General features: G+C 37.1%; 7 protein-coding genes, 1 long non-coding RNA gene and 1 pseudogene across 11 annotated transcripts in view; 7 read left to right on the forward strand and 2 right to left on the reverse strand.

Annotated features, from left to right (window-relative positions):
- Positions 1-2,370, reverse strand: part of LOC126713810 (E3 ubiquitin-protein ligase SINA-like 10) — a 12,485-nt gene extending 10,115 nt beyond the window's left edge. The window contains exon 1 of the mRNA XM_050413680.1: positions 1,862-2,370. Coding sequence (XP_050269637.1) covers positions 1,862-2,311 — 450 coding nt within the window. The 5' untranslated portion in view covers positions 2,312-2,370. The remainder of the gene's footprint in view (positions 1-1,861) is intronic.
- Positions 2,371-14,017: 11,647 nt separating this feature from the next.
- On the forward strand, positions 14,018-26,409 carry LOC126699610 (uncharacterized). Its single transcript, XM_050397536.1, has 6 exons — positions 14,018-14,512; positions 14,600-14,825; positions 14,908-15,249; positions 15,659-15,906; positions 16,071-16,513; positions 26,097-26,409. The coding sequence occupies exons 1-6, from the start codon at positions 14,018-14,020 to the stop codon at positions 26,407-26,409; spliced, it is 2,067 nt and encodes a 688-aa protein (XP_050253493.1).
- Positions 26,410-33,143: 6,734 nt separating this feature from the next.
- LOC126713813 (uncharacterized) lies at positions 33,144-34,184 on the forward strand. Its single transcript, XR_007651441.1, has 3 exons — positions 33,144-33,392; positions 33,845-33,951; positions 34,035-34,184. It is a non-coding gene; the product is annotated as an uncharacterized LOC126713813 (long non-coding RNA).
- A 57-nt stretch (positions 34,185-34,241) lies between these two features.
- On the forward strand, positions 34,242-34,805 carry LOC126699618 (serine/threonine-protein phosphatase 7 long form homolog). Its single transcript, XM_050397549.1, has one exon. It carries the CDS (start codon positions 34,242-34,244, stop codon positions 34,803-34,805), a length of 564 nt encoding a protein of 187 aa, XP_050253506.1.
- Positions 34,747-41,630, forward strand: LOC126713812 (uncharacterized). 4 transcript variants are annotated; one of them, XM_050413684.1, is made up of 6 exons: positions 34,747-34,792; positions 34,965-35,052; positions 38,774-39,172; positions 40,319-41,003; positions 41,104-41,199; positions 41,318-41,630. In XM_050413684.1, the coding sequence occupies exons 3-4, from the start codon at positions 38,921-38,923 to the stop codon at positions 40,961-40,963; spliced, it is 897 nt and encodes a 298-aa protein (XP_050269641.1). In that variant the 5' UTR covers positions 34,747-34,792; positions 34,965-35,052; positions 38,774-38,920; the 3' UTR covers positions 40,964-41,003; positions 41,104-41,199; positions 41,318-41,630. The 4 variants fall into 4 exon arrangements, with proteins under 4 accessions (XP_050269641.1, XP_050269638.1, XP_050269640.1 ...); XM_050413681.1 differs by having other exon boundaries at positions 41,104-41,188; positions 41,271-41,630; XM_050413683.1 differs by having other exon boundaries at positions 41,104-41,188.
- On the forward strand, positions 36,169-36,279 carry LOC126716271 (U6 spliceosomal RNA; annotated as a pseudogene).
- Positions 41,631-47,228: 5,598 nt separating the features above from the next.
- On the forward strand, positions 47,229-48,899 carry LOC126699622 (uncharacterized). The gene has a single exon (XM_050397558.1). The coding sequence runs from the start codon at positions 47,229-47,231 to the stop codon at positions 48,897-48,899; it is 1,671 nt and encodes a 556-aa protein (XP_050253515.1).
- Positions 48,900-51,478: 2,579 nt separating this feature from the next.
- LOC126699625 (B3 domain-containing protein At4g01580-like) lies at positions 51,479-53,421 on the forward strand. The gene is made up of 4 exons (XM_050397567.1): positions 51,479-51,580; positions 52,475-52,826; positions 52,924-53,051; positions 53,287-53,421. The coding sequence occupies exons 1-4, from the start codon at positions 51,479-51,481 to the stop codon at positions 53,419-53,421; spliced, it is 717 nt and encodes a 238-aa protein (XP_050253524.1).
- An 18,509-nt stretch (positions 53,422-71,930) lies between these two features.
- The window catches only part of LOC126713814 (ATP-dependent Clp protease proteolytic subunit 3, chloroplastic), a 7,876-nt gene continuing 7,717 nt past the window's right edge, over positions 71,931-72,089 (reverse strand). Inside the window, exon 5 of the mRNA XM_050413685.1 lies at positions 71,931-72,089. This exon is cut by the window's right edge and continues 363 nt beyond it. The gene's annotated coding sequence lies outside the window, so the exon portion shown is untranslated.

The raw sequence follows: 72,089 nt of genomic DNA on the forward strand, positions 1-72,089 counted from the left end.
TTAGAGCTTGCTATTGATACAATCCAAGTAATTGATAATTTCCCACCGCAACATGCCTACAAACAATCTCAATTTCTTTTGTGAGTATCCATAGTGTATATTCCTGTGTACTTGGGCTACACACCTCTATTTGTTAATAAAACCTAAAACTTTTTTTCTTTTTTTTTTGGGGGGGGGGGGGGGGGGGTGATTGAAATACAATCTAAGCTAGAATGAAAGGTCCTTCTTAAGACCAAGGCTTCAGGGTTAATGTGTGGAAAGCTATTCCTTTATGCTTGATGTGGAATATATGGAGGGAAGATAATTCTAGGACATTTTAAGGAGTTGAGACCTCGGAGCTTCAATTGAAACTCTTATTTGAGATCCTTGTTCGATTAGTTTAGGGATATTGAGAATCTTCTTGTAAATCTTTTCTTGATTCTTTAGATCTTTTTGATTTTCGATATTAATTCTTTGGTGGGGCTCTTGTATACTCACTGTATAATATAGTGTCGAACAATTCATTTTTTTAATAAAATTTTATTACCTATCTGGGAAATAAAAATGACTTCAGGGTTAATTAAGTTTTGGAGTCACACACATGCCAAAGAGACAATATCTACCAGCAATAAAAAATAAATAAAAAAATAAAAAAACACCACATACAGGACGAAGAAACATCGATTTACCCCCACCAATCATCAGACAAACAAACAAAAAATAGTAGAAAATTGAGCAATGTAAGATAGAAAGTGCGAATGTCTAACTACAAGCATTAATCATGTTCTAAAATAGATTGGATAGTTTTGTGACTTTCATACTACGGCCATCTACTGCATTCTGTATATTTCCTTCTTTTTAAGTATGATGTGCATTTTTTTATTATTTTTTATTTTTATAAGAAGTGTGATGTGCATGTTAAACATTCCAAAGCTAAAATGGAAGTATATTATCTTTTTTAATTTGTAAGTTTACACACGCACTCAAGTGGGCTATGAACCCACAACCTTGCCCTCCACACTTTTCTTTTGAGAGTGGAGCAGATGCCATTTATGGTAGAACTCATTGGCAGTATATTATCTATTGGGTATGCACTAATTTTTTTTTTTTTTTAAATAAAAAAAGCTTAGTTATTAGAAGGAATTTTTAAAGTAACAATGGACTGCTTATATGATAATGGAGGCATCCCAAAAGCGGCAAAAGTGAATCATACACTACACTGGTCCATTAGAAGTGCAGCATAAATGGATGCTAATTAGCCTCGCTTTCTATAGAAAGTATTTCAGTACTTGACAGAGGACACTTACACCTCATACTAAAAAGTCCTTACAATGTCAAAACCGGCCTTCATATACCCAAAAATAATAATTTCCAAAAGGAAAGTACTTTAGCAGTTGAGGTAGACTCAATATGGAAACAACAAAACTCCCCGATCCTCAATAAGTTCAATTCCTAACTCCACAATTTTAACAATTTATCCAATTTATGTTGTAGCTACTGTCAATTTATACTCTCTGTATAACCTTTTACACATAAGTATTACTAAATTTTTCATCAAAGGTCCTAGGAGAGCATCATAATCAGTTGCAAGTAACTGAATACTGCTAACTAGTAAAATTCCCTCGGGGCAGACAATGATTCTCTTCTTACAAAACACCTAGAGAAATACAAAAACAGCCAAAGCAAAAAATTCAAACCCAAGTGACCAAATCGAATTCTAAAACTTCTCACACCACGTGATCACCAAAAATACTCTCAAAACCCATATAGAAATTCAAACAAAAAAAATTCAATCTTTACACGCATACGAACCCAAAACAGAAACAAACCCATAAATTTCCAACAAGTTGAAAAAAGTGAAAAGAGAAGGTAAAGAAGAGACCTGAAAGACAGGAGGGGACAAGTGCTCCAGGCAAATAGAGCAATCGAGGACTTCGGGATCAGTGAGAGTCACGGAAATGGAACCGTCACCCACATGAATAACGTGGCTATCATTACCAATGGTGGATCTGGGTCCCACAGTGACATCAGAACCTTGGTTTCCTTGTTGTGCTTCTTCTTCTTCTTCATCTTCTTCTACTTCTTCGATTTCTTCTTCTTCAGTGTCGTCTTCTTCATCGTCATAAGAGGCTGCTTCTTCTTCTCCTTCTTCTTCTTCATCTTCTTCTTCGTAACTTTCATCGTCTCCTTCTTCTTGTTCTTGTTGTTGTAGGCGTTGTGGGTCATTTTGGTCCACAAAGTTGGTTTGGACAGAGATCCTGAGTCGTTTTGGCCTGGGACTACTGCTGGGGCCTTCCCCATCTTCTTCTCCACCCACCGAGAACTTCGCCATCGCTCTCTCTCTCTCTCTCTCTCTCTCAGGTCTTGTCTTGTATTTTTACCCCAAAATAAGGCAGTGTTTTACGAATATCACCCTTGTACAGTCACACAGTTCATTAAAATGAAACTGTAGGACTATTTCTTTTTCATAGTTACATTTTTTTTAAATCCAATTTCATCTTTATTTATAATATGATTTTATAATTGTGTAAAAAAAATAATCAATATATATATATATATATATGTATATATTTATATAGAAAGAGAGTTAGGTTCAAATTACACATGGTGTAACTCTAAATAATGTTACACCATCCAATAATTTATTATTAAATTCATATTTTAAGAATCTCAGAATTGAATTACATATTATATACGTGCTTAACATGCATGTCAATTTTCATACTAATCGGATGTTATTTACCTTGTGGTCCATAAGCTCATCTTTTATGAATTATTTTAAATTACAAAAACTTAATTTAAACAATTAATTGATAATCGTTTCAAAAAAAAAAAAACAATTAATTGATAACATGACTATTAATCTTTGATCACTATGAAATTTTGCAAGCATGGAGAGTATATGAATATAATGTAATCTAACGGTAGTTTTTTCAAAATTCGCATCTAATAATAAGGTATTAAGTAATGTAATATCACTTAGAGTTAAATCAGGTATAACTTGAACCCAATTCATATATATATAGGATTTAAAACTTATAGCATATGTTTCATGATAACTCATTCTTACAATCAAACCAAGATACCATTTCCTCAACAAACAAACAAAAAGATAAATAAAATCAAGATACTAATATTTTTATAGTTATGATATATATATATATATATATATTGAGAAAGAATACTGAAATATTATTCAAAAGAGATGGTCGAATAAGCCAAAATTACAAATGAAAGGTGTGGAGGAGCATCCTCTATCCACACCAAAAACTTGCTAACATGTCTAACCTGTTTAACAATGTTATAGACGGCACAAATACCCTATCTCCTAATATGACAAAACTCAATAGTAGTGAAATTACTAGCCAGGAGTTTTGCCTCTTCTATTAGATTTCCAAAAGTGGCAAGAGAAGCATTAGCACACTTCAAAGCTTCAATTGTAATCTTCAAGGGTATGTTTGGTTGGGGTGAAAACCGGGAGGATAGAAAATAGGGAGAGGAAAATAGAGTGAAAAATGACATTTTCCATTGTTTAGTTAAGGAGAGAAAACAAGAGAGACAGAAAATAGGGGGAAAATTTTTCCCTCCGGGTCCACCTTTTTTTATCCTCCCAATTTTGGAGGAAAATGAGGAGGGAAAAGTGCTGAAAGATCACTTTTCACAAATACTTTCAATTTAAGTTGCATTTTTTTCTTTCTTCTCTCTTCCCTGGGTAGCAACATTGCCTTTTTTTTTTTTTTTTTTTTTGGGCAACAACGTTGTTAGTAACATTGCCCCTTTTTTTTGCTTTATTTTTTTTTCTTTTTCTTTTTTTGGGCAATCACGTTGCTAGTTGTCACTTTTTTTTTTCTTGGGCATTAACATTGCCTTTTTTTTTTTCTTTTGATTTTTTAGGGCTTGGGCGTGATAGTTTATTTTTATTTTTACTAGATGTGATTTTTTTTGGAACATGTTTTTTATTTTTATAAAAAATTTTAGGTGATTGCTCTTTTTTGTGTGGTTATTTGTCACTTTTTTTTAATTTGACATCATTCTTTAACAATGATATATGAGTAAATTTCTTCAAACTCATTTTTTCAATCCTCTTACAATTTTCTATCCTTCCACTTTTCCACCCCTCCAATCAAACGGATCCCAAATCTCCCTCTAAGATAATAGAAGTAAGGCCAACACTTGTAGAATTATAATCCCTGAACACGGCATTGTCGAAGTTCACCTTGAAAGTAGACCCAAGGGGGTGGTTTCCATATGACCCTTTGGGGAACACGAGTAGTTAAGTCTGGAGGTTTTGGAGGAACTGCACAGACATAAACAGCTTGGGCAGTCCAAACATGTGGGATTACTTGATGAATCAGAAAAGTTTTGGAACCGGTCCGTAAAGAGTTTCTATGAAACTACACCATCCAAACTATTGTAGCAAAATATTCCAAATCCTTACCTTCCTTTATATGTGTTGTACCAAATCCTTGAAGTTCTGAAAAACCATATTAGAATGAGAGCTCCAGTTAGAATCAGAATTCCATATTAGAGATAGGTGGGGACATGACCAAAGGGCATGAACAACATCTTCATTAGAGCTTTTACAGTGATCACAAATATCTTTAGGAATAATCTTTCGTCGCTAAAGGTTGGTCTTCGACGGAATGGAATTTTTTATTGCTCTCCACAGGAAATTACGAACCGTGGTTTGAACAGCTAACCCCCAAAACTTTTTCCACAGATCATTGATTTCGGGTTGGTATTCTTGGTCATCACAGCTTAGGGACTTATAAAGAAATCTATAACTGGACTTGACAGTGTATAAGCCCGATTGATTAAAAAGCCAAAAAAGCTTATCCTCCACCAGGTTTAAACTCAAAGGAATTGATTTAATCAACTCAATATCTCTAGGGAGGAAGAGGGACTGTAAGATATTGATAGGCCAAAAACGTATTGACCCCTTGTGATGAATTAATTGATTAATTAGCCAAGTTTATTAATTAATCAAATCAACATGCAAAAGCGTGGTAGCACAAACAAATCACCAAATAACTAAATGCAGCGGAAATTAAATTGACACAATGATTTGTTTACGAATGGGGAAAACCAACACGGTAAAAACCCCACCGGATGATTTTAAGGTTACCACTCCCGAAATTCCACTATTATCACAACAAGCGGTTACAAGTAAAGGAATCTCAGTACCTTATACCAACCTACGGTTGAACCCTTACCCTAATACCCAATTAAACTTGTTTTGTAGTGACAATTTCTCCTTTTGATGCACGGCTCCCAGTACGTGACTAACCAATTACGCAGATCCAGTACGTGACTTCAATCACCAACTAGAGAAAGTTTGTTGGCTGCAAAGTTCTTCAATTCATTCACGATGAAGATCAAGAAGATGCTTGGTCACAAAACCTTACGGTGCACAAACACAGCAACTTCTTCACAAGAACGATGAACTAGGGCAAATTCTGTCTCCGATCACAATTTGCTTGAACAAACTTTGCTCAACACTTGTGCAACTTGTGTCCACTTTGACGGCCCTTAAAAAAATCCTTTTATATGTCTAGGGTTGTGAGAAAAGAAAACCCAAACACATAATCACGGATTAGAGTCAAAACAAAACTGAAATTCTATTTTTTATAAACCTCGATAGATGCCTATCTGTCGAAAAGCTGTCGAGCCACGAGGCTAGAACAACTCTTCAAGCTTGATAGATGGCTAGTTGTCGAGCTAGCTATTAAGCTTTAATGACAGGCACTTTTCAGACTTGAATCTTGGACAGACTTGCATGGTTTCAACACTTGATCTTGAAACACAGTTTCTTGAAGTATTAAACATATCCTAAATCTACCCAAATACAAGTAAAGTGCATTTTGTCAAAGGATTAGCCAATTACATAAAATAGTGACATATGTTCCTAACAAGTGAATCACATATGTCCTAACAGATATGAGGATCCCATTGCTTAGTACTCAGGTTAATAAGAAAATTTACCAATGCTTCTTCAAACTCGAGTACAATTGGGGAGGAGATATAGGGTAGAAAATCAGAAGGCATCCAAGGATCAGACCAGATCCAAATAGCTGCACCAATCCCCACTTTCCACCTCATCCCTTCTTTAAGCCCATCTCTACCCTTCAGAATGCTTTTCCAAGCGTAAGAACCTGAATAGGAATCAGCTGCCTCCATGATAGAACAATTAGGAAAGAACTTGGATTTAAAGACTCTACAGAAAAAAGAGTTTCTGTTTTGAAGTAACCTCCAAACTTGTTTGGCCAATAGAGTATTGAAAGCTCAAATTAGTGTGAAAACACTAATGCTTGTTCAGACCCCAATTTTAAAATTACGGCTAGATTACTTTTACTTTAATCTTAACAAAGTGCAGAATAAGAGTAAATATGCGCAATAAACTAGTAACACTACTCTAAACCATATTCAACCACAATGAACAGTAAAATGAAAGCTTAAAGAGTAGGGAAGAGAGATGTAAATACAAGATAACACCAAGACATGTTATCGAAGAGAAAACTAAAGAACTCAACGAAAAACCTCTCTGTAACCCTCCAAGTTGAAATCGATCTACTAGTGAATAAAGTTGGAATACAAGAATAACAAAAGACCCTCTAAGCCTAGTCTACCCTATGTATTTGAGCCCTCCAAGCTTCTACTATCAATGGACTTCTTAGAGTCTTGTCTTCACTAACTTTCTAGATCCCACAATTTAGCCTGATTGCTTCCACCACTAAATGGCTCCTTCCAATGCTTCCCAAAGGCACCAAAATTTGACTCAACACTAAGATTGGGTGTGGTAAGTATTTGGGCTAAAAATCTTTTAAGGATGTAGAGTTGGAGAGATAGGAGTAGAGGAAAAACAATAGAAAATGTGTAGATGATTGTGGGTATAACAATCTCTAACTCTCAAGTGTTTTTGCTAGGGGTTTCTCTCTAAAAAGCACTGCTTACATTTCGTGGGTAATAAGGGTATTTATAGTGTTGGTAAAGCACTTTATCTTTTTGCCAAATAGAGAGTTTCGCGGGTACCTCGCGAGATGGCCTTTCTCGCGAAGTACTCATGAATTTAATAGCCCAACATGACTCTTCAGCTTCTAGTCATGTGCTTCACATGTGGCCTTTTACGAGATACTTTCTCGCAAGCTTCTCGTGAGCTAGTCATGAATTGCACTGATTCTTCTTTGAAGCTTGATTCTTTACCAATCTCTCACACTCATTCCTTACAATTAAACCCATATAAATATAGGAAAATGATTGAAGAAATTACAATCAAATTTGATGCGGAATTAAAGCCAATAAAGGCTAGTTGGAAATCACAACTTTACAAGCATCATTGAATAATGCTAGATCTTTAAAACCCATTCTACTCTCACTCTTCGGTTTACAAAGCTCCTTCCATTATACCCAATGGATTTTTCTTCGATCTCCTCTTTGTCCCCACCAAAATTTGGGCGAATAAGGCTCTCAATATCATTACATAAACCAATACGAAACTTGAAACAATTCATGGTATATGTAGGAATAGCTTGCACGACTGCCTTAATTAGAACTTCTCTACCTACTTGGGAAATGAGTTTTTCTTCCCAACCTTGAAGTTTTCTCCAGACTCGCTCTTTTATGAAATTGAAGCTAGCTTTCTTAATTCTTCCCACTAGAGATGGTAAGCCCCAATACTTCTCATATTGCTAAATTTCCACCACTCCCAAAGTATTTTTAATCAAATGTCTTCACTCTTCACTTGTGGACTTGCTAAAAAACATAGTGGTTTTAGCCTTATTTATTTGCTGTCTTGAGCCCCTTTTATAGACTTGTAGAACAACCAAAACTTTTTGGCACTCCTCAGAAGTGGACTTGCAAAATAGCAAGCTGTCATTTGCAAATAAAAGATGAGTTAGTAAAAGACTTCTCCTGCTAAGGGAGATACCATGGATGTCCCCTTTCAAGGCTGCTCGAGTGAGTAAGCCATGAAGACCTTTGGTGCATAACAAGAACAAGAATAGTGAATGGGGATCCCCTTGCCCAATACCCCTTGTAGGCCTTATGAATCTTGTAGGTGCACCATTAATAAGAATTGAATAAGAGACCGTAGAAACACATAGCATCAAAAGGGTGATCCAACACTCAATAAAACCCAACTTTCTCATAATAGCTTCAAGAAAGACCACTCAACTCGGTCGTAAGCCTTGCCCATGTCAAGCTTAAGAGCCATGAAACCATCCTTGATAGAAATATGATTTTGCATGCAATGAAGAAACTCAAAACGACTAGAATATTATTAGATATAAGCCACTCTTTTGTAAAAGAGATTTGGTTCTCCGTGATAATATGTGGTAAAATTGTTTTCAGCTTATTAGCCAACACCTTAGAGAAAATTTTGTACAACACATTGCATAGACTGATGGGGCGAAATTTCGAAACCAACTCTGGGTTTTTAACTTCTGGGATCAAAGTTATAAAAGTATGATTGAGGTGCTTAGGGAGAGAGGCCGAATTAAGGAAAATAGAACAAATGTAGTAATGTCCTTACCAACCAAATCCCAGTAGTATTGGTAGAAGAGAGGTGGCATGCCATTTGGTCCTGGGGATTTCAATAGAGCCATCTAATTAAGAGCCGCCTAATCTTCACATTCCAAAAACTCACTAGATAATTGATAGTTCATGTCATCTATCACAAATCTCTGGATGGAATCCAAGGTCATTTTAGGTTGGCATGTGTTAGGAGAGGAGAATAATCCACTGTAAAATTCCAATAGCACACTAGCTATCTTTCTTGGCACAGAACACAACTGTCCCATGGAGTCTCTAATTCCTTCAATTTTCTTTTTTTGGTGTCTTTGAGTGGCTTTACTATGGAAATATTTAGAGTTTTTATCTCCTTGAGTAGCCCACAAAGCTCTAGAATGTTGAAACTACATTCTTGTTTCCTTATCAAGAAGATCATTAACTTCACATCTAAGCATCTTGACCCAAAAACTAACCCCTAAGATTAAAGTCCCCAATTCTGCCCATGCAAGGAGTTTTTGTTTATGCTGGAGTTCCCTTGTTACATTACCAAAGATCCTACAACTCCACTATTGCAATGCCTTACCACACTCCTTGATTTTAGGAACAATACCAGTAGTTGGGTTGGAAATTCTATGTTTGGACCATTCGTATTTGATAGTATTAGAATTGCCCTTCTTGGCAAGCCACATCTCCTTTAAACAAAACGGTTTAGTTGGGTTAATAGGTTTCAAGCCATCAGCTAAAATCCACAATGTTGAGTGATCCGAAGTGCTGTTGTTTAGATGGTGAATTGTAGAGCCTCCAAACTGAATTAACCAATTGTTGTTTGATAAGCTTCTATCCAATCTCTCCTAAATGGAATGATCGTCGCTAATTTTTTTTTCCAAGTGAAAGGTGAACCCTTAAAAACCATATCCAAAAAACCACACTAATTGAGAGTGTAGATACCGTATTTTGTCTACCCTTGATTTGCATGCTGGACCAAAAAATTCCAAAAAATTAACTTTCTTCCATGAGGCCGTAGAAACATTTGGATTGATGTGGCATAACCCTTCGAGCATCAAAGAACTCAAAGTGCCATTCCAGGTCAAATTAATCAAAATGCCCCTGGGCAACCCTAAGTTGACTGAAAGTCAAACCTGGTTAAAATCATCCCAAATTTTTTTTCATGTTTCTACATCTAACTCGAGCTACTCGGTGATTTTCGTAAACTTTGACCAAGTTTGACATGAGGTTGACTCCTAAGAGGTTCAAAAACCCTAATTTTGATTCGACCATTGGAATGGGTTGGGACTAGCGTCATTGCGAAGATTATTGAATTCTTTTTCCAACAACTATTCATGGGTCAAAATTAGAGTTAAAACGGTTAAGATATCCTAAAAACCGTGCAAATCACGTTAGTTCACTTCCCGAGACCATAACTTTTGATCCAATCGTTGGAATTTCAATTTCTTTAGTGTTCTAGCAACTAGACATCCAGACCTTTCTAGGAACAATAAGATTAGCTCAATCAGGGAACACCTTCAAACATGTGATCAAAGTTAGGTGGGAAAAAGACAAAAATTGTTGATGTCAGCATACCTGACCAAGCAGCCCGACCCAGCACACAAAAAGTGGTTGCCAAGCCTTGGGAAGTGTGCCAAAAGTTTATTTAACCCCCAGATGACCTTCAAACCAAAAAAAAAAAAAAATTTAGGCACTTTTAGGGCATTTTTTTGGGCAGATTCTCTCTCTTTTCCTCTCTAAATTCTCTCCCAAATACATCAAAAAGCCTTTGATTTATCTCTTTTCTCAACAATCAAGAGGTGTTGTTCTTGCACTCTTTTTCCTCACCTTAGTCTTAGGACCTTGGATTTGAGGTTTTAAGGGTGTAGATGTAGCTTTTTAGCTACAATCCACACCTTTTGCTTTATCTTTCTTCATAACATGTCTATTTGCTTTCTATAGTATATCTTTGCTTTATCTTACTTCCTAGCATGTTTTATAGCTTTTCTGGCATGTCTCCTTGATTTCTATCATGCTTTATCGTTTTGATGATGTTGGCCTAGCCTTTTTGGGCTAGGATATGCCTAAATATTGTGTTTGTGCTTAGGTCCATATGCCTAGGTGCCTTTTGCCATGCTTATGCCTAGATCTACATGTTTATGTGTTCCTTACCACGTTTATGCTTAGATCTATACCTTTGTGTGCTCTGTGCCATGTTCATGTCTCTATATCTACAAGTTGGTTGCTATGCCGTGTGCTTTTAAAGCCTTTTTATCTCTTGTTATCCCTTTTTTTCTTGTGTTTTGGCCCTTTAGGTAGGGTGTAGATCTAGATCTTGTGGTCTAGGCCTACATCCATACGCCTAGGCCTATATCAAAAGGTTTAGATTATTTCCTTTATGCATGTCTATACTTGCTTGCTTCTATGCTTTACTCCATGTTTAGCTGGCAAGATCTAGGCTTTGCCATGCTTTTTTTCCCTTCATGGGCTTGTACTTGTCAGTCTTTGGGGCCACTTGTTTGTGTGGTTGCATTTGTCCCTCTTATGGCTTGTGTGGATGTGACCACTTGTGAGACACATCTTCGTGGTGTTGGTGTGCGTGATACACACCATTCTCCACTTAGTGCGATGTTGATATGCTTGCCTTGCTTGCTTTGTGCCACTCATTTGGCTTTCTTTTCTCCTTTGCATCTTTACACACTTGCCTACATGTTCATGCATGAGTCTATGTGTCATCCATACTCCAATCTTATGGAACCATGGACACCTGATCCAAACCTACATTTGTCCTCCTAGGACACCCTCTTTTGTTTGATAAGATGTTTGTTTGCCCTCGTTTGGCTCTCTTTGATAGTTTGTCTTTTAGCATGCTTTCCTTCTAGTTGTCTCTTTGCTAGTCTGTTGGCTTGTTTCCTTTGTCACTGCATGAACACGCTTGGAGTATGGACATTTGGGGCAAGGGTGCGACCTACTAGGTGTAAGAAAAAAGGGCAATGATGCAAGCAAGAAGACACAATGTATTAGGGTTCCCCTCTCTTAGCAAAAAGGGCAAGGGTGCGACCTCCCCAAGTGGTTACATCTTTCTTCCTCCCTCTTAGCCTCTTCTTTAGAGCAATGTATTAGGGTTCCCCTCTCCATGTACCCTTTATCTTCTTGCTCCTTGCTTAGGCCACATTCCCTGGGTATGGTAATGTCTGTTTTACATTTCCTGGACCTTGCTCAACCATACCCTTGGGACGTTGGCAATGTTTGTTTTACTTTCCTCCTCTATGTGATAGGATTGTGCATGATGTATGTTTATCTATATATGCTTGTATATGAGTGATTGTGCACTTTGTATGATGGACCCATGTGGCTACGTGAGCGACCCTCTCTAGCCATGAGTGCTTTTGACCTTGTAGTGTGGGTATGTGCCCAAGGCAATTGTTGTAGGTGCATACTCATGCTATATTGTGTACACAATCATCGTGATGTGACCATCCTATCAGAGACCTCGACAAAAAGCGTCCCTCAAAAAAGAGATTCAGGTACCTTTTAGGGCACCTCTCTTTTTGGGTAAGTGGTATGGAGTCGCCACTTATTTATTTTTTTTTATACAAAAAAATAAGAAAAACTAAATATATACAAATACATGACTGAATTGTTCTCTTCATTGATTGAATAAAAGAAATTACATATCTTGAAAAACTTTAAAGTTACATAGCTTTGGGTCTTAGTTACAATCTACCCAAAATAAAAAAGTAAAGACAAGGCTAGATCTACTTAGCCAAAGACCTAAATCAAGAGGCTAGGTTACAGAATGAAAAGGTGTTAAGCACCCATTCCACCTAGACAAAGTCTAGTCTTCTAGACTCTTGTGATCAATGTACCATTTTATGCATGTCATGAATGATATGTTGAACATGTGAATTAAAAACTAAATCACACAAATTTATTTACGCTCTGTTTGTTTCACCGGAAACTATCTATATAGATAGTTTTCCACATTTTCCAGTGTTTGGTTGCATAAAAAAAAATTAGTCAATGGAAAACTATCTTTAGTCAATGGAAAACCTTAATAAAAACAAGGCTTATTTTCTATGGGATGTTTTCCAATTTTTTTTTTTGGAAAACAATCTCTCTCTCACGCATCACATCTCCTATAAATATTATTTTTTTCTTTACCCTCTGTAGCTGCGGGAAACAACTATTTTGGCGCCTCTGTCTCACAGTCTTACGGTAAGTTCTCAGTTTTCTCCCTTCTCTTTGCTTTTTCTCTCCTCTCATATTCTCACTATCTCTCCCCCTTTGGTCTCTCCTCTTTTCAGTTTTCACAGATCTCTCTCTATCTGTCTCTCACAGTCAACAACTCTTCCTTGCAGTATTCCCATGGTAAGGTTCTTGATTTCAATTATGCTCACACGGTTTACTATCCAGATCTTCAATGGTAGCCATTATTCAATTACACGTCACTGTAATTATTGTCAAACGTTTGGTATACAAAAACATCAGAAATCACGTTGGAAATAAACCTGTGATTTAATGACTAGTTGGCTATTGGCACGTATCTTTTCTATATATTCAAGCCTATGTGTCCGGCCATGATAGAGATATAGAAGAGGAGGTTTTATCTATATATATATTTTCATGTTAGTCATATTAGAATCCTCTCTCAATGTCTAGGGAATTAAAATTATTAAAGAGTTTTTTGTTGTTGTTTTCGTTAGGAGCAATGCTCTGTTTCTCGGTCCAGAAACAGAGTGTTTGTAAGCCAGTCAAAATGTGGTCCAGAAATAGAGTGTTTTTAAGGGCAAACGTCCCTCCTTCACCATCTATTACCTTGTTAATTTTTAGCCTCTAATAACAAACTCAATAGTTATTGTTTCTAGCAGGGGCGGCTGCACCTACATTTCAGGGGGTTCAAATGAACCCCCTGACTTGAAAAAAGAAATGTATATATATATAATATTGCTTTACTAATTTAATACTTTTAAAAATATTTTTACACACTTTGTTTTAAATCTTACACACTCTGATCGCATATTCTTGAGTTTTTTTTTTTTATTTTTTTTTATTTTTATTTAGTTTAAAATATTTTTATAAAAAAATGACAAATATATAACCACAATTGCATAAAAACAAAAATATTATACAAATTTAACAAAATAAACTAGTCATACTTATATTGACTATAGAAAATGAGAACTGATAATAAACTATCATGAGACGATTTCAAAATATCAAAACTCGTAGAAGAAAATTGTAAAATTTCATGTATTTGTGTGTTTTTGTTTTCAATAATTCAATATATTCAAAAAAAAATTCTAAATTAAATTTTTGTTTAATTTAAGTTTCTTAATGACCTCCCTAGAAAAAATTCCTAGAGTCGCCATTAGTTTCTAGTATTTATGGAGTGATGATGTTGTTACCTTATAGTTTAGTCTCATCAAACTTAAAGTGTTCATTTTTTTTATGAAGTGATTTCTTTAGGTACCTGTATATATGAATGCTTTTTTTAAGTACACATTTAATTCATACTCATCATTTTTTTTTTTTTTTGGAAATATAGATGGATAACCCATCACTTCCTGCTGCCATAATGGGGGCAACTACATCTGTTATTGCTTTGGCTGTTATTCTTTTGAAAGGACTAAGATTTAGAAGAGTTATGCTTAGAGAACCTCATGTTAATCGAGAGAATGAAAGAGAGACATATATGAATGATATTCTTTGTAGAGGTGATATGCGTTGTCTCCATCATATAAGGATGAGACTCATTGCTTTTTATGCGCTATGCAAAATTTTGAGCGAGAATAATCTACTTCAAGAGACCATTCATATGTCCATTAAAGAACAAGTGTTAATTTTTTTACACACTATTGGACATGATGTGAGGTTTCGAGTTGTTGGTGGGAGGTTTTATAGATCAGTTGAGATAGTGCACCGATACTTTAGGCATGTCCTTAGAGCTATTTTGCAATTATACAAACACATGATTAGAGAGCCTGACAAAGATACACCTTTGGAGATAAGAAAAAGCAGCAGGTTTAACTCCTATTTTAAGGTAAGTTCCATAGGCTTTTATTTTCCTTTTTTTTATATATACATATAAAGATATAAGATAAATGTAACTTATATTGGTCGTAATTAGGATTGTGTGGGAGCTATTGATGGAACTCATGTTCGTGCATCTGTTCCAATTCAAATAAAAGGAAGGTTTCGCGGCAGAAAGGATGGAACAACACAAAATGTCCTTGCTGTTGCTACCTTTGACTTAAAATTCACTTATGTATTAGCTGGTTGGGAAGGAAGTGCACATGATTCACATGTCTTAAATGATGCGCTCTCTAGGCCAAGGGAATTAAAAATTCTTGAAGGTATTATAGGAATAGAAAGTGATTTTATTATGGATAATAGCTTTTGGAGTGATTTTTTTTCCTTTTGACTATGAACGTGTAGGTAAATATTATCTTGGTGATGCTGGTTATGGAGTTCGGAAATTAATTATATCCCCTTATCGTGGTGTTCGTTACCATTTGAAAGAGTTTAGTGATAAACCGCCAAGAAATGACAAAGAATTATTCAATCTTCGCCATTCTTCTTTACGCACTAGCATTGAGCGTTGTTTTGGGGTTTTGAAGAAACGTTTCTGTGTGTTAGATGCAGAACCTTTTTGGTCATTCCCAACACAAGTGGATGTAGTCTTAGCTTGTTGCATAATTCACAATCATATAATAGGAGTTGACCCTTTAGACTCAATTATGAACAATGGGCTTCGTGGTAGTCCACTTGCAAATGACAGTACAAGTAGAATAGTCCAACAATCACAAAGGGAAGTCTAAGAAGAAAATAGAGAATGGGTTCAAATACGGGATGATATTTGTCGTAAAATGTGGGAGGATTATAATGCTATGGAGTGATTTCATACTCTTTATATTAGTTGGTTGTGTAATGGATTTTTTTTTTTTTGTTTCATATTATCAAGACTTTTATGTTACAATGATTTTTGTTTGGCATGCACACCCCCAGTTCATATTTTGTATTGAATATTATTTATATTCTTATTTCATTTTGTCTCATTTTTCTTGTGAATATCATTGTAATATAATTGCAATGGGAAATAAAAAGGATACTTAGAAGGTCAAGGACACCAAGACCAACTTTAGGTGGTCACAACGAATGCAGAATTTATTACTTGAGATACTTGCAGATGAGGCTCTTCATGAAAACAAGCAATCCAACACATTTAAACATGCATCATATGCTAAAGTAGCTGAAGCAATTACTGAGAAATTTATGACTGAATGTACTCCAAAGCATGTGGAACATCGCTTTGAAACACTTAAAACCAATTGGAATACAATTGCATTACTTCGTAATAAGAAAAGCGGGTTTGGATGGAATGATGATTTGAAAATGATCACCTGTGATAGGACAGTGTATGATGAAGAAGTCGAGGTAAGAAACTTTTATTATTTTTATTTTATAGGTAGAAACTTTTTAGTTTGTATCATTGTAAAGTTTAAAATTTTTCATTATTCTTATTACTCTCATATTAGTTTTTGGCTCTATTCCTTTCTTTTTTCTTTCTTTTAATTGTTTCTTTTCCTTTCTTTACACAGGCACATCCAAATCATGCACAATTTCTAAACAAGAAAATTGATATGTTTGATGAGATGGCTTTGGTTGTGGGTAAGGATATGGCTACAGGAGGTTTTTCCAAGGGAGTAGGTGATATAGGTGTAGAAGCATTGGATGACTCACCTCCGCTTGTTGATGCTGATATTGATGACATATCCAAAAAGAAGCAAGTTGATCCCTCACATGTGGCCTTAAATGAAACAAGGTCTCACAGGAAACGAAGTCATGCTACTATGATTGAAGATGCTGTTTACCAAGATTTGTCCATACAACTTGGTAAGGTTGCTTCTGCAATAGAAAAGATTTCTAAAAATCAGCTAAATTTTGGTAGTCTTTATGAAGAAGTTATGAAGATGGATGGATTTGAAGAAAATATGCTTGCGTTTGCATTTGACCATTTGAATGGGGATGAAAAACAAGCAAGGTCATTCATGTTGAAAAATGACAAGCTCCATAGACAATGGTTGCAGAACTTCTTTGACAACTATTTAAGCCAATTTTGATTATGTAGGTGCATTTTTGTTAGAATTTATGCTTTTCTATTTGGACAATTTGGCATTTTGGTATTTATCAGACTATTTGGCGTCTAGTTTGTAGGTTTTGAGATCATTATAATGGGTATTGGTTTGCAACTTTTAGTCCTTTTGTTTCATGGGCATGTGGATTTGGAAGCAACTTTTAGTCCTTTTGTTGGCTAAAAATTATTTTAATATGGAATAATTGGTTTGCTATTGTTACTAGTGGATATTGATTGCATAATTTTGGTGGTTAATAGTGTAAGTGCCATGCTCAATCATGATAGGAAGCTTAGAAAGCTATCTGCTACAAAGGTGTGGGATGGTAAAAGTTAAGCACTTTTTGCCACTATGCGTATTTCTATTCACTTGGTATTGATGCTTAGAGTTCCAGAGCCACACAAATTGCAGTGGTATAGCTGTAATGAGATAGTTTTCTAAAAAAATAAGATAGTTTTCCAAAAAATGTTTGTACATACCAAACACTAGAAAACATTCTCAAGCCTATTTTCAAGGTCTTACAAAACATTGGAAAATGAGATAGTTTTCCAAAAAATGTTCTCTGAAAAATGACCTATTTTCCAGAAAACATTAATGCTGAAACAAACAGAGCGTTATGAATGAATTCTCTTCTTTTGTTTTTAAAAAAAATTCAGATCTGTTTTGATTGGTAAAAAAAATTGATTTTGATTTGTCAAAATACCAGATCTGTTTTGTAGTATGTAGAAAAAGTGGTTTTTGATGATAAAAATCCAGATCTATTTTGTGATGATAAAAAAAAAATGGTTTTTAATGATAGAAAAATCAGATCTGTTTTTTATATGTTTTAAAAAAAGATTTTTTTAAGAAGAGAGTTTCACTCATAATTTAAATTTATGCAACATGAATTAAAAAAAATAAACACAAACACAATCATGTTTAATCTTTTTCTTTATTTTAAATCTGCATGTATTAAAGAAAAATCATATCTATATCTAAGAGAGATACAAATCAGTTTTTAATTGAGAAAAATTTAGATTTGCATCTAATGAAAATGCAAATCCATTTTTATTTTGAGAAAAAGTTAGATCTACATCTTATAAAGATGCAGATCTATTTTTGTATTGAGAAAAAGTCAGATCTACATCTTATAAAGATGCAGATCTGTTTTTATTTTGAAAAAAAGTTAGATCTCCATCTTGTAAAGATGTAGATCTTTTTTTGTATTGAGAAAAAGTTAGATTTACATCTTATAAAGATGCGGATTTGTTTTTATTTTGAGAAAAAGTTAGATCTACATCTTATAAAGATGCAGATATGTTTTTATTTTGAGTAAAATAATTGTTCACATGCAGATTATTGACATTGAAGAAAGAGATTATAATAATCACATAAAAACAATCATGCTTTAAACAAAACAATGATGAACCATTCATGTTATGGATAAAAACATTCATCAATATAAAAAACACAAGAAAGATAGGGTAAAGGAAACAACCTCTTGCATGAGCACTCTTCATTCTTGAGAGGATGTTTTAGGGTTCAAAGAAATTTGTTCAATTCTCTTTGAAAACTAAAATCCCTAATTTAAGTAGTAACACTCAAAGAGAGGATCAGAAAATATGAGCAATTTGAGAGCCTAAAACATATGCCTCTCAGAGCGTAAAAAAAAGGTGTTGAATTATGAGGTTTAGTCTCTATTTATAAAGGCCAAAAGACTCTAAAAAATAGGTACGGACGATTAGGGTTTGAATCCGAACGCATCCTTTTACGAAAAGGTCAAAAAGGGTGTGCCTTATCGTCACCCGAAGGCTGTTGGGCCAAAGCCCATCACATGAAAATTTGGCCCTTTTAGAGTGCTATTTGACACTCCAAAAGTGCCGAATTTACCCTATGGCTTCGACCACTCTTTCGTGTTCGGGTGCCATTTGGACTCCTCTTTTAGGGTTTTTTGGCCGGTCCTTGTACCTAGACACGTTTTCATCCTTTGTCTATGATTTTTTTATCTCATTTTTGGATAATTCAGGCTATTTAAGAATAATTATCTTGAAGATAAATACCCTAAAATAAATCTAGAGAAGGTTCAAACTATCCACAATTTTATTGTTATCCAATCATCCCTTTTATTCCCATGCATGCATCCATTTTTTAAACACTAATTATCAATCAATCACAAAATTATTTAATCAATTTTAATTATTTAACCAATCAGAATTAATTTAAACTAATCATGTGTGGTCGATTCTAGCTAGACACAATGCATGTTGATTGCGCAAACTTGATCATGTGATATCTTTTAATCTGATGGTCTAATTTGAAAACGGAAACACCATTGCAACCGTTAGAATCTCAAGATCATTTTTATGATATGCAATGAATGAATTAATGCATGTAATGCAAAGACAAGTTGATGCATGTTATGCAATCATGATTTTTGAGGTACATGGATGGTCATTCAAGTCATTCTCCTTGATTAAATCATGGGTGCAAAATTGAGTGTCTACATATCCTAATCCATGTCATCAAGTGACATCAGTTTCCCCCTGTACGTGACACACATCAATATGCTTGATGCTTTAAGGGGCTCTGGCTCATCCTAGCACGAGCATGTTGGCACACGCCGCATACACAAGCATGAAACCTTGTCAGCACCATAGCGCACCTAATGCGAAACTCTGTTGGATTTTCTCCATGAAAATGGGGCATCCCCCTTGCTGTATTCTCACGACGAAGGCTTGGTGAGAATAGTCTTTTCTGTGCTATGACGCACCTAAGGTGAAGCACTACCAGATTTTTGCCACGAAAGGCGAAATGCTCCTGGATTTTCATCGTAGCATTTAGCAACGATCCCAAATGCACTAGGGAAGCATCAATCGAGACCACAACCTTTCCAAAACCAAACCTCAAAGCCCAATTCAATTAAAGCCCCGAAAGCTAAGCTAATGCCAATAGCTCGATTTTTAATTGCCAATATCCTTAAATTAAGATTTTACCAAAACAAATGACTATCCTTGGACAGGCGTTGTGGGAGCCTAACACCTTCCCCACATGTAACTAGACTTTCGAACTCAAGAATCAAGATTTTTTATCCATCCATATTATATTAGGAAAAACAACATTTTTCTTAGCCTAGGATTGGTAATAAAATCAAATAGAGTTAGGTGACAATCACACCTTATAATTAACCTAATGATTGGTGGAGACTTCACTTACCTTTGGTAACTCAATTAAAATTGACTCATTTTCCAGTCACACACCAGAGGTACAACCCATGCTCCTGGGCTTGAAATTTCACAGGGGCCCGTGTGAGCGTCGCAACGATAGGTGGTCGAACCACTACGAGGCATTGATAGACTAGCAACTCCGCTAAGGACAGTTAGAGAGTTTAGCCTTTAGAACTTTTGATAAGATCTTAATCATTGGACATTGGCTTTCAAAAATGTTGAAATTGGCATTAGCCTTCGGGGCTTTGCTTTTGAAAAATACTTTTACTATATCCTAGTAATACTATTTTCAAAAATAAAAATATTTTCCAAAAATGTTTTCAAATGGTTTTCCAAAAACCGGCTTTGAAGCATTTTCATATATGTGAAGCTTCTTGCTTTCCTAAGCATGCTTTACAGCTTTCCTTCACATATGCGAACCTAGGGTAGTAGATTTAATTTCTGCTACACCTTTATCTGTTCATGACATCTCCCCTTATATTGGATCGAACTTGAACTCAACGTTAAAGGTGAATGCTAGATGTGTATACATTAGATAGTTACTAGATGGCGAATTGTAGGCTTTTCTTAGGTCCATGGGTGGACAGGACTATGTTGAAAAAGGCCCTCTTGATCCGCTCTATCCCACAACTTCTATGAAGGGAATGATTAGATGATCCAGGTCCCCCCTAAGAATAGGACCAACTTACTAGTTAGGTCGTGTCTTAGTTGGACTAGACTAAGACAAATCTCATGAGGACTAGGAAGAGCCAATGTTAAGTGACCCTCAAAGCCTAGGGTAGGATATCCTTCTTAGGATTTTTTTCAAAATGAGTCAAGGAGAAAGTGTCCAGTTTCCGTTTGCAGGTTTGCCGTTTTGCTTGCGTCAAAGAGTTGTGCTCTACTCCAGGTTCTACCCATCCTATTTACATAGCATCTTTGATTAACCCCTAGGGAAAAGCAACCTCGTTGCTTGCACATTAGGTCATACTCGATCCCTAAGGGTTTCCAACCCTACAAGGGAATGCATGCATACACTAATGGCTTCGTCATGTAAATGCGTACAGACAAAATTTGTGGCAAGTAGCCGGAACTTCACACCAAGGAGGCGTTAGGATATGTGCCCTTTAAATCTTATTGTATGATGCTATGTATGACATTATATTATGGTTAATAAAGTTATTTTATTATTATCTAAAATAATGATAACATGAATATTTGGACATTATCATATAGTTCATGAGATGCATAGTATGTGATTTATGTGATTTAGTCACAGAAGATATAAGTTACAAGTTCTTTTTAAACTCAGAATTTTAGTTCGTGGTTGGTGATGAAATTGGGCATTTCATCTGTGAAGACTATAACATATCAACTAAGATGATTTGTCTTGATCATGGAAGTGGAGACTTCTAGTTGATATGTTGATATGTTTTAAGTGTTAAGACATATTGAACTGGACTACTGTGAGATTTATTATTCTACTATCGACTGTCAAATGAATAACAAATCTCACGACTTTTATTTACATCAACTCTTAATCCTAAGAGAATAATGAACTTGATCATGAGGTGTAGGTTGCTTTAATATATCAGGAGTGAGATCTAAAGTCACGATCAAAACCTCAGTATGTTGGGCAGCCACATTTAGTGTTGAAGGAACATATATTCTCAAGATAGAATTCATAATCTCTTAATAGAGATATAAAATATTCCCTTGAGATAAGTTTAATGAGTTTGGTTATTCAGAGTGTTAGGCCTAACCACTTTAGTAAGGAGTTACCAAAGTATATATTTCTGAAATTGGATTTCATAAATATATGATGAATAACTTAAAGGATTAAACTGGTTACTCAAGGATTAAGATGTAGTAATCTTCAAAGTGGTAGTCAACTTTCATGACTTTGTATTACTATAAATATTTTAATGAATGGGTTGAATGTATAATAAATTCTTGGGATATAATTTATTAATAAGGCCTAGAGTGCAATTATATTTATATAGTAGTATTAAATATAATTAATGGTAATTTTGGGCTTGTCAAGAGTTGGCAAAAAGGCCCAAAACCCATTGGAGCTAGTGTCTTATTTGTTCCCTTTTGGTCCCACTCCAAGCCACATACAAAAGCCTAATTGGAATGGCCCAAAAGGCTAATCCAATTAGATAATTAGTTATATTTAAGCAGAGAAACATTCAGAATTTTAATAAGAGAATGAAATGGTGTGTATGTGAGTGTAAGCCACTCTCTTATTCTCGAACACATACATATAAACTGATTGAGAGACCACACTTCTTGGGCACAAGTAGAATTGGAGTGAAGATTAAAAGTGTTCCCAAGTACTTCTAATATTTTTTTTTTTTAATTTCACTGCACCAAGGTACACTCTCTTGTTCTTAAATTCTGAAATTTACATAGTACATATTATCAATTGCGAATGAAGTAGATCCGTTAATTTTTTGTTGCATATGTTTTGTATGCGATACAAACCATGTTTTGCCAATAGGAGGACATTTCCAAGAGTTGAAGATCTTCTCTGAGAAGGTAAGGCCACCCAGAATGAAGCCTCTTCATTGTAAATTTGAATTTTCTTATATTGTAATAGGCCCATTGTTGGAGCCATTGTTTATAGCCCATGTTTTGGGGGCATTGTAAAAAGCCAAAGTTTGTAAAAGCATTGCTTTCTTTGTAATCAAAAGAGAAGGGTCCATCTCACAATTTCAAGCATGATATGAAAGTTCCAGCTACTTGCCAAGCTTGTGCATTAATTTCGCATCACTATAGAAACTCACCATAATAAAAACCCTCTCAAGGGCCAAGCCAATATTTTTGAAAATGATAGGCGCATTTCAAATAAGTAAGAACCTAAACTAACTTCATGTTTGTTTTATGTTTCCAGATTGTCAAATTTTCAAATGTACCCATTTCTTTCTTGTCCCATAATTTTCCATTCTAGGATTATGAAGAGAAAAGATTGCTTAAAGGAAACAATCCAAGTTACCATTACATCGTAATCCTATCATCACTATGTCTCATGCTAAAGAGATGTCTATTAGTGGTCCTTTACCTTTGTGAGAGACTGAAAATCGAGTGTCTACACCCCCATCATGGAAAACATTCACAAGATCGCTCTCTTGAAAGAGCAGATGACCGAAATGATGTGCATGATGCAATAACAGCTAGTCGTAGGAGGGAGCTGAGATTTGTCTAGTCCCACTTTAAAGGGTTTTGCACCCTAGTTTGAAAATGAGGCTCGACCACTGCCAAATCCAAATCAAGGCCAAGCCACACCACCATTCGTCCCACAAAAGGGTGACCAAGAATTGAATCCTCCTAAGGATAAGACCTTAGAGTCTGGTTATGGTTAGGTCAAAAGTCAAGTGGAGACCCTGGCTGAAAAAATATGTAACATAGAAGGCTCCAATCCTCGAGGAAGTGTCGATTTGGGTAGCCTGACCAATTTCCTTGAGGTCATTATGCCTCCCAAATTCAAGGCACCTGAGTTTGTCAAGTGTGATGGTACTAGAGATCCTTACGCCCTTCTGCGCATGTTCTGTAGGAAGATAGCACCCTATGAAGACCAATGCATTTTTGGAGTATTAAGGGTTCAATATGGAGATAGCTCCCAACCACATAGTTCTTTAGAGGATAGAAAAGAAAAGGGGAGAATCTTTCCGCGAGTATGCCTAAAGGTGGCTCGTGTTAGCTGTACAAGTGCTTCCTCCCATAATGGAAGACGAAATGATCAAGTGGTTCATCGATAACCTTAAGCCTCCTTACCACGAGAAGATGATTAGTGCCCAAGTCACTCACTTCGCAAGCCTGAGTGTATTGATGAAGGTATTAGGAGCAAGAAAATAGTCAATCTCGAGGCTTTGAATTCTATGATAGAATAGCAGGTGAAAAAGGCAACCAGCCGTAAAGGAAAGGAAGTTGATGTTCACATGATCGACAAAACGCCTGAAGGACCAAGGAGTGTTGTTTCTGCTTATACAACCCCAAATGCTCGATTTTATCAGCAACAAGTTCTGCCAGCCTAGGCACCTTACCGAGCATTCAATTAGAGGGGAAGGCTCGATCAACCCCGATATCCCAAGGGGGAACCATGGAAATTCCCAATTTTACCCATGCCCATGGCAGAGCTTTGCCAATCTGTTGAAGAAGAAGCTAGTGACTCCATTATTTGCGAAACCTAGAGACGATCCACTTCTGCCTGGTTGTGATTTGTCTAAGAAATGTGATTACCATTTCGGGGCTAAAGGGCATACCTTGGAAGAGTGTGTGCAGTTGAGATATCAAATCCAAGATCTCATGACAACAATCTAATATAGTTTGACAACACAGCTGGGCCGAATGTCATCACCAATCCCTTGCCTCCTCATCCAGAAGGGAACGTGAACGCTATCTCTACAGTGGAACCAAACTTCTCATCCCCCTCATTCCTTGGAAAGCCATGTTGCGGGCTTTAGCCTGAGAAAGTCACATTGTTCTAGAGAACATAGGAGCCCTAGGATTTGACTGGAAAATCTACTCATTCTGTGAAAATGAGGACCAACATGCACTATTCGAATGTAGAGTGCTCAGGGCACAAGTTCAGAGTTGAGCTGACTGTGACATTATCTAGATCAAAAGAGAGGTCGTACAGAGTAGTGATTACATGGCAACTAGCCTATGCCTTCCAAGTACCCAAATGAGAACTAGCCACAACGCTATCTCAGTAGGATTAAGGAAAGACTAGGATGAGTAGTTACAAGAGCACCTTTGTAAGATTCCTCCAGGGATGAGGATGCCAGCTCCTTTGACTTCAGTTGTTATCAAAAAGATTAAGAATCGCCTGTGGATTTAGTAGTGCTAGCTCCAAAGAAGGAACAAACCATGCTAGCCATTGAGGGTTTTGTTCCTTTGATCTTATCTTTGCCTGGGATCGTCGAGCCATCTCTAGGATTTTTCTAGAAGGGAACCCCTATAGTTCTCACCATTTGAGGTTTTGATCCTTTATTTTGCCAAAACCTATCCAAGGAATATCTAGGGCTCCTGGCCCAAAAGATTTAGAAGCTGCTCTACCCAGTCCAGTCATTATCGGTTTGAGGATGTTCTCCCTAGCACCAAATCTTCAAACTCAAGAAGGCTTGCTTATCCGTATGCTAGAGCCTTTCCTTTACAAAGATAGCCATCGTGTCCCATGGAAGTACGATGTGACTTTGATCTCCACCCAAACTAGAAAGGAAGATGTTTGCTTTAATATCTTTTCAAGTCTATCCGAGCTCACTAAGAGTGGAGGAAAGAGATTGGCAAGGGCACGGCTGAGCCAGCTAGGAATAGGGTCACTAATGGAGAAGTTGAGGAATTCTTGAAAACTATTCGTAAGGCCGATTATAGTGTGATTTAGCAGTTAAACAAATCTCCAGCTCAGATTTCTATTTTAGCCCTATTGTTATCTTCTGAGGTTCATCGTAAGGCTTTATTAAAGGTATTGAAGGAAACGCATGTTCCTACTGGCATTACAGACTCCTCCTTTGAGGGTATGGTATCATTGTTGTTAGCCACCAACTGAGTTTCCTTTTCAGATGACGAGTTGCCTTCAAAAGGAAGAGATCATACTTTGGCTATGCATATTGTGGTCAAGTGTGAAGACATGATTGTCATGAGGGTATTAATCGACAATGGATCAACCTCCAATATCTGCCTAATGGCCATTCTTGAGTGCCTGAAAGTGGCTATGTCACTTATTCGGCCTAGCACTGTGATTATCAAAGCCTTTGATGGCATGTGTCATGAAGTGCAAGGCGAAATTGAGCTAACAATTGAGATCAGCCCAAGATTTAGCTTGCATTATTCGGCTTTGTCCCGAAGAGTTCTCTGTGAATGCTATCACATCTTCTGAAAATGACTCGACTTTTACTATTCGACCAGGGATGCCAAGTGAGATGGCAGGCCTTTGGACCATTGAGCCTTGCTTTATGGTTGCATTGACTAAGTAAGGAGTATTCCATCAATGAGTGATTGGGCCTCCTAATCACCCAAGAGGGTTGGAATAGCATATTTTGTTTTTTTTGCATGCTTATGTTATTTCTTGCTTTCTTTGTATTCCCTGTTCATTTTCCCAGTTTGTTTTCCCAGAAACGACAAAAAAGTGTATTTCCCTTTTTTATAATTATTAGGCATGAAATTTGTTTTCCCCCTACCCATAATCCTATAATGAAATATTCAGTGTATTATTCAGGAAAATTCTTGCATCTCTCTTTATTTTCTTTCCTATGAATATGTGTGTGCAAATTATCTTATGTTTCTATGTATATGTTCCGCTTTATAGGGTCTGTTCTAATTCCCAAGTGGGTACATCGTCCCTTTGCCATAACAAGGGTGTGGATGAGGTGAATGAGATAATAGATTTGGATCATGATGTTGAAGCATTGGAAGAGGTCCCAAACTTACCTCGAGACATCCTACAAGCTCTGAACAGAGATAGTGAAGGGTCCAAGCCCAATATAGAAGAGATAGAGGTGATAAACCTACTTGAGGAAGTCGAGAAGGAAAAACCTATCAAGATCAGGGTAAACTTTCCCAAGGACATGAAAGATGAGCTCATAGCTTTATTGAAGGAATTGAAGGAAATCTTTGCCTAGTCTTATCAAGATATGCCCGGACTAGATATAGAGATTGTTGTCCATAAGATTCCAGTTAAATCTGAATGCCCCTAGTGCGGCAAGCTCTCCGAAAGATGAAGTCCAAGACTATCATAAAAATCAAAGAAGAAGTAGAAAAGCAGTTTAGTGTCGGTTTTCTTACCACTATAACCTTCTTTGATTGGGTTGCAAACATTGTTCCCATGCCAAAGAAGGATGGGAAAGTACGCATATGCATTGATTATAGAGATTTGAATTGGACTAGCCCGAAGGATAATTTTCACTTGCCATATATTGATACCCTGATTAATAACACCGTGACCAACATGTTCTTCTCCTTTATGGATGGGTGCTCGGGTTATAATCAGATCAAAATGGCTAAAGAGGACAAAGCCAAGATAGTATTCACCACCTACTGGGGAACTTTTGCCTACAATGTCATACCATTCGGCTTGAAGAATGCCAGTGTGACCTACCAACGAGCCATGGTAACCCTGTTCCATGATATCATGCATAAGGAGATCAAAGTCTATATGTACGATATGATTGCTAAGTCATGCACTCTTAGAGATCATTTAGTAGATTTGAGAAAGCTATTCAAGTGCCTTGTCAAGTACAGGTTGAGACTTAACCTTAACAAGTGCATCTTCAAAGTCAGTTTAGGGAAATTGTTCGGCTTCATAATTAGCCAAAGAGGAATTGAAGTGGACCCAGCAAAAGTCCAGGCCATCAAGGACATGCCTACACCAAAAACGAAGAAGCAAGTTCGAAGCTTTTTAGGAAGGATTAATTATATAGCTCGCTTCATAGCGCTATTGACCCCTACATGCGATCCCTTGTTCAAGCTTTTGAAGAAGGATACAAATATAGAATGGACAGATGAGTGTCAAATTGCCTTTGATAGGATTAAGCAGTATTTATTGAACCCTCCTATCCTAGTTTCCCCAACATCGAGATATCCGTTGATTCTCTACCTAGCGATGCAAGAGACATCCATGGGTTGCATGTAAGGCCAGCTAAATGAACTCAATCAAAAAGAGAAGGCGATTTACTACCTGAGTAAGAAGTTCACCAGATGTGAGATCAATTACATCGCCATTGAAAAGAAATGTTGCACCCTAGCATAGGCCTCATGTAAGTAGCGGCAATACATGCTCTATTTCACCAGGCGGTTGATTTCCCGCATGGACCCCATCAAGTACATCTTTGAAAAACCTTCCCTTACAAGGAAGATCTCCCGTTGTCAAATGCTATCCGAGTTCGATATTGTGTTTGTGGTGTGAAAGGCCATCAAGGGCTAGGCCATAGTCGATTACCTAGTGGATCGACCATTAAATGATTCAAATTTCTCAGAATCCCTTTTCCTAGATGAGGATGTTTTGGCCATGGAGCCAGAACCCAGTAATGTAGAATCGTGGCGTAGGAAGCTTTATTTCAATGGAGCTTTATTTCAATGGAGTAGGAGTAGACTTGGTATTCCTAAAGGCCAAGCAAATCCTTTTTTCAGTCAAGCTAAATTTTGATTGCACGAACAATGTCACAGAGTATGAGGCATGCATAGTGGGCTTACAAGTCGCCTTGGAGTTCGGCACATATGATCTGAGCATCTCCCAAATAAAGGGAAAGTGGCAAGTCCGAGACACCAAGTTAATTTTGTATCAGAAATGCATTAGATGCTTAATCCCAAAGTTCTTGAACATTACCTTTGCTTATTTTCCCCGATCACACAATCAGTTTGCAGGTGCTATAGCCACCTTAGAAAGCATGGTTAAGTTGGTAGAAGGTGATAAGATGCGACAATTGTGCATAGAGGTTTGCGGAGTGCTAGCCTACTACATGACTATAGAAGAATGCATGAACGTTGAAGTTGAAATCGATGGGAAGCCATGGTACCATGATATCAAGGCTTATATCAAAGATGGTGAATACCTACCTGGGGCCAAAAATAGTGAGAAGAAATTCATCAGGTGCATGGTGTGCCAATTTTTCTTGAGTGGGGAAGTCATGCATAAGAGGAACCATTACACAACTTTGCTACGATGCATAGATGCCCTCGAGGCTAACCATTGGATGGAAAAGATGCATGAGGGCCTACTTGGAGCCCATGCTAGTGGACCCTTGTTAGCCCAAAAAAATTATGAGAGTTGACTACTATTGGCTCACCATGGAAAGTGACTGCATTAAGCATGTGAGGATGTGCCACTGTTGCCTAGTCTATCAGAATAGGAAGAATGTTCCTCCCCAACCCCTGTACTCTCTAGTAGCGCCATGAGTTTTATTTTATTTTATTATTTTTATATCCTGGGGAATGGATGTCATCTAACCTGTGATTCCGAAAGCCTCAAATGGGCATAAGTATATTTTGGTGACCATCAATTACTTCACTAAGTGGGTTGAGGTCGCCTCCTACAAAAGCGTCACCCAAGCTGTGGTGGCCTGATTCTTGAAACAGAACATCATTTGTCACTACAGCATGCTAGGAGAGCTCATTACAAATAACGAAAAGAATTTGAATGGGAAAATGATCAAGCAACTTTTCCAATAGTTCAAGATTGAATACCGGAATTCAATTCCCTACTACCCCCAGATGAATGGCGCAGTGGAAGTAGCCAACAAAAACATAAAGAAGATATCGGTAAAGATGACAGACACCTATATGGATTGACATGAGTTCTTACCATTGGCCTTGTGTGCCTATTGCATTTCTATTCATACTTCCATGGGTGCAACCCTGTATTCCTTGGTCTATGACATGGAAGATGTCCTCCCCGCAGAGGTAGAGATCCCATCTCTCAAGATCTTATCACAGACAGAGCTGCCATAAGCTGAATGGGCCTGTTCCCAATATTAGCAACTGAACATGATAGACGAGAAGCACATGACTGCAATATGCCATGGACAGTTGTACTAGCATCGTGTCAAGCGAGCATTTTACAAGAAGGTTAGACCCAAAGTCTTTGAAGAAGGTGACCTAGTCTTAAAACCACAGAGGAAAGTTTGTCTAACCTATGAGGGCTCGTATGTGATGAAGAAGGCCATCTTTGGAGGAGCCTTGATTCTAGTCGACATGGATGGGCACAATTTCAATATGCACACTAATTCTGATGCTGTCATATAGTACTTTGCATGAGGGAGCCTCCAAGTGCAACCTCTTTTTCTACATTACTTGACAAAAACAAAACAAAACAAAACAAGCAAAAAAATACAAAAATATGAAAAGGTAGATTGAAAACCCGAAAGGGCGGTCTACGCAAAAGGAGAGCAAAAGAAAAAGTGCGAAGGAGATTGCTAGATTGAAAACCCGAAATGGCGGTCTAGGCAAAAATTAAGGCAATCAAAATTTGTAAAGTCAGTTGAACTATGTGATGATCTAATCTTTCCTCGCGGAGGTATGTAGGCAGTCAACTCAGGGCCGGTCACATTTTAAAAGAAATTCAGTCAGTTGAATTTGCTTCAGTTTGTGATCAAGATTAAGGAAAGAAAGGATGGATCCTCTTGGGTTACTCTATCTTTGCAACGTGCATGGCCCTTTTGTGGTTTGTTTGAAGATGCTATGGCACATGCCAATGGAAGGTGTACCCCAATGGGAATGGGAAAGATCCATCTAAAACAGTATGTATCCTTTGGAACCTAAGATATTGATATGCATAGACTTACATTTATCATTTTATTTGTATGATCTTGCATTCTCAATGCATTTGGGCACATATTCATTAAACATGCCTGTTTTATTCCTTTCCAATCCTTTCATGCATTCATCATTATGCTTCCAAACACAAATCTCACAAACAAAAATATCTCTAAATAATCAATATATGCGTAAACATCTTTGTTTCCACCTTTTTTCCATTTTTAAGCATGCCTTACAAACTAGACTATGTTCAAAAAAAAAAAAAAAAAAAAAAAAAAAAAACCCAAAATTGGAAGGCCGTATGTAATCGCCTAGTAATTTATGATAGCCCTTCCCATACATGGTGGAATACTAACTACATAGCTCATGTGCAGAAATGAAAAGAAACAGAAAAGACTCCAGCAAGTCAAACATGGCCCAAACGGTCTAACACTGCCTTGAATAGCGCCTCAAATTCGATGAGAAGAATTGGATCATTTGAGGAATGGGTATGAAGTAACCCTGCAACATCAAAGCCCAGATCTCTAGCAATCTCGTTAAGCCTACTATAGGAATGTTGAAGATGAACCAGCTCCCTTTCCATACTGGGACTTGAGGTGCAACTATGCCTCTCTATATTAAGCAGAACCTGTAATGTGCTAATCTCAACAGTGGCAACTCTCAATGCCTCCTCCTTTTTGGCTACCTCAGCCTGGAGACAATGAAATGCCAACTATGGCTCACTAGGCTTATTAGTTGTTTCATACTCAGGTCTCAAAGTAAAGTGAATGTAGGATCTTGCCTACAGTAGCCTCATGGCTTAGCTTAGCTTCGTATGTCCTCCCTATCTCATCAAAGTCCTCTACAATGGCATCAAAAGCCTCCTTAGAGCAATCCATCTCTGATAGCCTTTGTCAGGCACTCTTTCAGGTCCCTAAGAGTACTTTCAACTCTGACCTTAAACCCTAGTGCGTAATCCTTCAATATATTAGCTAGAAGGCAAAGGTCAAGTGGATCCAAAACCGACAGGTCAATGACGAAACATAGATCCCTAGTAGCTCTCCGCTACCTAAACACGACGGTAGATCACTCATAATCATCTCTGGGACAAATAGGTAATTAGTAGTCAACTTGCGCTTCTTCCAAAAATCAGAAGTGTAATCTATGACGACTATGTCAATATCTTGGAGTCCATACTCGCAAGTGATGACAGAAAGATTGCTGAGTCGAGGAACATGCTGGGTACCCCCAAATTGCCTTATGGCCATACCTAGATAGTACCCTGTACAACCCCAGATGCCCACCAAAGGGATGCCAAGTAAACCAACACAGTGGGTCCAACCCTGCCACTTAGTAAACACTTGAGTCACCATACCTAGTCAGTGGGACCCAAGCCAAACAAATACCTCAACCAAGCAGTGGTATCCCCAGTAAAAGGAAGATCAAGGGCTACAGTGATCTTAACTCTATTCCTCCTCAAGAACCCCGAGGGTTGTGCCCTAGATATCACACTCAGATGACTATAAAACCAAAGTTGTAACAAATGCACACAATAGCCAAGCCTACCACAGCCTATCTCACGGCACAAAGAAAGAGATTAAATAGTCTCAAAGAGGAGAGAAGGGATAAAGGAAGTGCTATGAGGTAGAGTACTCACTAGGGGTAGAACTGCAAAGATGATTGAACTTGGTTGAGAAGGGAATAACACTGAGCCAAAGAAGGCCACCATGAAGACTTGGCATCGGTAGAAGGTCCAATGCTCCCCCAAATCCACAAAATCTTCTCAGTAAGCAACAGGGCACTCAACTAGGCCAAATCAACAGATCAAAAAATCCCAGGGGATGCTACCTCCTAAAATGCTTCCATATCGGGTTAGAACATCCACTACAGGAGTCTTCAGGCCTAATAGCTTCGCCAATCGCTTGCGAAAGTGAGATCGGGTTGGTGGTCGATAAACCCAACTCACAAGGGTAGGAAGAGAAAGAAAGCGATCGTGCTCCTCCAAAGTAGGGACTAAGTCCACATCCTCGATGGTGATGTACCTTAAAGTGGGATCCCAAAAAGTGACTATGGCCTCCAATAAGTGCCAATCTAGAGGAGTGTGAAATAGTGAAGTGGCATCTCCGAGGAATTGCTTGATGTATGCCCAATCCTTGGAAGAGAATGAAGTCAACCATCTCTTGAGCTCCAACTCATGAAAAGTCTACCTCTTTGAGGGTCAACGAGTTTTTTGGCCCAACAGAGAGAGAGAAAAATCTGAAGGCCACTACCACCATCAAGCCGTCCTCCTACCATTGTAAGACTCAAAAAATTCAATGATGGGGTTATTCTACAATATGTGTTTCGCTGCTTGTTGTTGTGTCTATGGTGTTACTAAATTGGACCCGATTTGAATTTTTGGGTTTCTTTGAATGTAGATGAAAATTTGCACTGTTCTACATATTTGTTTTTATTGCACTCCACATGTTCAATAAAATCCCTTTTAGACTTAATATGTGATGTTTGGATTCAATTTTTCCTGCCCCCATACCATGATAAATCTAACTGATTTATTCATTTATGAACAATGAATATGAACAAAAGTTTTCAAGGATGAAGTCTAGAAGATATCAGCATGGTGGATAAAATTAATTTTGAACCAAATGTGATGTAATTGGTAATATTACAAAACATGTACAGAGTTTTTTTTCATAGCTATGTGATGTTGTGCTTACTTATTGTAGATAGTGTTGCACCACAATTTTAGATGAATAAGCAATAGTCCTCCAAGAACTTCTCAGGCATTTTCTACCTAAACATCAACCCAAATGTATGTAATTGACAGTCTTTACATTAGCAATATTGTGCTTACAAATTGTTTGCTAAAATTATAATGTTGCTTTTATTCTAAAATTTCATTTTATATTGTTCATTATACAAAAATGATCAAATGTATGGGAAAGAGTCGGAGAAAATGGGCAAATACCCTTTTTTGGGAAATTAAACATTCGTTTGCCCTCTTTCTGAAACTAAATAGGGAATTGCCCCTCTTTTGTAACTCGACAATAGAGAAATCGAGTTTTAATGAATAGCTCGATATTTGTATAGTCGAGTTAGTCTGACCCTTCGAAGTTTTCCCAATAAAAAAATGTTTGTGTAGACGGTCATAACTCGGGAAACTGGAAATCGAGTTATTTTCAGCGGTTTGAATCAATAGGACCCTAACGTCTCACAACGCTATTCAGTCACTCGCTCTCCCTGTACACTCTCTTTCCCTCGCTCTCTGCCATCACTCTCTATCCACACTCTGTCTCTCTCGCTCTGCGATCAGGCTTCCCCACTCTTCCTCGAGTCTCCATCAGTCGTCGTTGGTTCCCGCCGCCGCTGATTACAGGTACGGTCCTCTCCCTCTGAAATATTTTCTGATGTTGGTTAATGTTAGGTTGCGTTTTGTGTGGGATTTTGATTATTTTGTTGAAACTTAAGGAAGTAGTAAATTTACTAATGAAGATGAGAATTTTGTTGTCTTTTATATGCTGCAATGATGATTTTCTCATTAATGAGTTTAAATGTGCTTGGGGTTTTGATGAGGGGTTTTGGCAAATCGAGTGGTGTTATAACTTATATTTTCATAAATAGTTAATTAATAATTATCCGAAGCTTTAAGAAGTGATTTAAATAGTTCTAAAATAATTTTTTTTATGGCAAGTTCTTATTTATTTAAGAAGTGATGTTGAAAATCTTGTGCTCAAAATATAATGTCTTACTGAATCTATGCTTTTATTTTATATTAAATGTGGTTTACTTGTTAGAAAATTGCTAACAATGTATTTGCTGCCATGTCAGATATGCAGGCACTAGATAGAGTGCGGCCTGGACCCGATGTGGATACCCAGTTGGCCCAGCAGCCGAATCATCGGTCAAGTCCACTTTGGAGGTGCGCCGCTGACGAGGTATGTAGTAGTATTATTAATACATGTTTGTTTTATAATTACCTCGTGTTTAATCTCCTAACACAATACTCGTCCGTGTGCAGGAGGCGCCTGGCATGATAAAGGTTCGACGCCGTAAATGTGTATTGCCACAGGGTGGGTTAGATCCACGTATCATGCAACACATAGATGCAGCAGGGTTGACTGGTTTATTCAAGGTTCCTGATATGGAGGTCGACCACGCCTTGATCACGACGTTGGTTGAGCGGTGGCGTCCGGAGACGCACACGTTCCACTTACCCCATAGAGAAATGGGTATCACCTTGCAAGATATGGAGGTGATGCTGGGGCTTCCGGTGGATGGGTTGCCTGTCACTGGGAAGACAGACTACAAATGGAGTGAGCTGTGCGAACAGTTGTTGGGCCATAAACCTCCACCCTCGATACCAAACTCAAACAAGTCTACCCTTGCTGGGGCGAGGATAAGATACACCTGGCTTGATGCACAGTTTGCCGATCCCTTAGTTGTGGACGCTGCTGACGAAGTCGTGCAGCAACATGCCCGCTACCACCTACTTGTACGGATGGGGGCCCTCTTGTTCATGGACAGGTCTGCGGACCGGGTCTCACTGCTGCCTCTGCAGTTGCTCAACCCAGTCAGCAATGCGAGACGGTATAGCTGGGGTAGTGCAGCATTGGCCTGGCTGTATAGGCAACTTTGTGGTGCATCGAAGAAGGATGTGATGCAGATTGGAGGAGCACTCTTGTTGGTGCAGCTATGGGCCTATTCAAGGTTCCCACAATTATGCCCTGTTGTGAGGCCGCCTCTATCGCCAGTGCACTCAGGGCCCCTTGCCATTAGGTACGTTCATTGAGTTCTCGTTATTTGTCTCTTTCATATAATTAAAAATATGCCAAACTAACAAACGAAAGAAACTTATCAATGCTTAGTATATGGATGTGAAATATAAAAGCAAAGTTTGTTAAATGTAAGGTTCAGTAATGAGCATTTGTCGACACCTCATGTTTGGTAGGTGGAGCGGGCCAAAATGCACCGCAGAGCATGCCACACACGTCCTTGCTGCGTACCGGGCGTCACTGGCTACAGTACGGGCCGAGTAGGTATTCGGTTAATTTAGTTTGAATTCTTATGACCACGTTTCCCTCAATTCTTATGACTACGGGCTGAGCACGTTTCCCTCAAATGCACCGCACATGCTTTTATTTTCGTTTCCCTCAATTTTTATTTTATTTTGAATTCTTGGATTGTTGTAGGAATGAGTTGATTTCATAATACCATCCAATCATTTTGTTTGATACTTGGATTTCCATCCCATCATTTAACTCAATTGGAATGTCCATCGTGAAGTACTTCACATTAGAACTTCCATTTGTAGCACCTGCATGAATACTTGCTCGTCCTTACATAAAGTAAAACAAAAGTAAAAAATTCTTGAATGTTAAATCAAAGGGTTTTTTCCAAATTGGGTTGGATTGAAGGGTTTTTTCCAATGCAACCCAACTCACATGACTCAGGTTAAGTTGGGTTAAATCAATGGGTTATATATAAATTTAGTCATATATATATAAAGTAGAATTTGGCTATATTCTTCATTATGTACGGAAACGTTTGTGATTTACACCGAAAAAAAAAAAAAAACACAGAATAAATTGTCCCTTTTCCAAGATGTTTGAAGCATTTGCAACATGCGCAAAAGATTGAGCATGAAGTCTTGGTTTAGTGCAAGACAGTGAGTTCAAACTTGTGTTGCAACCAAAAAACAAAAACTCCACCAATTGTTACAAATGTCATTAAGCTGATGCAATGAAGAGAAGACGCACATATGGGATTATGTAATTGGTTATAATTCAATGAGAAATGAATTTACCTAATAGTATACCAAAGATAATCAGATTTGTCTTTGGTTGTATTTGTGTGCTCAAGTAATTCATTTGATTTTAATGATGCATCTTCGAAACTGACGATGACATCTTTAAATTCTTTCCAGCTACTAACTGAATCAAAAGTTTGTGTTCATTTTCTGATTATGTCATTATACACCGTTTCAACCTATTTAACATGAGAAAATAGAACTTTTAGCCTGCTATGAAAATGAACTAAAAAATTTCAAAACAATATTTCTTAAGACTTTATATAAGGCGAATGATTGTAAACGCAGAAGATATCAATTAAATTCTAAACAACAAATTTCCTACTATAAACTTGACAAATATGGGTCTTTTCAGAACAAGGGAATCAAGGCATATTAGAATACAAATGATATTTTCAAAACGCATGGCCCCTGCGCAAGGATGACACGCATAAATCGAGAAATGGTCCAAATTTTTTTCTTTCCCTAATCCTTGCGTGAATTCTGTTTCACTGTCTTCTTCGTTGTTTTTGCACTTTCTGCTTCTTTACATGCGTTTTGGAGTCTTGCTCAACAGGTTAGCCCAGACTTGTGCTCATAATTCTTTTAGAGAGAGTTTGAATCTTTGATAGTTGTTATACTTCAATATTAAAGCTTTAAAATAGAATTTTTTTTTAGAATTGTTGAAGCTTATTAATATTTCACACCTTCTGGATTCGCTATAGTTTTGGTGGTTGACTTAGATATTACCACAATTATATTCCAGATTTTCGTTGAATTAAATTTGCTGAGTTAGAGCTTCTCTTCACCGTTGTAATATAGTTGGCTGTTAAATCTCATAAAATGATAAAATTCTTTAAATTTAGAACGTTGGGAAAGCTGCAAATGTTAAACTACGAAAATTTTATCTAATTATTATGTAATCATGACATGAGAGCAAAAATATAACCCCAATTTGCATTTTTGGCCTAAGTACAGAAACAGAGGGAATGATGACATTATTGATCATTGGCCCGTAAAACACATGATCACTTCTCTGGCTTTCATTGAAATTTGAAATTAAGCAAACTAAAGGATGGAGTTACTCTGCCTTGAATGTCATAGAGTGACCATAGGCTAAGCCATTGCCATAGCTTGTCCTTGTCCAATGCTGGATGGTTGTCATTGCTTGGGTCCACACTGTGAAATTTCCAAAATACAAAGCCATTAGTGCCCCCCCACTAGGAACTCGAGAGTCTAGGGTATAGGTTAAACCCTTTGTGAGATTTGGGGTTGTTTAGGATGCCAGAGTGAGCACCGAAGATAGTCTCAATTGTTGCTTTGCCTTCAAAAACTTACTAATGTTTGGAGTTTATGCATTTCACTACCCCTGTGACAGAATATAGCAATATTTAGTATTAAGTGACCATCTAAGGTTAATATAAACTTTTATGTTATCTAAACATCCGTTTGGGATGTTCTAGTTGATGGTGTTTTCATAGGTAGTCAATGTGAATCTAAGCTCTTTACAATTCATTGGTGCCACTGGTGCTGCAGGTGGTTTTAGCGTGTGAGCTCCATTTAGGCATAGATATAAGTTTCATAGGTACGATCGAACTCTCTTGGCTAGAAGTTTCATATGTACAATTGCACTAGATTACTATCACGCTCTACTTTAGTCGGTTGTTTTTGCATATAGTCTCAATATATGCTACAAATTTGATTAAACAAATAAAATTTAAGCTTGTACGGTTTGTAATTAAGCTTGTGAAATCACTTGTAATTAATTAATAAAATGTTATGAGCTTAAAACCATAGTTATTGCTCTGCCTAATAAGTAGACAATTTAGTATTTCTTCTTCTAACATAGGGGTATCCAGGATTACAAACATTGTTATTGTGATGCAAAAAACATTGTTACATTGTACGTTATAAATTACCTTTGCTGAATTGAAGGTTATATTTTTACAGTCTAGTAGAATACTGTTTGACTTCGATTTACGTATTCAAGTGGTATATTTTGAATATGCACAGCCTCGATTGTCTTCTTGGAAAACAATGGCCTAAGTTTAAAGAAACAAATAATTGTTAATCAGTGATATATGAGAAAACATAAAGACGCTTGACACATTACCTCTTGTTGTTGACCTAAATGAAAAGTTAGTTCGTGCTCCTTGCACCAAAGTTGGAGAGCACAATTTAATTGCAGCATGCAACTCCTTAAGTTGTCCCCACTTTAGCTGCCTTAATAGTCCTAAAATTATTAAAAGCTATGGATTATTAACGAGTACTTTATTCATATAATTTTAGAAGCATGCAAAATATGCTGCTCACCATATTCTTCAAGAGGAATGTAATTTTAGACATTGACATGATTAGTTTGAGATAACTAAAAGGCTTACGTAATTTCCAACACTAAAATTTATAAGAAATATATATTTACATAGAAATATAATAACAGTATTTGATGAGGATTATACCATGTAATAATTTACATAGCTTCCATTTCTTGCAATATAAAGTGGTACTTGAAATGCAATGTCTTCAGTAGACCTTATAATAGTCATTTTGTTCTCATTCATTGAAACATTGTTAATGACTAATGCAATTAATGTAGCACAATATTTCTATTACGATAAAAAGATTTTGCGAAATCATCAACTTGGATTCATCTTACAGCCATAAGGATGCTCTAGTACCCTCCTCTAAGTTTGGTTCAGATTGAAAACCCTAGTATTTGATGGTGTCAGTTAGCTTTGAACCCTGTCCAGCATATGAACATGGGGCTGAAAATGGTGGACATGAACAACCTAGATCTTTTAATATTTTTTGCAGGTCAATTTTGTTGTTCTTTTAGTTTCTGCCCAATAATCCCTGAAGATTTTGTGTACGACTAGAAGCTAGAAATTCCATGCTTTGCATATTACATATCACAAACATAATGTTAAATTAGTATGATGTCTCACTATCACAAACATAATCTACTTATGCAGATTGTATGGGAGCCGTACACGCATACGCTAGGCTCCCTACCTGCGTATTGCACTGCTGGGCAGCATATTTAGAGGGCCGAGGTGCCGTTGATATTCTTTTGGATAGTGGAGTGGCATCATCCTGAGCGAGTCCTCCGTCAGTTTGGGATGAAGCAACCAGTTCCAAGTGTCGTGGATACGTCGACTACCCTTCACAAGATATCCCTTCAGGGTAAATGGGAGAAGAACTGGGAGGTAGAACATGATCCCTTTATTCGGCAATGGGCCAACCGAGTGAATGTAGTTCGCGGGTCCGATCTCCTAGACGATGATGATACGTATCTCGTTGAGTACATGATGTGGTACAATCGCCACACAAGGCGGTACATAACACCAGAGTCTACGTATTGGGAACTCATGGTGAGGCAACAATTCCTATTTTATGGATGAAACCATTGTTGGATTAAATATCCTCAGCAGCTTTATCATGCATGCAAAAGTCCACAATAATTATCGTTGTTACATCTCTATAAGTTTCTCTGTCATTTTGTTTTAAAGTCAAAAAATACTGCATGACATGTCATTATGTTTTAAAGTCAAAATATTGCATGATTTAAGTTGTTCATAACAAACTGAATTTGTCTTGATCCAATTTGTTTGCATGAGGAATGGTTAATGGGCAATGACTAATGATGACCACACCTTTGTTCATATAATTACATTCAACTTTTAAAAAGGGTAGGTTGGGTTGGGTTTTATTGTATTTTATTTTATTTTTTGTTTATTTTTTTTTTGTTTTTGGTTGGCTTGTACTTTAAAATGGACGGTGCAACTCTGTGTAGTAGTGATAAATTCACATTTCATGATAGTTTAGATAGCCTTTCCTCCAGGACTGATTAATGTATTACATATTCCTTGATAGATATTACCTCTAGGATTGGGAAGTCCCTTACTAAACTGTTGGTAGAATGCAATTCCCAACAGCTTAAAGGTCATTTAAAATCTTGCAAGTATGCAGCAAGGAGATGTGCATTTATACTAGATTCAAGTATGATATATGTTCTAAGTTTTTGGTACTTCCCTTAATTGAAACTTGAAGCTTGCGTTTGATATTTTCAATTCATTTGATTTGGGCGTGTACGTTAGGAAATAATAACTTCAAAATATGTGTCCTGATTGCAATGTGATATTAATGGAGTTGTAAATCTCGTGAAGCCTAGATACAGAAGTGAAATTCTGATATTTTCACTTATGCTAAGATTGAACTTATGTACAACCAACTATACGTGTTTTTTAGAAGTATTATCTCAATGTTTAGATTGCATAGCGATAAACATAACAGGAAACTGAAAATTCCTGAGTGTTGGGTTGGAACTATAAATTTTTGCACAGGGGGGGCCAACCCCTATTTTTATACACTGTCTTTTTAAAGATGCTTCATAATTATAAGTAATATAAGGATTTCATTAGCTATGTTTGCTACTTTTTCTTTTGATTTTGGAACAGATTTATCCAAGTTTTGCATCATACTTGCGTTCTTGCTTTTATGACGCCCTTGTTTTGTAGGTTCGGACGATGATTAGGTCTATACAGAGGTGCGATGAAGGTTCTGACATGCACACTGACCTTACATTTACACTAGAGCTTATGGAGGAGCTAGGCCGACTTAAATTGGCGAATGCGCTTGCAGAAGCAGTTGACATTGATACACAGGCCCCAGTTCGTGGCGGGCAACGTGGTGGGTCTCGTGGGGGTGGACATCGTGGAGGTGGTCAAGCTGGTCGCAGCCGTACGACCGAGTCGGCTCCCATCTACGAGGAAGGGAATGAGGAGGGTGTAGAAGAGGCATGGCTTGGCACTGATTGGGTACTGTCTGATGACGACGGCAGGACACCGCGATGCACGCCTGGCGATGGTGCTGGGCCATCCCATAGCGTCGATCATCAGGGCACTGTTCCAGCCCACACTACATCCCATGGTGCTAGCACGGACTTTGAGGGCCCTCCTCGTATGTCGCCCCCAGTTTTCAGTGGATCTGCCCATGATGGTGGATGCATATTTGTCCCCACACCAGGCATGCCCACCCCACCTCTAGTGCATGTGGACCCCACCATGTCAGCTCCATCTCAAACCGCCCACGGAGAGGCTGTACAGATTGAGCAGATACCGGCTGAGGACATTGAGCCGGTGGAGGCTTTGCGGAGATCGTGACGCCCGCGTGCGCATGCTCCCGATTGCGGGACCGGTGATGGTATGTACTTCGTCTACACTTCCCATCTTCTTGAGCTACTTGTACTGTGCATTTGATTGATTATGTTAATTTAATTATGCTGTTGTGTCTGATGAAACAGGTAAGATTAGACCTGTCAGGGCATATGGGCGGAAACGAAAAGATCATTAAATGCCTTAGTGTATGCTTATACTTCCTGCCTATAGGTGACTGCATAGTTACGTTTCACTTTTCTTCTAAAGTCGTATTTTTATTTTTAGACCTAACTGCAATGGTGGACACGAAAAGGCCATTGAGCTGGATTGTCCTTGTGTGCTTATTCTTCATGTGTATAGGTGACTGGAATAAGCATGCAAAATGTTCTACTAATTGGGGAGAATCTTGGTGGCTGTGCATCTATTTCTGGATCATTGCTTGGGGAGAATACTGGCTGTCAATGTGTTTGTTGTCAAGAAATTGATATTTTGGAGAAAACCCATAAGGTGTATTGTATTTATTGATGTATTAGGAAGTTTTTCTGCACTTGGAGTTTTGATTGCAATTTGACAAATGTCTGGATTGGTATTCATTTGAAGCCAAACTTTCTTGTGTTTTTGTATGTTGTTAGCTACAGTAAAGTGGGTTGTAAGAGAGTAATTTGTTTTTTTATTTTTGTTATTTTTGTGAGAAACAAATGTGTGGTATTGTTGATAAGCAAGAAGAAGTAATTTGATACTTTCTGTAAAAGAGTTTGATGACGAAGTTTATGCGGATCAATGGCAGAACCAACTCCTTTGTAGCAAATCATTTATCCGAGTCTCTACAATGCTTGGCTAGGTATGTGTCTCTCTCCTAATTTTCTGATTCGCCTTCCCTACAATTCCTAGATTGGTACATCCTCCTTCCCATTTTCTTATTTTTAATCTCCTTTAAATCCCCTCCTCTCTAGAATGATTAGATCTGTGTACATTTGATTACAAGTTCGTTAGTAGGAACTTTGGAGAATAGAATTTATATTTTTTTTCTAGCATTGTTCTAGAGCAGCTCACAATATAACTTACCCAAAGCTAAAAACGGCAAAAATCTTAGTTATGTGTGCATGTTTTGTTCCTTTCGCTTCTTGGGGTTTGTAATTGTTATTTATCATTGTATATATTACCTTTTCATTTTGGTAGCAAATTGGGAACCCAATGAGAAACATTTAATTGATTATTGATTTTTTCATCAATTAGCCTTCTTATTTTATGATTTTCAGTATATATATATATATATATATATATATATATATATATATATATGTTGTGTGTGTCATTGGCCAATGAATCAAATCTTGTCCATCATTTGCTTTAATGAAATGATGGAGGCATTAATGAAAAATTTGCATACTGTTTGAATGTTACTTTTATTGTTTGTGTATTGCCGTTTTTTGGGTTTGAATTATTATCTATGCTTACAAAGGTATATGCATTTTTCTCAATAATTTTCGGTTAGTATCTAATGTCTCCTTCACCACAGCACATTAAGACGTTGGAGAAGTGGCCAACCTTCAGAATCCTGGGAGGCTCATAAGGCAGCAATCCAAGCACTCATAAAGCTGCCTTCAAGCGAGCTTGTTACAGGTATAATATGATTCAGTAGATGACTGTTCTGCTAGATATTGTTTTAGATTTTGTTGGTAGTTGGAACTGGTTACATCAGATTGGAATGCATAGATCCAACTATGTCTTTCACTATGAACTTATGGGGTTCATTTTTATGCTACCACGATTTTAGGTTCAAGTGATACAACTTTAAAACTTTGGAGAGGAAGCAAATGTACACATACTTTTGTTGGGCATACAGGTATTTTTTTCCATTTATTTGCCTTCATTGAGCTTTATATATATATATATATATATATATATCCTTATCTGCAATGTGTTGAAATCATGTGGGAAGGAAAATAATTGTAGATTTTGCAAACTAACGATGCTGTAAAATTTTCTTCTTACATGTCTGTTTGGTGATCATCAAACATATTTTCTTTGAGCTTCCTATAAGTTAGAAGTGGAAGAAGCATTTAATAAGACTTCTGATCTATAAGTTGGCATTAATTGACCAAACTGTTGACATGGGTAATCCTCATATGTTTAGTGCTTTACATGGTTTGATTGCTAAAAAATTTAGACATGATGATACCTCTTTGTCTCCTGTGGAGTATTTAGTGGGAAAGGAATGCTTGCACTTTTGACGGAAGTGAGATTGATTCTTGATTTGAAGTTGCTCTTCCGGACTTTATCTAAGCGGACTAATGCTTTGGCATTCATTACCAATCTGACTGGTTTTGTATTTATCTTCACATGATTGAGAGTTGTGTTATTTGCTTCAAACTTGGCTTTATAATATGGCTTTATATATCATTGATAAAACAGATCAAATATAGGCTGATGCACTTGTTCTGAGGGGGATCAGTTGCACATTTGAGGAAGGGCACAAAATACGTATTGTTGGCAGAATTGGCAGTGGCAAGACCACTCTCATAGAGATGAACCTGTTTTGTCCATAGTAGTGATCAAGAGGGAAGATATAGTAATGTATCTATTGAAACCTGTAGTATTCCATGTAATGTTCACTTTTTACGTAACTTTTAAATTTTAAGTGTTCATTTTTTTTCTAATTCAGAATAATATTACAAGGTACATCATAATTTTAGGATTTTATTTACTGTGTTTGGGATTCAAGAACCTTTATATAGCTGTGTTATTTGTTTTTTTAGTTGGTTGGTGTCAATTTTTATTCATGGTCATTTTGTTCTGGACTTTCTATATTGTGGCTATTAAAATTTTCAGAATTGACTTGAAGAATTTAGATAATTTTCTAATGTTGGACGATTTATCATGTATGAATAATTCCAATCCTATCTTTTTTAAACTTTGAATTTTCTTTGATTGGTATGGATTGCAGTGAATCCTCCAACAAGGAGGATTTCCAAATCGTTCATGTAGAGGTTATGCAATTCATTGTTGTTTTTTACGTCATGTACATTCGTTAATCGTGGCTCATTGTGTATAGGCTGATGTAGTATTTTGTAACTACACAATAATGGACTGCAGTGAATCAAATAGACGGGGTACGACCAAAGCTGACTGAATAGGATCAAATAGAGTAAATAGAATGTAGTACAATAATTCCAATCCTATCTTTTTTAAACTTTGAATTTTCTTTGATTGGTATGGATTGCAGTGAATCCTCCAACAAGGAGGATTTCCAAATCGTTCATGTAGAGGTTATGCAATTCATTGTTGTTTTTTACGTCATGTACATTCGTTAATCGTGGCTCATTGTGTATAGGCTGATGTAGTATTTTGTAACTACACAATAATGGACTGCAGTGAATCAAATAGACGGGGTACGACCAAAGCTGACTGAATAGGATCAAATAGAGTAAATAGAATGTAGTACACCGATTTTCATAGAAACCACAGTGGACCGAATAAGACCAAAGTAGATATAATGGACCGAATAAGACCAAAGTAGTCCAAAAACAAAAATAATAAGGTTATTTTTCCATATATACATATCTGCCAGTGAAACAATTGGAAAACGATGACACTTCTACTTAAAGCACACATGACAACAGATGGTACTTGGAAGTATACATATCTTACTAAATACCACAACAAGAAGTCGTACTTTTGCATTCATGCATCTGTACGTTGTCTCATGGGTGCATCAACTTCATCATCCCCCACAACATGAGCCACCACTTCATTCAACATGTTTGCACTCAACGTTGCGATCCTCCTTGCGTGGTCACGCTCCTCAATGGCAACTTCCAACTGATACCTTAACAAAGTGTGCCTAATGTCTCCACTGCCATAGTTGGTTCCTTCGCTTTGAGAAGTGCTAGGTGGAGTTGAGGTTGATATGTTTGGAGTTTCCCACGATGTAGACGCACCACCATGCACGCCCATACCATTACCATGCAAATACTCCATGTATGCAGCTTCGGCTTCCCTTCGATCTTTATATGATTTGTGATTGGCGTTTGGGAATTTATGAACTTGTCTACTCGCATCTAGCCAACTGTCGTATATGCCTGGAACACGACCGTTAAACACAACATAGGTTCGTCCCATCCTGCTCTACAAAAACGCAATGGTGGGAACTCTTTGCACTAGAATGTGGTTGCACCTTCTAACGTGTGAAGTGGGCTTTTGTAGAGGAAATGGGGCTAAAACTCGAATCTATAGAAATCGAGTTATAGCATGCGGAGTTACATGTAACTCGACTTCTAATTAACCGAGTTTCTGAAATGCCGTCATTTCAATACGTCTTGTCAACAGTAACTCGATTTATGTGGTATCGAGTTTTATATAAAATCGATTTCCTTAATATCGAGTCATGTTGTCCCCCTCCCCACATTTCAGAATCCATGCACGTGTCTGGCTCTATCTGTGTTGAAAACCTTCACTGTCTGGTCTCTGAAAAAGAAAGCCTATGAGGTGAACAAAGTTTGCTAACTCTTCTGCCATTTTCCTTGTCATTATTGCATCCTCACCAGGCGTGCTGTTGCTGTGGTCCCCTTCTTCTTTGTTCTGGCACATCTTCCCTGACAGGTATATATTCACTTACATAACTACTTATAAATGGATTGACTTACATAACTACTTATAATTTGGATTGCTTTCTACAACTGTCTTATTCTGACATTATGTGTGTGTATATATATACATAAATGTATGTATGTATAGATATATGTATATATAGACAAACGTACTTACCCATATCATAAGATGTATATGTGGCATTCCCAAATATATGTATATATATATACACACACATACACACACACACACACACACACACATATATATATATATATATACATGTATGTATGTATGTATATGCAAATATATGTAAATATAAACAAAGCTACCTACCCATATATGATCACATGTATATATATATATATATATATATACACACACACATGTATAGGTATGTTTACATATAATGTATGTGCTTAGGGCACCAATTTTTTGAAACATTTTTGTTAGGAATTGCAAAAACTGTTAGTGCATTGAAAATCCTGGAAAAAATTGTCCAAGAAACGATTAATTATTGTGTGCTCTTATGACTTATGTGAGAATAATCTTATATGTGTGTGTGTGTGTGTGATAGTGACATTGTATACATATTGTTCCTAAATATGTCGAGTTTCATATAGTAATGTATATAATAATTATTTTTGAGAATTCTTTTGGGAAATATGTATATAATCATTCTAAATAAACATATATATAAACAAACATTGTACGGTGAATTCATATGATGACATATGCATTCATTCATACATATTAACAATGATGTGTAATGTATACTGAGGTTTAAATTGTATGGCTCTTTCAGTTCTGAAAGTCTTTACTGTGTGGGTTCTGAAAAAGAAAGCCTGCGAGGTGAACAAGTTTTGCTGACCATGTTTGCATTTTCCTACTCCATATTGCATCCTTACCAAGCGATATTACAAACACCCTGATTCTTTGTTGTGGCACGTCTCCCCTAAAAGGCCAATGTTTGTGTCCAAACGAATCAAGTGTGTACACCTATAATTAGGATAGCATCATAGTGCATCTGTAAAAGATTAATTACTGTTGCATTAACATAACCCCCTATCTTCTGCATGATAACCACAATTAATTGTCTTTATCCAGGTCTGGCATGGGTCGTCACTGCTTCTACGTTTACTATGATGGGGAACAGTATTTCCATGACTTGCATGGGCTGTCCTATAAAGGCGAGTCAGTGAAGCAGAAGTTCATTGAGTTGAAATGGGGAACACACTTGAGAAAAATGCACCGGAAGATAATGGAAGCTCTACGGTTGGACAAGGAGTCACATAAGATATCCATTGTGTACCGTGCCCCCCAGATACTTATGAGTACTCAGGTTGTCTACAACTCAAATCCGTTGGGTTGCGATGCTGACGTGGACATGATGTGGGCAGTGATTAAGCGGACCCCCCAGTTCATAGCGTCCGACTTGTATGTAACTGTTGAGGCTGTTGGGTTCCATGGTAGTGCAAGTTCATAGCATGCCAGTGGGGTGGAAGAGCCACACTCATTGTCGGTTGACGTGCATCCTCCCTTTGCCTATGCCACGCCTTTCCCCTACAATACTCAACCATGTAGTGCGGTTGATCATTTGGACAACACCGAAGTGGTGGGCGCCACCAATACACATGATGTGGGAGGGTCTACTCACACATATGAGCATGTCCAAGCTGATATGGACGGGGGAATTGATATTGATGCCAGCCGAGATGTGTATGAAGAGTTCATTGATACTGATGGACCAGTGGACGACGCGGAGGTCTTAGATGTACCACTGATCGAAAATAACGAGGAGGATTGCCTTACAACAGTTCCTATCCCAGAATGGTTCACATCAAACACATGGGACAATATTAATGACCCATCACCTGCATTGGGTACAGGACATCTTACAAGTTGGCATAAAGATGACCACCCAGCAAGGGGGATGCTATTCAAGAATAAAGCCTCTGTTCAATATGTGTTGACCCTCTACTCTGTGGAGCATAATAAGCAATACAAAGTCATCAAGTCTGACACCAATAGGCTGGTAGTGCGGTGTAAGAATGAGGCATGTCTGTGGTCAATTCGGGCCAATTGCAGCAAGAAGCACGGGATGTGGGTTATCAGTACATGTAAGGGTCCCCATAGTTGCTCATCCCTCCAGCTACCAACTGATGGGCGGATGATGGATTCAAAGTTCATCTCCATTGCACTTGAGAAGTATGTACGGGAAGACCTAACCCGAAAGGTAAGGGACTTGCGTAGTATGTTGCATGCAAGGCATGGGCATGATGTAACTATGTACAAGGTTTGGGAAGCCAAACAGAAGGCAGTTGCACGTATTTACGGGGATTTTGACGAGTCGTACGCAGAATTGCCACGATTTCTTGCTGCATTGTCTGATGCAGATCCGGATACTGTGACCACATTAAAGTGTGACCCCAATGTCCCGGGGACTTGTATATTCAACTCCGCATTTTGGGCTTTCGGTCCGTGTATTAGAGGGTTTAGGCATTGCAGGCCGGTGATAAGCATAGATGCAACGCACCTTTATGGCAAGTACAAAGGAAAGCTGTTGATAGCAATGGCAACAGATGGTAACAACGAGGTTTATCCACTCGCATTTGCCGTTGTCGAAAGCGAGAGCACGAAGACATGGGGATGGTTCTTGGCATGCCTGTTGACCTATGTTACAGACCGCACCAATTTGTGTATAATATCCGACAGGCATCGTGGGATACAATCATGCTTCGATGACACCACTAGGGGCTACTTGCAACCGCCCTTAACCCATCACCGGTATTGCCTCCGCCATTTAGTAAGCAATGTTAACACTAACTTCAATAGTGTGCCGTTGAAGAACTTGGTATGGAACGCAGCAACTGCGAATCAAGTTAGGAAGTTTGAGAACACCATGGATTGCATCAAGAATGTCAACCCGGCTGCGTACGACTATCTTAAGGAGGTAAATCAAGAAAAGTGGACACTTGTACATGACCATGGGCACCGATATGGGGCAATGACAACCAACCTGTCAGAGTGCTTCAATGGGGTACTTAAGGGCGCACGTAGCTTGCCCATAACTACAATGGTGAAGTTTACATTTTACAAGGTGAACTCATACTTTGACGAACGTCGAAACAAAACCCTAGAGAAGTTGGAAGAGGGGCAAGTGTGGTGCAAATATGCCTATGACAAGTTCGAGGAAAATCAAGAGAAGGCGAAGCTCCATATTGTTAGAAGGATGAGTGCGCAACAACGGTTATATACAGTGGAGACACAGTCTTCACTGTTGAACACTGGCGGGGGAGATCACACCCATAGGGTTTCCCTCATAGACATGACATGCACGTGCGGCAAATAGGAAGCAAACAAGATCCCTTGTTCCCACTTGATAGCAGTTTGTGCCAAACACAACCATGATGCCACTGAGTATATGGATCATTTCTACCGCCTTGAAGAACGGTATCACAGCTATGAGCCTATATTCCAACCACTAAAAGATAGGTTAGAATGGCCGGAGCCAGCAGAAAGGAGAACCGTGATGCCAAACCAGCGGTTGATCCGTGAAAAAGGTCGGCCCAAGTCCACGAGAATCCGCAATGAGATGGATGACGAGGATAGGGAGTTGCCAACCTCATTGTGGATTGAGAATGGACCAAAGTTGAAGTGTGGTTTGTGTCGCCAAGAGGGTCATAACCGTCGTACATGTCCAACTCGAAATGTGGCTTCAACAAGCCATGGTGCTATGTAGCAGGTAACAATTACAAATCATAGTAACAAGGGGGTATCATAAGTTATTCTTCTTTACATGTTTAGATATTACATTATATGAGTTATAATTAAGATGTGGGCAGTAATTTGTAGTATTCTTTCAATCTTATTGTTTGTGGTGTACATATTCTAGTATTCATGAGGTCTCTATTTCCCTAATTGTATATGTTTTGCTGCAGATTTGTAATTGTTGCCAAGGTGTAACTGTAGATGCTCCTCATTTAAGCAGGCAAGCTTGAATGCTCTTCTATATTTGTCAATTCAATTTACTAATTACCATGGGTTGTATACTAATTTCTGTGTTGGCTACTCCTCAGAAAGGAGGCAACTTCTGAAAAGAACAAATAGAAGGTGTCACTCAAATGCTATGACTCCATGTTTGCCTAAAACCATTGTTGGCGGATGCTGTCCAAGTTTCAACTTACAATTGTGAAGAATGTTTAAAATGCAGAAATGGAACTTTTTATTTTTGTACATCAACTGATTTAAATGCATAGAGGCTCTTTACTTACAAATAAGCTTGTATATATGGATGATTTTTTTATTCGCGTAATGCAAATGGGGGAATGTTACTGATGGATGTGGTTGGTTATGATTTGTATGGATGACTTGTTGTTCACAGCATGGTTGTCAGCAGGTCCACTTTTACTATGAATAAGCACGATACTGAATGGGTGTGAACAGTGCAAGTCGCAAGCAAAACTACAAGTAGAAAGGTTATACTAAATGAAACTCGATTTTCCAGCTAACGAGTTACATTGCAGTCCATTTTCAATCCCCTTCGACTGTATCCATTCTCAACTGTCAAGTATCTGGGTTACTCGATTTCTCTATATCCGAGTTACGTTCAACATAGCTCGATTTATAGGGTACCGAGTTACGTTGGAGAGCACTCTACACAGCTAGATTCCTCTTGGACTGTATCTGGACCAGTCCAAATAGCTAGACTGGGTGTTTGAGCCCAGTCAAGGTAACTCGATTTCCTTATAACCGAGTTATGTTGAGAAGAACTCGCTATCTGTAGCTTCGAGATACGTTGAAGACCATTGTGCACACTTAGATTCCTCTTGGACTGCCTCTGGACCAGTCCAAATATCTGGGCTGGGTCGGGAAGCCAGTCAACTTAACTCGATTAAGTTATTACCGAGTTATGTTGAAAAAAACTCGATCTCTTTAGCATCGAGATACGTTGAAGACCATTGTGCACACTTAGATTCCTCTTGGACTGCCTCTGGACCAGTCCAAATATCTGGGCTGGGTCGGGAAGCCAGTCAACTTAACTCGATTAAGTTATTACCGAGTTATGTTGAAAAAAACTCGATATCTTTAGCATCGAGATACGTTGAAGACCATTGTGCACACTTAGATTTCTCTTGGACTGCCTCTGGACCAGTCCAAATATCTGGGCTGGGTCGGGAAGCCAGTCAACTTAACTCGATTAAGTTATTCCCGAGTTATGTTGAAAAAAACTCGATATCTTTAGCATCGAGATACGTTGAAGACCATTGTGCACACTTAGATTCCTCTTGGACTGCCTCTGGACCAGTCCAAATATCTGGGCTGGGTCGGGAAGCCAGTCAACTTAACTCGATTAATTTATTACCGAGTTATGTTGAAAAAAACTCGATATCTTTAGCATCGAGATACTTTGAAGACCATTGTCTACACTTAGATTCCTCTTGGACTGCCTCTGGACCAGTCCAATTATCTGGGCTGGGTCAGGAAGCCCAGTCAACTTAACTCGATTTAGTTGTTACCGAGTTATGTTGAAAGGAACTCGATATCTATAGAATCGAGATACGTTGATCACCATTGTCTACACTTAGATTCCTCTTGGACTGCCTCGGGACCAGTCCAATTATCTTAACTCGATTTCTTTATAAGCGAGTTATTCGCATGTAACTCGATTTCTTGAGTATCGAGTAATTCTACTTTAACCTGATTTTCAGGATATCGAGTTACTTCAAATGGACTTCCAAACCACCACACACAACATGGATTCCTCTGAGATACACTGCGCACAGCATGGACTCCTTTTAGTCCCAGTACACATAACTCGATTTCTTAATAATCGGGTTATGTGTATGACCAACCCACTATTTAGTGCTCAAACGTACGAAGCAGCAACTGTTCAACTTCTTCTCAGCGAAAGTTTGGAGAACCAGAACAATGGCTTCTCAATGGCGGAGAGACAACGACGATGGTCCTGCTGATCGGTCCCCACACTTTTTCAAGATTATTCTGCTGAATGCTGTTCAGGAAGGAAAGCTTGTAAGTATGCTCAAATTTATAAACTAGATTCCTCTGAAAATCATATGCTAATATACACTTCGAACACTTCATCTTCTTTATTTGTGATTCTTGAAAAAATGTACATTTGTTACATGTAGTCAGAAAAACTTTCATTTTGCAATACGTAGGTTACACTTTAAGAAGAACACAGTCACATAACAGAGTACTTTTGCATCGTACACTTTTATATGAACAAAAAATGAAACAGGGATAAGCGCATGGTAGAGATTGAGGAAAAATAAATATAGAGCAAGAGCAGATGGCATTTTTTTGAAAATGTGATAGGGCTTATAGGGTCACCACAGATGTATAACTCAATTTAAACTGTGAAACTGTGTCCTGGGATCAAACTAGGATACAGAAATCGTTCACTCTTTTTATCATTTGTTTTTTAGAGTTCACAAACTTATGAAGTGGCTAAGTGGCAAAAATTACTACGTCTAAATCCAAATCCTGCCCATAAACAAAAGTGGGTCATCTTCAATGTTTCCCCAACACCCCAAAACCAAATCACAGACACATTATCAAAATACAACATTTCCCCAAAATTTTTTACATTTCAACAACAACAGAGAAATGTAAAATGTTGACAGCTGTTGATGGTTATTTTGGTTATAAGATTAGGTTGTATAATTTGGTTTCAAAATTCATAAGATTTGTTACTGTTATAGCTATTAAATATAACGTCAATGTTGCAGGATTACATTTTATTTTGTTTGATTTTCTTTTCTTTTTTGTGTGGGGGTGGGGGGCTGTAACTAAGAAGTATTATGCCATCATTCAAACTTTTATTTTCTAGCATTGTGTATAAGGATTGATTGCATGTGTTTATTTCCCTAGCCTGCATTTATGTTATGGAGATTCTTTTTACAGCGGATTCCAGATAAGTTCGTGCAGAAATTTGGAGTGGACCTGTCAGATATGGCCTTTCTCACTATTCCAAATGGTAGAAAATGGAAAGTCAAGTTGACACAACATGCTGGGGGGGTTTGGTTTCAAAATGGTTGGTCCGAATTTGCAAGCTCTCATGGTGTAGCCGTGGGGCACTTGCTGGTTTTCAAATATGAAGGAAATTCACAGTTTCATGTACTCATATTTGATGCCACTGCAACAGAAATAGACTATACTTTAGACGACGAACTCCAAGTTCATAGGATCGAAGATGATGAGAGTGATGACAGCTCTGTTGAAATCATCAAACACTTTTATAGGGGAGAGGGTTCAGGTTTGAATGTTACACTTTTGTAAGCAACTGGTTGATTTGTTTAGCTTCTGCTCTATTAATTTTATGTGCATGACTTCGTATTTTCAACTTCTTTCAGGATCAGCCCATCCTAAGAAAGACGGTGGTGTAGCTAAAAATCTTGTTATAGCCAATGCTTTTAAATCAGAAAATCCCCTTTTCACTGTTATCATGCGTCCATCCTACGTTAATGGCAAGGATCGTGCGGTAAGCTTTTAGCTTCACTAAAATGGAATATTTTTGTAATTTAGAAATGCAACTCCCATTAACTATCATTTTTCATAGATCAATTAGAAAGATTGTCACACTAGATACTTGTGGCTGGACATTTTGTTCGTAATGATTTTTTTTTATTTGTGTTTTTAGGTGAAAAGATGTAGATCAATTAGATACTTGTTGCTGGAATATATTTGTTAAATATCTATTATTGTTCCTTTTACAGAGTTTACCCCAACACATTATCAACTACTTACCAAGAGACGGGTTTACCAAGGACTACACCAAAGCAAGTATACTCCCTGTCAAGCTCCAGATTGTGGACCGATTATGGCCTGTGAAGCTATACATTTATGAATGAAGTGGGGGTTCATCATGTGTCGTATCAGCTGGTTGGTCTGCGTTTGTGAGGGAAAATAGTTTGCAAGTAGGAGATGTTTGCGTATTTGAGCTGATTATGAGGGACGGTGTTGTGTTAAACGTCCACATTTTCAAGTGCCAAGACTAAGTGGTTAGGGTGGATGCAAAGTGATGATAATATTATGTGATGTTTAGAGTGTGTTTACTTTGCAACTTTACTATTCATCCCTATTTTGTTCATCCCAGTTTGCAACTTTATTGATTGGGTACTTTTGTGATGTTTAGAGTTTCACTCTTGGGAAATTTTTAATTACTATGATGAACTTTCATATGTATTTTAAAATGAATGTGATGCTGTATTTTTTTCTGCGCTTTTGTTTGGATTTTGGCCTTTTTTGCATGTCATTCAATTATATTACATTGAATGGTGACTCTTGGATTTTATTTTAGGGGGGTCAACATTGTTATTGCTATAGGATTTTGTTCTTTTCAGATGACATTGTTGTATGTTTTGTATATATTGTAACACTTTAATACAATAACACCATGTGCAATAATTTTTAGTCATTATTTTTGATGTTTGCAAATTTAGATGTTTAAAAAATAAGTGAGAAGTTAATCCATCAATTGTGTCAATCAATATAATGTGGCAAATTGAAAAGCTTGATAGCTAAATTTTCAAAATTTCACTTGGTAGCAATTTTTCAAATGTTATAGATGAAGTTGGAACTTCTTGTAAACTGCAAGGACTAAAATATGTACTGTTTTATTCAATGAACTTGATGAATCGTTGCTCAAAGAAAAATATCATTGTTTCCTGAAAAATCTTTGTATCTTACAAATGAATAACACAAAATACTGGTGAAATATGTACCAATACGCTATTTGCAACCAAATTTTCCACGGCTCCTTTGCCAGCTAAAAAACCACGAACAAGAGGACTGTATGGAACTATTCCAATGCCAAGCTCCCTGCATGTACAAAAACATTAAAATTCGAGAGACCATACTCATGCTTCTGGATAAGATAATTAAATTATATTGAAATCAAATCTACACAAAATGGATGATATTTTTTTTTTTTGTTGCAGTAGTCCTTCAAAAGAACAGTAGTGTTGCAAACGCAAGGATGAATATAAGGGGAAAATAAAAAAGGAGAGAGATTTAGGATACACGGAAGCATTCAAAACACCAAAATTTATAGAAAAACATCATCTTTGAACTAAACAAACCTGCAAACAACATCTGTCAGACTCCTATCATAACTGCTGCCATTAACTGCTTATGAAAGTGGGTCATCCACACGGTAGAAATGCAAGTAATTCTATCATTGTCATAAGGAATCATGAGTCTGGATTATTTCTAAATCCATTTTCTCAAGAAATTTTCATGAAAAAGAAATTTTCATGAAAACTGTGAAACTTACATTTTATTGAGAATCATACCACTAAAAAAGAAGTAAATAAAAAATATTAAATAAAAAGGCTCCGCATGATTTTTGGAACAACTTAGAAGACTACTTGTTATTGTCAATTAATGTTGAGAAATGATTACACCTAACAGGAAGATTAAGGGAGACCAGTGAAAATAACTCAAGTTCTACAAAATTGAGTAACTCTGCAAATAACTCGCTTTATGATGTATCAATTTATATGCAAGCCATTACACACAGAAATTGCATTCTTGAGATATTCTACTGCAAATAACTTGATTTTACCGGAGTTCGGTTTTGTGCGAGGTAGCCATATACAGTTGGATTCCTCTTGGACTGCATCTGGACCAGTCCAAATATATGGGCTGGGTGGGTGCATGTGTACAACGTAACTCGATTTTCCAAATCTCGAGGAATTTGAATTCTTGTGAGTGTCCACTGCACAGAACTCGATTCAAGTAGAATCGAGTATTGTGGCAGGCCTACCTTTAAACTTCGATTCGTCTTGGACTGCATCTGGACCAGTCCAAATATCTGGGGGCCCAGAAAAATAACTCGAGTTATGTATAATCGAGTTATTTGAAATTAACTCGTTGTCTGCAACATTGAGTTATGAGAAAGCCGTTCCACCATTAACTGGATTCTTGTTATTTGTGCTACACATAACTCGATTTACGGACAGTCGGTTTATGTGCAAGCCCTTGTGCTGAAAATTTGATTGCATGTAAGTCGATTTCCAGAAAATCGAGTTATATGGACATTACAATCTATTACCCATTTTTATTAACTCTTCCCCAGTTCTGCAGAACTTGCAGCTGTCCGAAATTACATCTTCGATTGCTCTCACTTCATCCGGCTAGAACCCACAATTTCCCGCGCAAATTCGTCGAGGATTTTACATAGTAAGACTCTTTTAACGGTTGCTGTCTTTGAAATTACACATTGTTGGTGCATTATTCTCAAATTTTGCATTTTGATGCTTCACACTTCTATGTCTATGTCTATGAAGATTGTGATGAAATTGGGCGTTTGCCTAGTCAAATGCATTGTTGTTAGTAAGGTTGCCTATGTCATAGGTTGTCTTCCTTCCACAAAATGAACTTGCCAGTGGCTCCATATGTGTGTGGTATAGATATATGCTGGTTGTATGTCTGAACTGTACATTGTGCAATTTATTTTCTGTTTTTTGTAGAAGCTGGTGAAACTTACTACATGTAGCTACGATGGTATGATATATGTCAGTTCCTAAATCCACTTGTATGTTTCCTATATGATAAGACTTCTGTTATATACTCTAGGTCTCTAACTTCAAATTATTGACTCGGACCAAAATGCATTACAATTATTGCACCAACTAAACAACCCGTGAATAAGAATATTTGGTTTTCATTGTGTTGTTGTAAACTGCTCTAGACAGTATATTGTGTGCATGATTTTCTACACATGGTAGCTGGTTACTCTTTAATTTTTGTTCTCTGCTTCAAACTTCATTTTGGTTCTGTTTTTGTGTGAGCTGATTGTGTTTGCACTACTGACCATCGATTAGTTATGGGTCCGAAGAGGACTAAGAGGGGAAAATGCAAAGCTGCATCCGAACCTGAAGTGGTGTTTGATCAATTAAGGTTCCTCACGCCAGAAAATGAGCAAACCTTTGAAACCTTGATTAAGCGTAGGCGTATTTGGGGAGAAAGGCAAATCAATTTACAGGAACTGCATCCTTTTGTTCGTGAGAATCTACAGTCTAGGCATTGGCTGTCCCTATGTACAAACATACAACCCCCTCCAGCTGACTTGATTAGAGAATTCTATTCGAATCTATCGGTGCATGAGGATCTTGGTGGTCACAAGGTGGCATCGTCCATACGTGGTGTACCGTTTACAATAACTAGGGAGCACGTATCTAAAGCCCTTGATGTACCTATAATTTGTACACCTACTTATCCAAACTCTATGTCTCCTCGTATTGATGATGTTATGGATGTTCTTTGTGGACGATCAAACAATCGGGATTCTGGCCGAAGTATTAGCTCAAGTGAGTTGACTAAGCTTAATTATATCTTCTTTAGGATAGCTTGTCACAACATTTTTCCTATCTCTCATATCCATACAATCCCTGTAGACAGGTGTATCTTGCTTTACGCCCTTGTCACCAATAGTTCCATTTGTTTTCCTTCCCTTTTCATCGAAACCATTGTCAAGGTGCGTAGGAGCAAGTATAAGAGGCATGCTTTGTTTTTCCCAGTTCTCATCCATAGGGTCCTCAAATATTTAGGATTAAAGAACTTTCCTTCCCACGAGTTGGTTCACATCCAAGCCCCTATAGGAGCCAAATTTCTGAAACAGCGAACTGCCCAAAAGAAGGTTGTCGACCTCAGTGTTGGTCCATCCAACAGACCACGAGTACGGTCTACTACTGGAGATGTTCAAGATGAGGACATGCATGGGGATCCCACATCTGTTGTTGCCGAGGATGGTGATGATGAGATAGATGTTGACACTATTGATGCAGCGCATACATGCCCTCTTCCTCCCTCTCTTCATGCTATGATGGAGACCATTATGACGACTCAGGCAGCCCATGGTCAGCTTCTACATGGTCTTCTTGCCGAGGTTGGAGCTATGCGAGCGGACTTAGCTCACTATAGATGTCCTGTTCCACCTTCTACACCATCTGACTCTTGATGATTCCCATTGGGTATTGTACCCAAGGGGGGGACGATTTTCAGTTCGTGGTTGCTATAACATATTTGGAGAATTGTATGACAGTTCTATATTTTTTTATTTTAGTGGCAATTTGAAGAACATGGTATCCATTGAAAGTAATTTGATATATTAATATGATGGTTAGTTTCATGCCCATCGTTACTATCATTAGTATTATTGAAATGGATGTAATGGTCTAAGAATTTTTTATGTTATTATGTGATTCTATATAATATCAAGTAGATCCAAGTCTGTGTGTAAATAACATTTATTTCATAATTCTGTACGACGCTCACGTGTTTTTAGATTATAGTAATTATTAATACAAATGGAAGGTTTTGTGAAAGCACAATTCGTTTACAGGTTTTGATATTAACGATGAACCACCTAGGAGATTTTCCTTGGAACAATGGCTGAAGCTATATCTTGACTTCAGGCAACTATTTTTATTGGAGGTTTTGCTGAGCTTACATGTATTTTCCACTAATTGGATATTTTTGTCGATCTTAAATCAGCAATTATATTATTCTGAATTTGATCCTCGCCTGGACTATTCCTCATGCATCATATTTTCATTACAAAATTTATTGATGAAACCTTGCAGTGCAGACTCGTCGAAAAAGATAAAAGCGACACTTGGCATGACCTCATTCACTCTAGCATTAGGTCTAACGGATTTTTTTTTTAATCAAATATGAGGAATCCAAACCTGAAGTGGTGGCCCCTTACATAATATATTAGATAACAGTGAGCTGAAGATAATAAACATCGTGAAGTTTAAGTATGTTGTGAAGGACCAAACACGATTAAACAGATATAACAGTGACCTCAAGCCACTAACATCAAAGTTCTAAGAGCAAAGTGGTGCTTTTAACCTGTAAATTATTATGGCACGCGTTTGTTTGAGAGCTTAGTTTCAGGGTTGAACATGGTTTTACCTATGTGCAATCTCTTCTAACCAACAGTCACGAATTATGGGAAGAGCGTTTTGACTACCATCCTTGAAAATGACCAACGATAATAAACACCCTGATGTTTAAGATTTTGTAAAGGTAAAGTCCACAATTAAACAGATATAACCAGGAGCTCAAGCCACCACCAACATCTACGGTATAACAGATGTGGTATTCAGACCAAATTGGGCCTCGCTTCAAACCGACAAGTCTTTGACCACGATGTTTGATCGAATAGTCGAGTAAGTAGGTATTCCCTCAAATGCAGTCTCACATCAATTGGCTACGATTACAAGAGAAATTTCAGTGTTTCAGCCTATGGCGCTACGTAATTTGTAAGAGTGATGGTTCTGAGACCAAAGTGATGCTTTTAACCTGTAAATGTTTAATGACCAAAGATAATGAACACCGTCATATTTACACACCATGATGTTTACAGACATTCAAAATGACCAAATCACAGAAAACACTGTGATCTTCATAATTTATTTTGTGAAAGACCAAACATAATTAATAAATTAATATTGCGAACTTGCTGGTGAAAGACAAAACACAATTAATATAGCGAAGTTTGAAGGTGACCAAGTTCCAACTCTAAACACACGTCACCAGCCTGCTTCTGTAGCACCAACTGTAGTCATATCAAACTCCTTCAATCGCAGCACATGTGCCAACAGACGCTGCTGCTTAGTCAAGTCATGTTCGGTGCTCTACACGATGTGGATACCCAAGTCGACACTGTTTCACACCCACACTCACGTGAATACAGAATTGTGAAATTGGATGCACAGATGTCTCATTTACATCTACTGTTGCAACTACTGCCCACCTTTGATGTGACATTAGGAACATTTAAAATCATGTTCATATAGTGTTTTTCCTGAAGGGTTTGACATGACAGGCCCTAATAAGTGAAATTGTAATGCCTGGACCGTGAAATGAGGTTATAAATGCACCAGTGATATAATGTTAACTTTCTACCCCGCTAACTTTGTAGATTGATTAAGCTATGAGTCGCAATGCCTCAACATCAAATCGTACAATGCGAAACAAGTTTGGACCTACTTCAACAAATGCATCATCACAAGTTCCAACAGATCAACAACTACATACATACACAGACCACTATGGAGGAAAATGGGTTGGAAAGAAGAGAGATTTCGTTAATATGCCAATATACACGTATGAGAGTCTTGGAAGCGTCAGACACATCATGGTCGGCAAACCTACAAAACTAAGTACAGATACCACCGCAATAGAGTTCACTATAGCAGAACCACCATGGTCAACCCTATACGAGAAGAGGTGTGAGTTAGAGGTGTATTGTCGATGGCACGGGTTATGAGTTCCTAAGGCACGCTCTGTCGAGTTACCTAGAGATGAACCTGCCAACATACTTGCTCGTCTTGAACAAGAGAACAATCAAATGCAAAGGCGACTAGACTGTTTTCACGCAATCCAAAAAGCTAGGAAGCATCTAAAGGGGAAGGCGCAAGAGCGAGCCATGAAGTCTATTAATGAAATTACTGCGTTAGATGATGAAACAGATATTTCAGACTTCTCAGATTCAAGCAATGATGATTTCCAAAAATTTCTACCTACGAACATTAGACGTTGTTGTTAATGTCTACACATTATGCGCAATACATGATGTTATTGTTAATGTGTGACAAATGATGATTATGTATGTTCAACTTTTGCAACTCTAAAGATTAACTGTTTATTACTTTTGGCTAAGTTTATGTGAAATCACTTTCTCATTTTTTTCATACGTGTTCTTTGTTGCTACATTCAAGTAATGTGGGTCATGGACGAACAATGTCCTTTGCTTTGTAATGTAGGGAAAACCTTAGGAAGTGAAATGCCTCCAAATTATATTTATTGCACATTACTTGTAGGAAAATTTAATAGATTCAATACATACAGACTGATCCAAACCACATAGACCAACCGCGCATATGATTCAATAATTCGAATAATTCTTTTATATTAGTTGTTTGAGTCACGATATAATATGCACGTATCTGTGTATCTTAGTTGTAATAGTGTCCTACTTTATATAGATACATTACATAAAGACTCGTCCAAACCAGACTAACCACTCACTCACTGAAAATCCATATGGCTCACCCAACACACTCTCACAACGATATTTGGTTTGCTTAAAAATAGAGTAAAGGCCTAAAAGCCTGATCAGCCTTTCAAATGTTTCATTCAAGTTATTGGTTTGTTGTAGCATTGTTTGAAAGCTCCCTAATATTGCAATTGTGATGATCGGAAGCCATTGATGTAAAACTTGGAAGCATAGTTTTCTTCATGTAATTTTACATTGATGTTGAGAAAATGTAACTACATTTTCTACCTGCAAAGACTCCCTGAAAAGTTTGTAGGGAAACAGGGGGATAAAACTCTCTACTGTTGCTACACTCACTGCTCGTAATACTAGCATTTGGCAAGTGAGGTTGGAAAAGGCTAACACAGCTCGGCACTGTTCGGCGAAGTCATGTTCGCAGTTCTGCATGTGCTGCTCAACAACTCGACACTATTGAATCCTGTCCAGTCATATCATCCATGCTCACATGAATAAACAGATATGCAACATTTTGCAATGCACTATTTTCAAGGATGCAGAAGACCCTTCAAAAGTGTAAGCAAATTTTTGGGGGTAAGCTGTCCATCATTGCTACACTTGATTGATGTAGTTCTGCATGTGATACTCAACATCTCGAAACTATTGAACCCTGACCACACGTACCCATCCCCACTCACGTGAATACACATATGTGCAACCTTTTGCAATGCACCGTTTTCGAAGAGGCAGAGCATCCCTGAATTGGCTATGCATCAATTTTGGGTGTGAGCTGTCCACCATTGGTACACAGATGTTGTTCGTAGTGCTACATGTGCTGCTTAACAGCTTCGCACTGTTCAACCCTGTCCAGTCAATACACAGATATGCCTTCTTTTGCAATGCACCGTTTTCAAGGATGCAGAGCATGGCTGAAAAGTTTATGATACATTGAACACAGCTCAGTACTGTCTCAACAAGTCATGTCAGATGAAGCACAGGAATTCTGAATAGTTTTGAACAAGACATACCAAACTGGTCAGAGAGATAAACCATAGTAGTGATCAAAGTCCCTAATTAAATATAAGCATAAACATCACTAGTTTAAATTTTAAATAGGTTATCCTTGTCCAAACTCTGATGGTCAACCAAGTGAAATATTGAGACACTAATCACAACAGGAGTCCTTTCGATCACCTCATTGGCAGTGACATATCCTTTTTCTAAATTATTGTCTTTCGAAAATGCAACCCAGCCTTCCCCGAATCTCATTGCTTAATATGTTTTGATGGAGGGTAATAGCACAAGACATTGATGTGTGACAAATTGCTTCCCAATAATATACTTGCTTCCCATATATGTTTCCAAGCCATATTTAAGAGAACATCATAATCACATTATGTATAAAGGCTCACCATATTATGTGGCCACGAGATACCCATGAAAGAAGGATTTTTAGGCTTCAATTTTTTGGCTGCTTGGATTGCTCTCTCTCTCTTCCTCTGGACATAATCTGTAATTTTTTAAGAACAAACTTTTCTCTGACTTCATGTTTTATGGGTTTGTACATTAAGGAAGAAATGTTTGTATCATCTTCATCTAAGTTTTTGATATTTTTACCTGATGATCTTCCAATTTACAATTCTTCCTACGTGGATATTGAATCTCAATGGCAGTCTTATCAAATATAACAATATGGAAGCTTGAATTTCCTTCATATCTGAAGACTAAAAAATAACCATAACAGATAGAATGGTATTCAGTAAAATCCTGCCAACCATTACAAAACCTAATGTTGTTATCAGCTTTCTTCAATCACACTTGCCAAATTCCACCATAGGGAGCAATGACTGTAGCTACGGTGGATAGCTCAGTATTGTTGAACCCTGACCAGAAGTACCCATCCACACTCACGTCAATACACATAGCAACGCAGAAAATTTTGTGCATCAATTTCGAGTGTTATTGGTCCTATTGCTACATTGATGTTCGTAGTGCTGCTCAATAGCTTTGCACTGTTGAACCCTATCCAGTCATATCACCTACACGCACGTCAATACACAGCTATGCATCCTTTTGCAATGCAGCATTTTTAAAGGATGTACCTATAGCATCCCTGAGAAGTTTATGATACATTTAACACAGCTCAACATTGTCTCGTCAAATCATGTCAGATGAAGCACATCAATGTTGAATAGTCTTCACGTGAATAAATACGCAACCTCTTTTGCAGTACACATCACCAGCCCGCTACTGTAGCACAAGCTATAGCCATATGAAACAGCTACCTCAACGAATCACATGCACCAACAGACGCCACTGAACAATATACTGTCAACTCATATCATCTTTATTCACGTGAATACTTATATTCACATCCACCTGAATACTTGCCCTTGCAAAACCCCTATATAAAGTCCCATTTACATCTACCCTTGCAAAACATCTACACATACCGAAGTCCCATTTACATACATCTATCCTTGCAAAACTTCTACACATACCAATCTAAAGTCACATTTTCCAATGTCAATGCGTAATTGGATGCTACCTCGTTTTCCAAATAACTATAGAACGCAAAGAGATTCTGACGAGAGGGAATACTATGCCGGATTGCAACAGGAGTGGGACTTTCGCGTGAACGAGTCCAACGCTCTGCACAATGATCTCCTGCAAATCGGAGCGCCTCTTGTCGAGCGTAGCTCGCTCACACTGCCACGACAAAACATGCACCAATATGAGCGTGCAGTGACGAAAATAAAAAAAGAGAACAATCTTATGATACTTCCTAGGTCCAGGTATCATATGCTACAATTGGCGGAGGAGCAAGCCGTTGCAACAAACGGGCAACTCACTCCGGCAGAACGTAACAATGTCCTCAACTACGAGGACTACCTATCAGAATGAATGCCACTGTGGTGTGTGTGTGTGTGTGTGTGTGTTATGTCTATGGTTAAGTTAATAATGTTAGTATAAGTTATTTTATGTTTTCTGTATTATGTCGTACGTGCTTATTGAAAAACATCATGTGTGAGAATATTTGACTTTTATGACTTATATGAGAATAATCTACATTACGAATAACGTGCATGCTTCTCATAATCAATAATAAGGTTTACATAGTACAAATGCAACCATACATATAACACATAGTTAAGCAAAATAGTTCTCCAACAAAATCTAATTACACCACGACACGACACGATTACTCTTCATCTGACATCTCCACGTCTGACTGATAAATGGGATCAGCAAGAAGTGATTGCATGAACTGTGCATGCTCGTACCACCCTTCCTGCACTGACTCTCGAATCTCGACTTGGGTCCGATATCGATTAAGACGTATCTTCATTCGATTATTTTCTTCTCTTATGCGGTTCAATACTTTACGAAGTTCATCGATGCTGTCTCTAGGCATTTGTGATGCGAGTCGCCGAGGCACTGGCAACTTAAAACCAACCAACTCATCATAAAACATTTGTTGTTCACGAAATAACCAAGCCCACTCCTGTCTCATGGTATTGTGAACGTAAGCACTATTTCGCAAATTCGGATTGATTGGATAGCTGAACTCATCTTCCAATACCCAACAACGACCCATAGCAGTGAACACATCATGAGGCCTATAGAGTTGTGGGTTGCCAGAACCAGACATTGACACTGAATACAATAACACCAAATGATCAAGTTAACAGTGTGTATCAACTGTTGCTAAATAATGTAATCCTGCATAGAATGGTACACAGCAAAGACATTCATAAAATTGTGTACTATTGCATGCTAAAAATGAAATACTAACACTAACACCAACATTTGACCATAAACAATAGACATTGTTGGTAATGTCTACACATTGTCTTCAACACTAAATGTTGTTGTAAATGTCTGACCAATGATGATTATGTGCAATACAAAATGTTGCTATAGTAAAGAAATTATTTCATTCTCTTCTCACCAACGTTTACTACAACAAATAACCAAAATCACACCAATGTACTTACTTCACATTCATTCAACCTAAAAAATCAAAATTTAGTACAATATCAAATGAAAATAACATTGCCCTAAAATTGTGATGTGAATTTTTTACCTGAGCTGATACAAATTTCAATTGAGTTTGAAGAAAGCCGCTGTTGATCCGTGGAGGAGTTCCAACTCAGTTCAGCAGAAAGTCCTCAGTTCAGCAGAGAGCAAGGCACACTGAGTGGGAGAAGGTGTGCAGAAATTATAAGAGAATAACTCGACTTTACGGATATCAAGTATACTTTATAACTCGATATTACAGGAATCGAGTTACATTGAAACACTCCACCTGACACAAAGACAGTACGAAATCAGGGTTTATAACAGTATAACTAACTCGATTTTTAAATAATCGAGTTATGTAGAGATTCAAAAAAAAAATGCCAACAGTGCGGGAAAAACCTGTGTATAACTCGATCATTGGAGTATCGAGTATTTCATATAACTCGATTTTAGGATTATCGAGTTACAAAAGAGGGGCATTTCCCTATTTAGTTTCAGAATGAGGGCACAAAGATGTTTAATTTCCGAAAAAAGGGCATTTGCCCATTTTGGCCGGAAAGAGTCTTCCCTAGAAGATTGTAGAGAGCCTTTCAACTCTATGCGCCGCTTAGCAAAATCTGGAAATTTATAAAGCCAAAAAACTAAGGTACTGAATTGCTTTAGGTAGAGAAAAAATTGACTAAAAGCCAAAAGCATTTTTGCTTTGTTCATGAACTAATCTATGATCCTCTTGCAACAAACCTTGCATATGACATAAGACAGTTTCAGATTTCAGTCAACCCCAAAGATTAAGTTTTCTTGATTCTGAGGGATTTCAATTGTGATTAGTGATGACTCCGTAAATGAGAGTTTCAATTTCAAATGATGTTTTTATATATGGTTTGTGGTCTCTTGAATTTTTCTGAACCAGTGTTTGTAATGTTTGAGTTGCTATAGTAGTAAATTACCTATAACCATTATGTTCTATTTTGTCGAATTATTATATACAAAATAGAGTATAAATTATTACTTTATGTTGTTAAATTTTAGTTTGGTATTGATAAACGTTCAAAATTTGAAATGGTTCATTTATATAAACTTGCAATGTTTTTTGAATTTTAGATAATTATACTTGACTAGCTTGTAACCCCATGCATATGCTTGGATACACTTAAAGATATATAATAAGTTGCATAATATAATTCCTATATATATATATATATATATATATGTAATTTAAATACTATTGATAGTCATTTTTATATTTTGTTAAGTATTTTAAAAAAAATTATAAGGATATTATTAGGAATAAAATGTAAATTGTCCATTTAAAAAAAAAATTATTGTGAAGCAATTTTTTTTTTTTAATGATTCATTTATTCTAGACTCTTTAGTTTTGTACTTAATAACTCAATTGGATGAATATTTATGATGTGGTCCCACATTTGATTCTAAAATTAAGAAATAAAACTCTTTAAGAATAAATAATTTAGGACACATGGCACAAAATTGGAACTCTAATTTGGAATTTTAATTTGAGTTTCTCTCAACTTCACCTATTATTATATATATATATATATATATATATATAGATTACCTGGCACACAATCATATGTTTTATAGGATCTCAATTTCTAGCGCCTCATTTATGTTGACTCTTATCAGGAATTTTGTATTTACGATGAAATATTTTCCCCCACATGTTAATGCAAATCAGTCATCCCTGACTTATAAGACCTGTGGCTACTATTCAAGAAGAGCTACTGAATTAAATTGAAAGGTTAGGAAAACTTTAATTTTCCCTTTTTAGCTATTATTTAATTTGTAACTATTTATCCTTTGTTGATGCTTAATTAAAAAAAAAAAAATTAGAACTAAAATAGTTTTGAAGATTATCAAATATGGACTTTCTTATTCTAAAAGTAAATGCTAAAATTTATTTCTTTCCTTCCCCATGATATGATAGCAAAAAGAAAAAAAAAATGGAAAATGTAATTGTGGTTCCTAAGAATAGCAGATTTGAAATTTGAAATTGTCATGTAAGTTTTAGATTGGTGCATTTCAAGCTTATATGCGGTTTTTATTTATTTTTACTTAGGTTAGTTTGTTTCTGTGTATCATTTTATGTAGGTTCTTGCTTGGAGCAAATTAGTAAATGCTTTAAAAATATCATAACCTTTGCAAATTGTTGGTGAGATTAGTAAAGAGCAAAGTATTGAAAGTCAAAATCGTAGAGCACTCCACTGCAAAGTGTGCTACGCAAGCCATAGTCCAGGTATACATTTTACAAATGTGGTTTTTTATGTCAATCTTCTTGCACTACAGAAGCTTGACATGATGCTCAAAGTAAGTCAAGTTTTAATTGCTTAAAGTAAGTCAGATTCTTTTTTTCTAATAAACACTATTGGCCATGGTGGTTGCTTATTTCATATGTTCCTCCAAGTGGTTTCTCAGAGAAGGGAAGTACAACATGAAGTGATTTGAAGAGACTAATGTTTAAAATTTTAGGGGATATTGGACACTATAAGCTTAAATATAATACATTATTTGGTTTGAATATATGTAGTTGAAGTATGAGAACTAAGTTTATGTAGATGCAAAATTCATTAATGTGTAAAATGATCTCACATATTGCGCAGTTTAAACACAAGTATATAAAAAAGCAAAGACTTCATGAGGTCCTGCCATGTATCTGCATTTAGCTTAAAAAATGGGCTGATATTTAAAAAGTCCAAACCCAATTAAAGAATTAAAACCCAACCATTCTGTTATAGTCCTTTGCACTCATAAAAAATGAAACGTTTGGCAAAACCAGTTCACCTTTCTCTCTCTCTCTCTCTCTCACTCTTGGCTACTATCTCTTTCTCTCTCTTACACTTTTCGGTACCCTTCAATTTAACGCACACTTTTGTGTTTGTCTCCTTTTATTGATTGCTGACTCTCTCTCTGTTTCTTTCAGATCGTTTTTTTATTTTTTATTTATTTATTTCAGGTACTCAGTTTGTGGTCAGCAATGTTTAAGGGAACACGGGCTAGAGAAAATCAAAGCTTCAACTATACTGGTTACTAACCCAAAGGAGGAACAACCACTGGCCAATGAATATCAAAACCTTCATCTAAGATGTACAAAATACTAACTCGGTTTGTTTATCTTTTGCTGTTGTTTGGTAATGGGTTTTTGCTAATCAAAGTGGTTTGTTTGTTTTGCTTTGATATCTTTATTGGTTGAGATATTTACAGGCCCACACCATTTCTATAATTTATAATTTGGTCTTTAGGTGAGTGGTTTAAATAAGTTATATGCTAATGTGATTAAGAAAAATTGTCAAATTTGATACTTTTTGGATCCTAAGGTTAAGCCTGAGTTGTTTAAATAATCTGCTTTTTGTTGGGCATGTAGAAAGATCTGTAAGGGAGAAGCTTAACTAAGGGCCCCTTTGGATGGAGAGGGAAGGAGAGGGAGTGGAGGAGAGTAGAGTAGAGTTAGCTGAAAATAGATTAATTTTAGACCAAATCTACTCTACTCTACTCTACTCCCCCTCAATCAAAACGGATCATAAAAGATCGAGCTCTTCCACGTCACTTGCAATCAATAGCGCAAACCCATGTATTGATGTGGAATGGGTCACAATCAAAATGCCAATGGAAGCGAAACTTTTGTAGTGGATTTGCATTGCAAAGAGCCTAGGAGTGGGTATATATTTTATTTTGAATCCAAAATTTTCGATAAAATGCTTGAAAGAAAATTGATTAATTATATTTCTATCTTGATGACTTTATAATTTATTATCATTTGTTTTGTATTTTCTTTGGGAATAAAAACAATTAAATTTGGGAAAAGTTGATTGAAAGCACTACAATTGTAAATACATAGCTTGTGTTCATTGGGTTTTCTTTGTTGTTGTTCATGCCGATGTTGGTTTTATGATGTATTAGCCTCTAATTGACATAAGTGGAAGCAAATTAACTTACTTATGGATAAGAAAGTGATTATATTTTAATGGTGAATAATTTGTCTTTAACCATTGAGGGTTGAGGATAATTTGAAAGTGAATTTTTAAAAGGATCACCATAATCTACACATATTATGTATGCCCTGCTTAATGAAGACTTTTGACATGTAGACCAATGGAAGCAAATTTTTAAGTCTTTACTTTGAAGAAGAAAAGACAATATATTGCAATGATTGTTATATTTAGTTTCACTAATATTTGTTGTTAATGATTTCTCTTTCAGGCATAGTGGCTATAAAACTGCATTATCAAAAAATTTGGTTTGGTATAGCTTTACAAGTGCAATCTGTGTAGGATAGTCAAGCTCCTTTGTTTGACTTGCTCTTCCTTTACGTTTAAAAAGGTACTAATGAATTTGAAATGCTATAGGCCTCTTTATACAGTTTAGGTCGTATGCGAGGTTTGTTGTAAGAGGATCATATATTTGTTCGTGAAGTAAGCAAAAGTGCTTTTGGCTTTCGGTCGATTTCTTCTCTATCTACAGCAATTCAATATCTTAGATTTTTGCTTTAAAAACCAGGTTTGTCAAATGGCACATAGAATTGAAAGACTCTCTACATTCTTCCAACCAGTAAGACTTTCTTATTAAGAGCCACATTAGTTAACTCTCCTCAACCTGTCTTTTAGCATGCCTAAACTATTACAAAATCTCTTCTAACCTCTTGACATTTGCTATTTCTATCTCCATTCTTTCCCATACATCTGATCATTTTGCTATGAACTCATTTGGTTGATAATATTTAAGCTCTATAAAATTGTTTCTTTTGTTTATTTTTCCGTAAGGGTTATGTTAGTAAGAACAAATGACTATATTTGCCAAGTGTTCGACAAAAGGTTTCCAATAGGTATTTTATTTTTTTAATTCTCATTTGGTCCATCTCCTTTTGTTTCTATATAGTTACATCTCCTGTGGTGGAACTTAAATGCTCTAAAACTTTGAAAGAGAATCTCAAGTAGTATATGTGGTTAGTGCTTCCTAAGTGCAACACATTTTTTCTTTTGTTTTTCTTAATGACAATTAGTGCTGTCTTTATTTATATTCAATTGAATTGGTGCTTCTTTTATGTTTTATTGTAGTCATCTACAATTTGTGGAGCCAAGGATAAATGTTATGTTAATGGAAAATTGTATTGATGCAGCATGTAACTACAATTTTTTCGCTGAATGACAATTAGTGTTGCCCTTATATAACTTCAAGTGAGTTGATGCTTCTTTTTTTCTTTATTGAAGTCATCTACAATTTCTAGAGTCAAGGATAAATGTAAGGTTTATGGAAAATTGTATAGATGCAACATGTAACTAATTGTGAATGTCATTGGTAGATTAAACAATTCTAATTTATTTATCCCAAAAAATAGAGCAATTTTAATTGAAAAATTATCTATAATTATATTTTTGAATGGATAAAAAGGATTATTCCATGTTATTACTTTCAAATAAGTTTATCGTTCTACTTAACCTTCTCATATAGCAGCCTAAAATATTATCTGCGCATCACGCCGGTACTCTTCTAGTTTTATTAAATATGAGTATTCAATTACTACTAAATTGTAAATTCTTTCATTTTATTTTCTTAAAAAATCCTTTTATTTTTGTGAAGTTGTGATTTACAACTATTTGTTTTGTTGGCTTTAATTTCGTGCCAAATTTGATTGTAATTTTATTCAATCTTTTGTACCCTGTATTTATTGTGGGATTTGATTGTAAGGGTTGTGTGATAGAGAGAGAGAATGTGAAGACTCAAGCTATTAAAGACTGAAGAGGTTTTTGCGGGTAGCTCGCAACTTAGCATCCCGTGAAATAATGCATGTGCCCTGCACGTGACTGGAATATGAAGAGTCAGTACAAATGAAGACAACTGTGTATCGCGAGTATCTCGCGAGTAAGACCTTCCCGCGAGATACTCGCGAGACATTCTGTTTTGCCAAACTGTGCTATCTGATACACATTTTCTGTACCCACACTATATATACTCATATTACCCACAAATGTTAAGGAGTGTTTCTGAGAGAAAACCCTAGCCAAACACCTTGAGAGTTAGAGATTGTTATACCCACAATCCTCTACATAATAGTTTGTGGATTTTCCTCAACTCCTACCTCTCCATTTCCATACCATTGAGAGGTTAATAGCCCAAACACTTATGACACTCTTTTAGAGTGTCAAGTGATAGTTTGATGCTACTGGGAAGTATTGGAAGAAGCTAAGCAAATGCAACATGGAGCTTGTTGTAGGATCCGAAGAGCTAGACAAGACATAGTTTCGAGAAGCCTTGTTAGAGTAGGAGCTTGGAGGGCTTAGGTACAGTGGGTAGATTAAACTTAGAGGGTCTCTTGCTAACCCATGTATCCTAACTAATTGTCTAGTGAATCAATTACCGCTTGGAGGGCGGCGGAGAGGTTTTTCGCCGAGTTCTTTGGCTTCCTCTTCGATAACACATCGGCGTGTTATTTGTGTTTGCATTTTTCTTCTCTACTTTTTTACATTTCATTTTACTGCTGTACACTTTACAAATATACTCTCTCTCTCTCTCTCTCTCTCTCAAGTAATTGCTCTCAAATTTGTCATAGTAACTATCTAGTAATTATTGCTCTCAAATGGGGCTCCCTATATCATATGTGCTTTCATTCTCGGACCATTTTTGTAGTTATAAGAATTATGAATTAGTTTTGGTAAGGAACCTTTTTTGATGGAAGTTTTGGTAACAATCATGTCTAATTATACAATATTACATAGAGTTTACCCTTACGTCACCTCCCATAATAGGGAAAATATACTCATTCCATAATACGGAAAATATAAGCAATACCCAAAGGATAAGGCATGGACAAATAGTTAAAAATAAAAAATAAAGAAGAGGGGAACAGATCTCACTTTTTTTTTTAGTCATTTAAGTGAGGGAGACCAAACGGATGAGGCTAAGTACATCTTGAAACCTAGTTCACATGACACTTTCACAAAGTACAGTTATTCGACGAGGTTAAATAATTTAATTTCTTCAAAGAAACCCCTTCATTTCTTAAAACTCAAATAAAATGAATTCATTCAAAATAATGAATATGATTACAAACGATTTTGTGATTTAACATAGAGGATGAAGATACATGTATGTGAAAGATTCGCAAACAAAATTTGGTGAGAATAACATTCCATTTAGTCCCACTAGAGCCCCCATTGGACAATTTTCAGAGGAATTAGCACGGAAACTACCACTTTAATCAAGCTTCTACCTGCTTGGAACTGGCAACTTTTACTTAGCTTGACTGTAATATAATTAGAAAGTTCAGTAAGGACTATAATATGCAGGATTGTCTCAGGATTAAAGTAAGATTATGACTAATGCCCCAAAACCCTTCCAATTGACCATTCTGTTATCCCAAAAGGCAACCTGAGCACTTAACAAAAATTATTAAACAAAGCTCAAAATATATAGGAAATACACCTTGAGCACTGAATGAGTATAAGGAATCATTAAACAAGCACAAATTAGCAATAA

The sequence above is a fragment of the Quercus robur genome, chromosome 2 (assembly GCF_932294415.1).
Source record: "Quercus robur chromosome 2, dhQueRobu3.1, whole genome shotgun sequence".
Classification (NCBI taxonomy): domain Eukaryota; kingdom Viridiplantae; phylum Streptophyta; class Magnoliopsida; order Fagales; family Fagaceae; genus Quercus; species Quercus robur.

Excerpts from the sequence above, each read along its gene's own strand:
- LOC126699618 (XM_050397549.1), top strand. The coding sequence starts at position 34,242 with ATGGGTATCACCTTGCAAGATATGGAGGTGATGCTGGGGCTTCCGGTG.
- LOC126713812 (XM_050413684.1), top strand. The coding sequence starts at position 38,921 with ATGAAGCAACCAGTTCCAAGTGTCGTGGATACGTCGACTACCCTTCAC. Across the intron at positions 39,173-40,318 it reads CTACGTATTGGGAACTCATG|GTTCGGACGATGATTAGGTC; the intron begins GTGAGGCAACAA and ends CTTGTTTTGTAG.
- LOC126699625 (XM_050397567.1), top strand. The coding sequence starts at position 51,479 with ATGGCTTCTCAATGGCGGAGAGACAACGACGATGGTCCTGCTGATCGG. Across the intron at positions 51,581-52,474 it reads CTGTTCAGGAAGGAAAGCTT|CGGATTCCAGATAAGTTCGT; the intron begins GTAAGTATGCTC and ends TTCTTTTTACAG. Across the intron at positions 52,827-52,923 it reads TTATAGGGGAGAGGGTTCAG|GATCAGCCCATCCTAAGAAA; the intron begins GTTTGAATGTTA and ends AACTTCTTTCAG.
- LOC126699610 (XM_050397536.1), top strand. The coding sequence starts at position 14,018 with ATGGATAACCCATCACTTCCTGCTGCCATAATGGGGGCAACTACATCT. Across the intron at positions 14,826-14,907 it reads GGAATTAAAAATTCTTGAAG|GTAAATATTATCTTGGTGAT; the intron begins GTATTATAGGAA and ends ATGAACGTGTAG. Across the intron at positions 15,907-16,070 it reads TGTATGATGAAGAAGTCGAG|GCACATCCAAATCATGCACA; the intron begins GTAAGAAACTTT and ends TTCTTTACACAG.
- LOC126699622 (XM_050397558.1), top strand. The coding sequence starts at position 47,229 with ATGGACGGGGGAATTGATATTGATGCCAGCCGAGATGTGTATGAAGAG.